Consider the following 65,453-nt stretch of genomic DNA (forward strand, 5'->3'; position numbering starts at 1 on the left):
TATAATTTCCACCTGGAGAAAAACACATGAAACACCCACTGGAAATGATTGCTAAGTGACTGGTTAGAGGATGATGAGGTCCTTCAAAACATTTTTTCCAGCACACCTGCCAGTGATACCAGTGTGGATGACCTTAGCTGTAGCACTGTGAGCAGAACAAACAGGTGTTCAATCATTTCACTTCTCAATTATACATGGCTGACAAATTAAAGAAAAAATGTGTGAATAAATTAGTGGAAGAATATAAGAAATGCAGAATGCTTCTGTAAAGGGCACGAAGCTCACTGAATGTATTGTAATGTAACTGAATTATTTAACTCCCATGCCCTATCTTTACAAAATTAAAACACTTCTTACATAAATGCATCAATACAAATAATATAATAACAAATGTAAAATATATAAAACAATCTAAGAGGGTCTATTCTGCATAGTGAGTACTTTACTTTTGATACTTTAAGTACATTTTGATGCTGATACTTTTGTACTTTTACTCAAGTAAGGTTTTGAATGCAGGACTTTTACTTGTAGTGGAGTTATTTCAGAGTGTGGTATTAGTACTTTTACTTAAGTAAAGGAATACTTCTGAATACTTCTTCCACCACTGCAAATTGTGAAATGTACTTAAAAAAATGTACTTAAAGTATCAAAAGTAAAAGTACTCGTTATCCAACCCATTGTCATGTATACTCTAATATATTATTAGCTAGCTTATTAGCTGATTTTCTTGATAATGATTTTTGGTTATTATTAAGAAAACCATGGAAAATTAAATTAAAGTCCTATTAGTTATTTTTGTTGTTATCATTATATTTGTCCAAACAGATGTACCTTTAGTTGTACCAGGCATTAAAATGAACAAGAAATGAGTGAAAATAAGGGTAGTCTAAAAAAAATCCATGACTGTAGATGGTATTTGAGCATTTTTTAACCAAATACATGTCCAAAGGATTAACGAAGTGTTTACATTCTAAACTTTGTCCCAACTTCTTTAGAGTCAAGATTATGCTTATTAATTAGCTCTTCAATCTTTTGTTAAGCTTGAACACTTTTGCAAATACATGCATATAACACACACACACACACACACACACACACACACCGACTAAGCAGGGAAATGAGTGTCACCGTCTCTATAAATCATTTTGAGTGAGTAACACTGCACCCACACCCACACACACACTACTGTGATTAATCCCAAGACCAGGATCACCCCTTGATGATTAGTGAGGCTCCTCTCTGCATCTCTTGAGAGTTTCTGTCTCCTGTGATCAAAAGTTGATCAATTCCTCTTCTTCAGTGAACGCAGCTCACTTCTGCAAAGTAAGCTGGATGGCTCATTTGGAAAACAAACAAATGACATTAGCTCCTTTGCTCATTTAGATTGTGTCATACTCACTTAGCTCTTTATCAATCACATGGAGACTGAGGTAGAGAAAGGAAGATATATAAAGTCCTTCAGGCATATGATGTGGAGGAGAATCACAACAGTCTTCCTTGAATATCGTAAGCGCAGTGGTGAGTGAGATGTGTGTGATGCTTTCCATGAATTGAAAATAGATACAGTTATATTTTCCACATGTCACCATGCTGCTTTTGGACCTGTAATATGAAACGCAAGAGATGACAAGCTAAACTGTTGACTTTATACAGTGATAAAGTAAAGTGGCAACAAAAAAATACTCCTGCAAGTTAGTGCATGCATACATACACAATCACACATGCAAAACTAAATGAACACACACGCACACACACACACACACAGTGATGCACGTCTGCACATTTATCTTGATTTAGCACCACTGTTCCTGTCCACCCTCGTCAGCAGACAATAAATTATAAACACACATTTCTTAGCGCTCTGTCAACAGGAGAATTTATTACCATCTACGGTGACAGCTTTGATTGGACTTCACAGCTTCACAGATTCCTGGAAAGCCACGTGCTCACGAGCAAAAGCACATACACTGATGTTAAACATATTTAAATAAAAACACCTGCTTTTACACAAAATAGCATGTAGAGCAAACCTAACAAAGACTTAGAGCCACAAAAGGCTCAGCTGCCCACTAACGCAGTAATTTTTTTAATGTGAAAAAATCCCAAAACTTTTTAAAAGCTAATATGTGAATCATGAAACAGCACAAAATATAGCTTCATTGTCTTTTGCTATGTGGGGTTGACAAAGCTCACCATGATTTATGAGGCAGTCAACACACCCACACACAGTAATATCACGATTCTCCCGGCCTCGTTAGTGTTCAGTCAAGTACTATTTTTTTAGCCGTTTTATATGCTTCCTCTCATCTTGTCATCTTTTCAACACTGAGTCATCCATCACACGTATTCTGCCATAATTAATTTCTCCTCAAGTGAAAAGTATTTTAAAAAATTCAAAGTTTCACAGAGCATCACATTTCCCTTTAACTTCTCATCACTTTTTACACTCGGTGGAGAACAACACAAGCATTGCAAGATTAATCTCTTGATATCAGAAGTTTCTTTCACATGTAAAATGCAATAAATGACAAAATATTGTGAATATCAAGGTAAAAAGGTATATTTCTTCCTACGAACATATATTTTTTCTGAACTGTTTGTCACCATCAATCTCTCTATAAATTCCCTTATTGTGAGGGTTGCTCTGCTGACTGTCAACCAAGATGTTTATTTCCACAGTAACTTTCCTGCAGCTCCCTCTGCTGGATCACTCTGGACTCTCTATTTGGTCACCTCACAGTCCTCTCTGCCTTGAACACCAGTGATGTCCTTTTCGACCAAAACAGCCTCAACTTATTTCTATGTAGAGGAGCAGCAGCTCGACTCTGAGGTCCTCTTGTATTATTGACCTACAGATCTTTGAGAATGAACCCTACTGGTTTAAACAAAGCCTCTGAGCCAAATCTGCTAGGCAAATATACAGTACAGTATACTAACAGTACTTTTTTCGTAAAAGATCATGGTTTAGGTTAAAATGAGTGTGTTTGTTACCTAAATGTGTCAACATTGATGTTTAGTTTTACAAATGTAACAGAGGAGAACATTATGTATCCTGTGTGAAAGTCCTGTATTTATTCAACCCATCCATCCACTCCACTCTTGTCCTTGCACTTTGATTTGAAACATTTTTGTGATGTGAAGAACAAACATAATCCGGGATTGAACATATTTCTCTTAACACACAATTGGCTGCAGTGCAGTTCGCTGCATGGGAATGTCATTTTGGGGAGGCTAGGCTGGCTTGTTGTCATACAGTAATCCTGAAACATTTGGGATTACTCTTTCCTCATGGCGTCTGATTATCTCTGAGCTGCATTCTTTTTGCCATTTGGCATCAGCAGAACAAGCTAACAACAGCATTTGACATATTATCACCATATAAAGTTGATGAACATGTAAGTAAATGGTTGCATTGTCGTTTTCTTGGAGTCAAGCTTCTGTCTGCCTGATAAATACAATATTTACTTTATTTTTATCTCTGTTTTGGTCTCCACCAACTCATGAGGGCAATATCTGGTTTATGAGCTGCTCCAGTTGTTGTTGGCCCTCTAGTGGCCAATAAGTGGCATTGCAATGTTCAGTGACACCATTAATCAAGATCGTTCTCTGTTATCCTACTTTCCTGTGAGAAGACAATAATAAAGGTGAAGCGATTCTGTAGAAAGATAGTGGATTGTTTAGTCTTGCTCCCGGAGTCAAATACTGACACTTTGGGTTGGTGTTCTGTTCCTGTAAATGCTAGTTAATGTTAAAACCTTTACTACTAATTATAGTATTTGATGACCTGTAAATGAAACTTTGCATACTGCTTCTTTAATTGTGGAGTTAACAGTTATGCAGTTCAATGCAATTTGTTGTATTTTTACTGGATTCTCACCAGTATTAATAAATAGTACTACATAAAATTAATGTAACAACAAAAACACATATTATAGTGGCTGAAAATAATATTTATTATATTATTAGGAAATGTATTATGCCAAAAGAGTTACATTCATTTGCATGACATCAATAACAGGTTATCACAGTAATCGTAAGTTTACAGCATAAACATTTGAAATGTATATTTTCATCAACATAAGCGAAATGCCTGTATGTTTATAATTTGGCAAATGTGTATTTGCATCTAAAAGTACAGCAGTACGACATCTGAGATAAGAAAGTTAACTTTATTTTAATTCTGCTACCACAACTGAAACAACAGCAGACTTGACAGAGTATGTACCTGTTGAGACATCACAGTAAGGCAAGTTAAGGCAAAATTATATTGCTCTTGAAGAATGTAGTAATGGTTGAGGTAGCGGTGTTCTTTCCTGGTGGGTGTTTGAATTAAAATGAATCCAATCTAACGCACTACACTTGACTTGGGCCTGATGATTGTAAAATATGTGTGAATAATAAGCCTCTAATCAGCTGGACCAGTCGTCCAATGAAGGCTGCCATCTAAATTATTTTACGATTTCTGTTGTATAGTTTAGTTCTTATCACTGCTGCACTAATCATTCATAGAAGTTGATGCAATCGTAGCAGTAACCTCAGTACCAGCTGTAGCGAGTGAGGCCGACGTCCCGGTCGAGGTCCCGTCACGTGGTTTGGCGCGGGGCCTCATCATCTCCTCTACGTTGCGTTCAGGTTTGACCAAAAGAACGTAACACTTGGGCAGGAAGATGCAGGTCAGCAGGCCGAAGCTGGAAGCCAAGATGGCAAATATCTGGACAGCAACCATGAACTTGCCACGCGTGCTGAGGTACGCCGGGACGAAGGAGATCCACACGATGAAGAAGACGAGCATGCCGAAGGTCACACACTTTGCCTCGCTGGAAGACAGAATAAGTGTCAAAAAGAAATTTTTCTTTACACCGAAACTGCTTAATAAGAGAAGGTTGATATCCACAGGAGATTAAGTTCGAAAAATACAGCGAAAGGTAACAGCTTTTGACATTTTAGAAACTCATTTCAACTGTTTTGTGTGTTTGTGCCAGCTGCCTGCTTTTACACAATCCCTGCTGATGTCTGCAGACAGCCAGAAGATGAGAAAATGTAAACAGAATGGAAAATAATCCTTCTAAAAATGTTGCCCGACAACAAGATGTTTTCTGGACAAAAATCGATTTCAGGATCAGTTTTAGAACTGAATTACATAACTATCTATATACAGTATAACTATAATGCATAAATGTTATTGTTCATTGCTACTGTATGCTATGCTCAGTGTTCCTCACTTTATTAACTGTGTAACTTGGTGTGTTTTACTACCTGAAGTGGTCCTCCAGTTTGCGGGCTATAAAAGCAAAGACGAAGGCCAGCAGAGCCAGCAGGATGTCATAGGCGAAGATACAACAGATGAAGACCACAGAGCCTTCATCACACTCGAGAATGATCTTTATATTCTGGGCAGAGGTGTTCTCCACCGGGTGGGGAGGGAGGATGATGAGCCACACTGTGCATGCTATTGCCTGGGCAGAAGAATATAAAAATGTTTGTTTTTTTAGTCAATATTAAATAAACACATGAGGCAAAAAATATAAAGAAATATAAATATATAAATTAGTTCTATAGGGCCCTAAATAAGAAATAAATATGCTTTTATAAAAAGAATATATGTTTTTCAATAATCTGTGAGATAACCACACCCATTCATTTCAATGTAAGAAATAATAAGAAAAAACTAGGAATGTGGCATTATAAAATACAATTCTGCAGAATAGTAGTAATAGTAATACCATAAAAAAGTTGTGCTTTAAAAAATGTAATTTTCAAATGAAAATTATTTATTTATTTATTTATTTATTGAACTATGTTGAGTCATTCATACATTTATGTTTACATTTATTAATATATTTATTGCCTCATTTACTTTTGCTCAGGATTTATTTCACAGGCACATTTATTTATTTAAAGTAATAATAATAATAATGATAATATTTATTTATAGAGCACTATAAAAGACATGTTTATTTATATTGCTTTTAATGGTAATCCATACCTCCCATCTTTTTTTCCAGTTATTTACCTGTATTAACGTTGCCACAGCCGCTATCGCCCTCTGGTGCCCAAAAGTGAGACTGTCAACTTCAGGGTTAGCACAGGCACTGGCCTCATTGTTGTTGATGGTGTTGGTTACAATGACATCAGGGTTGCCGCTGTTGGCTGCTGCTTCAGCTGCAGCCTTTGCAGCCTTGGCAGCTGCCTTGGCTCGGTTTCGGGCCGCCTTCAGAGCCTGAGCTCTCATCATCAACACTGCTGCCTTACCTGAAGTAAACACACATCAGCATGTCACAATGTACAGTCATCGAAAAAATTATGAGACCTTTTTTTTTTTTCTTCAATTCCTTGTTCATTTTTTAATGCCTGGTACAACTAAAGGTAGATTTGTTTGGACAAATATAATCATTACAACAAAAATAGCTCATAAGAGTTTAATTTAAGAGCTGATATCAAGCCATTTTCCATGGTTTTCTTGATAATAACCAAAATCATTATCAAGGAAAACTAGGAAATGTATATATAGGAATAGGAAATGTCTAGATATCAGCTCTTAAATTAAACTCTTATTAGCAATGTATTGTTGTTGTCATTATATGTGTCCAAAGAAATGTACCTTTAGTTGTACCAGGCATTAAAATGAACAAGAAAGCAAGGAGAAAACAAGGATGGTCTAATAATTTTCTTTCATGACCGTATGTTGATGCTGCATAATATTTTTCATGATTTTTATATTGTTTCTCAATTGGGACACTTAAAAAGGTGGAAAAAAACACAGATATAATACAAAAACTCATTTGTACACCACATAGGACCAGCATCATGTATGCAGTGTTAATATACTCCCAAAAAAAAGCCAGGATATTCTTCTTTTTTTTCTAATTTTGACAGTGTACCCACCCATGATAGAGGAGAGGCAGAGAGCAAAGCCCAGGGCCAGGGCTACTTGGCTGGTCATGCAGCTCCAGTGCTGAGGCTCTCCGAGAAAGACGATGGAGCAGAGGAAGGTCACCACCAGCGCGAAGAGCAGCGAGAAACTCAACAGAGCATCGTTGGCTTTCACCAGAGGGGTGCCAATGTTTGCAACAAACACCACCTGGACAAAGATGAACGGTGAAACTCTATAACTCTAACTCTATAACAAGAGATCTGTCAGCATCACTAGTTAGCAGTGGCGGTTCTAGACCAATTTTACTGTGGGGGCCAAGGAGGGGCCAGTGTTTAATCAGAGGGGCACACTAAAAAACGTCAAAAATGATATTTAAGCATTCAAAACCTTTATGTTAGCTAAAAGTCTCATATTTGGAAGATCTACATTGATGAGACTAACCAACATTAACAGTTATTTCTGTATGACAATGACATTTCTGATTTTTGTGCACAATTACTTTTTTTTATTTTGAAAGTGCAGTACAGTGAGAATGATCTTTATATTTAGCTTTTATATTGCACAATTAAACTATTATACAATGTACACATTATGGGTTCCTTCTGTGTACAATGAGATATTGTTTGAACAAAAAATAGGTAAGAATTGTTCCGTCATTCATCGTTATAAATTGATCATTTTATTATTAATTTGACACAGGGGCCACAGCAGGGGCCAAGGGCTTCTTCACAGGGGCAGTGGCCCCTGTAGGCCCCTGTGTAGAACCGCCACTGCTAGTTGGTGTGTTTCCCTGTGTGAGTCTCACCCCGACAGCAATGGTCACCAGAGCCCCGAAGGCTGAGATGACGATGAGAGTGATCCCCAGCGGCTCTCCAAAAGCCAGGAACTCGATGATTTTTGGCACACAGGTGTCATGGGCATCATTGGACCAATCTTCATAACTGCACAGGATACATGCACGAGCATCTGTCAGAGAGAGGGAGGGAGGGCAGCAGGGTCAAGTTTTTGTTATGTTGAGCAGCAACAGCAAAAGGTATATAAAGCATCATTTGTGTGATAAAGTGTGGCTGCTAATGCATGGTGGATGGGCTGTTTGAACTCTGACTCTCCACAGTGTGATAAATGTATTTTTTCGATCATGCATTGCTCCTTCTTCCTATTTTATTATTATTCCAAAAAGGATAATTTTGGCCAGATGCCACTATGCCATAGTTAACTTGATGTAAGACAAGTAAAGGTAGGTTGAGTACTGTCAGACAATTAAGAAATTAAATAAAGTATGTATTGTCTTCTAATGCTTGTGTTGAAAGTCTTCCAGCACTTGATAATGTAAAGATTTCCTGATGTAATAAATAAATAATAGTAGTAATAACAAATGTAATAAAGCTAGAAGATATAGAAAAAATTAGCACTATTGAAAAAAAAATAAACTAAAAAAATGTAATAACTTGACCAATAATATAATTAAATGCACTGACTGAATGATATAATAATAATCCTTTTTACGGACAATGTAATGCTTTATAATATAGGTGGGAATTCATTACATTGTATGTAAAGTATACACATTTTGTGTCCTTTCCAAAAGAAAAAACTTTTTTTAAATTAGTGGGGGAAAAGAATTACATCATTGTTTGGGGGAAAAAAAGCCCCATCTGAAGCTATAACATTATCAGTAAAAATGTTGATACATAACAATGAAAATGAAACCACAATTAACAGAGGATTGTGTCTGAAAACACAATTATTCCAACATCAAGTGCGACTGTGTATTATCAAGTTTCATCACATTTTCAATCAGGTTAAGTGCAAATTTTATACAATTTCCGGAAATTCCTACATGATTGGGTGCTGCATGTCTTCCTATTGTTTTGTTTTTTATTAAATAAAAGGTCACATATGTTTATATTTCAGTAATACCAATAATAAAGTTTGAAAGTTTGACAGTTGTATACTGACTGGTCGAGTTGCTGATCTCTCCATCAGCACACGGGATACAGTCGAAGCAGCAGACTGGCTCTCCCTGCCGGATTCCCTTCCTGGTGCCTGGCTGACAGTTCTCACTGCACACTGACCGAGGAGGCTGAGACAAAACACACACACACACACACACACACACACACACACAAACAAACACACACAAACACACAGATTTATAGAGACGCACACTAATCTAGAAGAAATAATGGCTGTCTCGATCAAAATGCTGCTGACCTCCAACATTTCATTGTTCCACAAAATGGATTCATTCATGATGGTCATCCTGTCCTCTGGGGCTGCCGAGCCATTATAGTGTCCCACAGTGACGTAGGATATCTCGCCGTTACTGCTGACCTGCCAGTTAATGATGTCATAGATGCCTTCTACATCCCCATCATCAAAGTAGATCTCTTCGTCCGTGTGCGGCACGTTAAAGCGCACATTCTTCAGGTAGTACATAAGCTGAGGGAGAGAAAGATGGAGCCACAATACACGCATATAAAAACAGTTGCACTCACACAAACACACAACTTACCTGCCATGGCTCAAAGCTGCTGATGTCAGCACAGCCGATCCCAATAAATGGCCCCTGTCCATCTACACAGTGCTCCAGGTTGTGCAAGGCATGGGCCACAGCGTACACAGCTTTGTACACACTGTAGGGAGACATCATCATCATCATTGTCATCATCAGCAGCAGCAGCAGCAGCAGCAGCAGCAGGAAGTTTATCACTAAAGGGTTAGTTTACCCAAATCATAAAAAGAAAACCATATTTTCATGTCATAGTTCTATTTCCATTGCAGATAGTTTTAATTTTAGGCTTTCTGGTGAATTTTGTTTATGCTGTTTCAAGCTGAAGTCCCTCTCTTACCTCACCCATTTCGATTTCAACACATTTTTTTCTTCAAAATGTTAATCTGTATGAGGGAATGTTAGAACATATTTTGATGAAGCAGAATTACCATCCATACAGAAGACGGGCCGTCAGAGTTGACTACTGCCACACATGAGAATAGATATCCCCTTCAAAAATATACATAAAAGTATGATTTTCTGAATAATAATAATAATCATAATAAAACAATAAAAAAACAAGATTATCTACAGTTTCAATATGTTGTGTCTCGTAAAGTGTGTTAATTTTGTTCATGTTTTGTGTTTAATTTTTTATGTCATGCTTTAGTTTAGCTTCATGTTTCTCCCTTGCTTTGCTCCTCTCGTCTCGTCTAGTCTACTGTCTTTTACTTTGAGAGACTCTCTTTGCACTGCTCTCCAAAACTAAAAATCATGGATTTGATCAATTGGTCTCTCTGCACAATTGACACCATCTTCTCAACGAGAAGCCATGGTTCGGGGGAGCCCACCTGTCCTGCCGGGACGTTCGCCGCTGGCTACACTATGGATGCGTGGGAGAGGTGGCGAGTCATGTGCCTGGCGGCTCTTTCCGTGGAGGACATTGAAGACATCTACCTATTCTGAACCATGATTACAGGTCTTTTGCTGATTGGATTAGGAATTGCCCTGGTTTATCAAGGAATACAGAAAACGGTGACAGCTGTCCAAAGCCCCATAAGGCTGCTCGACTTGATTGAAGCAGTGGGCAGAGCTGTCGGCACTCAGACTGTGGCTACAAACCGCAATATGGATAACACCATGGAGAAGCTGGCGGCTTTGCAAAGGCAAATAGATCGAATCGGAGAGAATAGTCGTGTAAATTGAATTCGGTCATTCGACCTAATCCCAAACAATCCCAATCTCCAAACTGCATAATGAAAAAAACATGCCCTCCTCTTATTAATTTTTTTCTCCTACCTGGTCCTAATCCCCTTCCGTAGGTATCTCAAATTCTTCGACCATAAAACTCAAAATATCTAGATCTATCTCTCTATTTTTTGTCATTTGGGTGAACTGACCCTTCAATGGTGACCGACTGATGCTGTGTTCTTAGTGGAGGATTAGATAGATATTGTAGAGGCATTGGCATTCCAGTAGCATGAAGACATACATAATTGTAGTTGCAGAAGTGTCAGTATTAGAATAATTAGTACTTGTAGTACAAGATCTGAGCAGTGAGAACTGACCTGTAAGTGATCCGTAACTGGGAAACATCAGAGTAGGTGTTTCTGAGTTGTGCCAGAGACTCAGAGCCTGTACACAGCCCATCAGCAACCCCCCTCGCTGACCTGGGCCGTAATGTGCAGTTAAACAACTAGAAGAGAAAAAAATAGGTCACAAACTTCACTTTCTCTACATCTTTTCATTTAGCCACTGAACTTGAATGGCTTCACCAACACACCGTCTCCCAGAATTCCTCAGTGAGTGGGTCATCATAGGGGTCTATATCCAGTAGATGGCGCTGAAGACCTGGGATGTCAGCTCTTTTCACCCCAAAGCCCAGGGTGCCACCTAGCAGTGGGCTCACCTGGGTAAAAACATGCACATACCTCTGAATTATCTGCTTCATTTCTGTTCAGTCAATCAATCAGTGACCTTTCAGCTTTGATATCACAGCACTCACCCCAGGCTGGTTGATGAGAGCAGAGGTGACCCAGGCTTCGCTGGCGATCCAGGTGCGGTTGGTCACATTGTGCTGGAGCAGCTCGAGGATGAGAGGACTGAGGTCCACGTCTGACGAGAAAACCACGATGATCTTGGCCGTGGCCTCAACTACAGTTTGAACAATACGCTGGATGTCCTCAGGGGAATGAACCTGCAGTTTATACACACAAATTTTCATTTTTCCAACAGGAATATTAACAAAGTAACAGGTGGGACAGTGATATATTTAGAGCTTGACCAACACAGGAGTTTAGAAGCAGGACAAAGGATCCACAGATTACTAAATATGGTGGCCATATAGTGGATTTTTGAGCTGGAATGAAAATAACCATCTTCTTTGTGGTGTATGCACCATTTTGCTGCTTTCCTTCTTTCTTTTTTTTAAAAAACCTATTAAATAACATTTAGCATTGTTAATTGTAAATACATTATACACTTTATTACACTATTGCTCATAAAGTTGCTAACATTTTTTTTACCTCTTTCCATGAAATGATTGTGACAATGTAATTTAAGTGTAAATCTTCTCAGAACTGTATTAATCTCCATTGAGATCACTGATGCATTTCAATAGGAATTAACAGATTGTGTCTGAAAACAAAATTATTCCAACTTCATGGGCAACAATGTACATTATCCAACAATTCTAGGAATAAATAGAACAGAAAGAATAGATAAAGAATAAATAAGAAAAAAATAACTGTCTTAAAACAGATAAATAGTCTGGAATGTTTAGTTTAAGTCAATTGCTAACCATTTAAATTCATTAATAAGAATAAACAAATAAAATAAATAGCTAACACCATTTTAAATCACCGCAAACAATTGTTTTCTGCATTATGTAATCCATAAAAAAAAGTTTTCATACCAGCACATTTCGAACAACATATACAGTCATGGAAAAAAATATTAGACCACCCTTTTTCTTCAATTTCTTGTTTATTTTAATACCTGGTACAACTAAAGGTACAATTGTTTGGACAAATATAATGATAACAACAAATATCTCATAAGAGTTTAATTTAAGAGCTGATATCTAGACATTTTTCATGGTTTTCTTAATAATAACCAGAATCATGACAAAGAAAACCATGGAAAATGTCTAGATATCAGCTCTAAAATTAAACTCATATGAGCTATTTTTGTTATAATTGTATTTGTCCAAATAAATGCACCTTTAGTTGTACCAGGCATTAAAATGAACAAGAAATTGAAGAAAACAAGAGTGGTCTAATAATTTTTTCCATGACTGTATAGTGATATGTACATTTTTATTGGCCAATATCGGTGGGCTCTAAAAAATATTGAGCAAAAAACATGTTACCTTGGGCAGCGTCTCAGAGAAGGAGATGCACACACCAGCTTCCTCCACCTGCTCCTTGAAGTCTTTGATGCCATACTTGCCATAATCATCATCAGCAGCTATGGTGCCCACCCAAGTCCAGCCGAAGTGTAGCACCAGTTTGGCAATAGCTGTAGACTGGTGCTTGTCATTGGGGATAGTCCTGAGGAAGGTGGGGAACTGGAACTTACTTTCCAGGGCGGAGCAGGTGGAAAAATAGCTGACCTAAAGTAGACAGGAGAGAAGACACATAATACTCTTGCTGTAATACACTTTCTATATGTTCAGTTCTCTTGTCTCATCTATCTCAGCTCAGGCCTACCTGTGGGAAGTGATACAGTCCAAGTATCCTCGCCGTAGCAATGGACAGGTCGGAGCCCCCAGCACCCACCAGAGCTGCGAGAGGGGCCCCCGTCCCACAGCGGTAGTTGGGTACGGCCTCGTCTTGGCCTGTCAGGTACGTGAGGGTGCCCTCCACGGCTTTGGAGATGGTGAAGCAGGAGTCGTAGATGACGTAGCCCAGGTCGGTGTTGGGCAGCAGGTCGTCTCTCTGGTTGATCTCATTGATGGCAAACAGCATGGTCTGGGTCCAGCGGAAGGTGCGGAAGTTAAACCTAAAGGTAAGGTAAGGTAAGGTAAGGTAAGACAAAAGACATACAGACAAGTACAACATACAGTACAGGCCAAAAGTTTGGACACACCTTCTCATTCAATGTTTTTCCTTTATTTCATGACTATTGACATTGTAAATTCATCAAAACTATTAATGAACACATGTGGAATTATGTACTTAACAAAAAAGTGTGAAATAACTGAAAACATGCCTTATATTCTAGTAAGCAAAGGGTGGCTACTTTGAGGAATCTAAAATACAAGACATGTTTTCAGTTATTTCACACTTTTTTTGTTAAGTACATTATTCCATATGTGTTTATTCATAGTTTCGATGCCTTCAGTGAGAATCTACAATGTAAATAGTCATGAAAATAAAGAAAAACGCATTGAATGAGATGGGTGTGTCCAAACTTTTGGCCTGTACTGTACACACTAGTGCAATAGTACAAACAAGACAGTTGCAAATTGTCGCTCACTGTTGAATCTAGTAGGATTTTGAGAAGCATAATGTCTTGACATCATTGCTTCTTAAGAGTGGCAATAGCAGATGGGACAAAAGAGAACCTGTACCTGTCGGTGCTGCATTTAGGGAAACTAAACCTTCGCTCTGAAGGAAGCAGCTGGAACTCAACATGCAAAAGGTGAAGAGAGTCAGAAAACAATGGTCTGAGCCTTAGAGATGAGCCTTTTTTTCATATAGCTGCTTAAGATTTTTAAGGCAAACACCAGTGAAGTGGTTAACTGGAGAGTTGATGGAGAGTGATGAGACACACCCAGTAAAGTTAAAAAAAAAAAAAAGCTAATCAGATATTGTCTGTGAAAGAAAATTAAAAAATACTTAAAGACTGGAAGATATCACATACTGTTTAAGTTTTTTAATGTAACTCCCTAAATTAGAGGACAGTTTGCAGACTTGCTGATTATCGATGCATGTTACACTGTAAAGGCCTGTCTCCTTAATAATAACAGCTACTGTGGCTAATTGGCCCCAGAGGTGCTGCATGCTCTGTCTTGATTTCTATAGTAAAAATTATGAGGTTAAGAGTTCTCAAAAGTACACAGTGTGGTTGAAACAAACACTCAGGTGAAACTATTTTCTATTTTGAATGGCTTAAATATTTAAACAAGAGTTTATTCAAGATTTGTGTAATGCATTCAAACAATAACTTTGCTAAATTTCAACACAGTGTCGAAAAAAAAGATATATGAGCGGTTCAACTCACCCCTCACACCCCGAGGACACAGGCACCCTCGAAGTGTTGCCATCACTGGAAGCAATACGCTTGTGAACAGGAAACATTCCCCCAATAACCACCTGCTTCTTCTCTACATCCTTATAGCTGTTCAGGTTAAACTTGGCCTTCAGCTTGCAAGTTGACTCTGCTGAAACAGACGTGTAAGAGTAAAAAAGGGCACATAATCCAAGCAAAAAGTGGCCGATTTCCATGCTATGCAGACGCAGAGCTCTCGCTGTGGCAGACAGCAAAGGAAACAGCAAAGTGTGACAGGTGCCTTATCTTTTCTCAAGGGAGATGTGCTGCATGGAGTAACCTGAGAACAAACGTGAAGAGGAGGACACTGGATGAGGGTGTTTTTATCCTTAATGAAAGAAAAACAAGAAGGGCTTTCTTCATTTTAGTTAATTTCAGTAAATAATAAAGCTTGTGGTCTCATTAATAGTGATTAATAGTTTTTTTTCCAAAGGTGTTACATTTGCTTAGTCCTTCTCCAAGAGCACTAGACCACAAAACCTGAAAGAAACAACAACTAATACATCAAATAAACTCAAAGAAAATTTACACTATTTCATTTCTCTTCTTTCTTTTCTCCTGTAAATAAAAATCAGTTTATCAGTGTGCTCAGGGGTCAGCTGCTGAGGATAAACTGCCACAGGCCACAAGTTAATTGGCAGCTGCATGTGGTAACTTGTACAGTCTTCACGCAACTTAACAGCACGGCTACTGTTCTAAAATCATGCCTGGTCCCCTGAGTGTGGCTCTGCGTGTGTGTTGATGGGTGACTGAACTTGTCTGCTCTTGTCTCTCAGTCAGCGGGGAGAAACACACACCTGAACCCCCGGCACACAGAGGGACGCTGCTGGGAAACAAGTGCTGAGAAATGCACACAAATAGGCGACAGTCTAAACTTCTAGTGTGTGTGTGTGTGTGTGCGTGGGTGCATGCAGTGGTCGAAGAAGGATTCAGATCCCTTACTGAAGTAAAAGTACTAATCCCACACTGTGACTCATCAATTAACTCCACTACAAGTAAAAGTCCTGCACTCAAAACTAACTGAAGTAAAAGTCCAAAAGTATCAGCATCAAAAGGTACTTAAAGTATCAAAAGTAAAAGTACTCATTATGCAGAATAGACCCATTTAGATTGTTTTATATATTCTAAATATATTAATATATTATTTGTATTGATGCATTTATGTAAGCAGCATTTCATTTTTTTTGAAGACAGGGCACATTTAATTACTTAATATACTGTTCTAAGATTTAATTAAAAAAAAAAGTCTAATCACTATAAATTGATCATGTTTTTATGTTAAATCTCCATGTGAAAAGTAACTAAAGCTGTCAGCTAAATGTAGTGGAGTAGAAAGTACAACATTTGCCTGAAATGTAGTCAAAATTGTACTGAAGTACAGTACTTAAGTAAATGTACTTAGTTACTTTCCACCAGTGTGTGTGTGTGTGTGTGTGATTGAGGCCTTGTGATGTGTCTCAGGCACATGAGAGACATCTGACTGATACTGATGACTTCTGCAAGAAATCAATTATCTACAGTCATTTAAAAAAAACCCACTAATTTAGTAACACTTGTAAAGAGGAAGATGAATGAATGAAAAAAATGGTCTCTGTCTGTGAATTCTACTTCTTTATTTTTCTTTACTTCTTATGTACGGAAAATAATTTGGGCCAGATAGGAGGAAAAGAAAAATTAGGACTTTTTTTTTTTTTTCATTATTGCAGTTTGAGAAAAAAGTCGAAATGTCGAGAATAAAGTTGAAATATGATATTGAGAAAGAAAAAAAAGTCAAAATGTTGGGAATAAAGTCAACTTTTTATGCTCTGTAAAGTGGGAAAGATGTTCACAGATTGGTTGTTCCCATGTCACTAAGTCATCAGAGGAAGATTGTTTTCTATCCGAACAGTTCGGTAGACTGCAACCTGATTTTCATCAATGTCATAAAATGAATAACCACAATATTTAAAGGTGTAGTAGAACTAAAATCCCCCTACACATGAATTAACTATTCTTTGTAGACGTTATATCTTAGATGTATTGAGGAAAATCATGTTTACTGAACTCAAAAAGTTGATTTTATTCGCGACACTTTTTTCTCAACATTGTATTTCAACTTTTTCTTCTCCACCTTCTATTTCAACTTTATTTCTCGAAGAGCATAATGACTTTTTTTCTCCTACTTGGCCCTAATCCTATTCCATACTTTTAGGGTTTAACAACTTCTAAATTAATAAAGTTCACCAAATTGAAATTACATTAACTTGCTCCCAGTGCTACAGAAAACAGTTATGTATATAATGTTTTATTATAGAAATCTTGTGTTTATTTACAAAAGGTAAAAAATATTCAAGACTGTATTGAAAGCAAGTGAAACAAGCAGTACTGAACAGGCCCTCACAGTACACGCGTGTCGGGGCATGCTGCCGTCGGGGTGTCTGCGTTACAGGGGCCAGTCTATACCACCCCTGTGAATTTCATTGCCTTAACTGTCCTTTTTACTTCTTTACTTTTTTATTTATTATTATTTTATTTTAAAAAAAATGGTATTATTATTTTTTTGCTGCACAATGTGGTTATGGATATGAGCTTTGGCTAAAAATAATGCGCAATACTCTGAATACTTCTTCCACCACTGTCCTTTTTACTTCTTTACTTTTTTATTTTTCTATTTTATTTTATTTTGTTATTGATTTTAATTTTTTTAATTTTTTTTTTAATTTTTAATTTTAATTTTTTTTAATTAATTATTTTTTTTATTATTATTTATTTTTTATTTTTTATTTTTATTTAATATAATTTATTTATTTTTTATTTTTTTTTCTGCGCTACTGCGCATGCGCGGCTTTTCGGCGCTACTGCGCATGTGCGGTCTTTCGGCGCTACTGCGCATGCGCGGCTTTTCGACGCTACTGCGCATGTGCGGTCTTTCGGCGCTACTGCGCATGCGCGGCTTTTCGACGCTACTGCGCATGTGCAGCTTTTCGGCGCTACTGCGCATGCGCGGCTTTTCGACGCTACTGCGCATGTGCAGCTTTTCGGCGCTGCTGCGCATGCGCGGCTTTTCGACGCTACTGCGCATGTGCAGCTTTTCGGCGCTACTGCGCATGCGCGGCTTTTCGACGCTACTGCGCATGTGCAGCTTTTCGGCGCTACTGCGCATGCGCGGCTTTTCGACGCTACTGCGCATGTGCAGCTTTTCGGCGCTACTGCGCATGCGCGGCTTTTCTGGCGCATGCGCAGTAGCGCGATGGGGCCGCACATGCGCAGTAGCGCCGAAAAGCCGCGCATGCGCAGAAGCGAAACGGGAAAAATTTAATTAATTAATTTAAAAAATTAAATTAAAATAAAAAATAAAAAAATAAAAAAATAAAAAAATAAAAAAATAAAAAAATAAAAAAATAAAAAAAATTATAATATCCATAACCACATTGCGCATGCGCATGAAGGGAAAAAAAATAATTCAAAAAGTAAAATTAAATAAAATAAGATCCTTTACTTCAGTAAAAGTACTAATACCACACTGTGAAATGACTCCACTCCGCTTATTTTAACTACCTAATAAACTTTAAGTGGTTTAATTTATAAAAATGGGTAATCATTTTAAATGTATCATGTTTTTCATTTTAAATCTTGACCTGAAAAGTAATTAAAGCTGTCAGCTAAATGTAGAGGAGTAAAAAGTACAATATTTGCCTCAAAATGTAGTGGAGTAGAAATATAAAGTTACATAAAATGTACATAAAAGTACCTCTAAATTGTACTTTAAGTCCAGTACTTGAGTAAATGTACATAGTTACTTTCCACCATTGCTACCTGCCTCTTCTAACTTATACATATCAGTTAAGAGTCCTCCTTCAGACACTGTATGAGGATTAAAGGGATAGTTTGTGCATTATTATACAAAACTTGTTGTTTTGTTGTTATTTAATAACTTGAGTATTCTTTCGGTTATCAAAATTATTTTAATAACTTTTTGTCATGAGGGTCCATAGATGCTGTGTGCAAAGTTTGGTGCAAAACGATGAAATTGCCTCGGAGGAGTTCGAAAAAGTAGGTTTGCGACATTTCGCGAATTTGCGAAAAAAAACCTCTAGGCGAAAATGGCCGTGGCCTATATCACGAGATTCAGCAAAATTCAGTGAACGGGTGGATATAAGATTTTTGAATGTTCGATGAAGTATGTGGGAGTTATTAGCCAAAACGCACTTTCCTTAATTATAGCGCCACTTAGTGGTGAAAATTCAGGATGATAATAGATTATAAAAATTTTCGCCTGGTGTGACTTATATTTAAAGTTTCATGAGTTTTGGGGTATGTTCAGGCAGTGAAAAATGTGATCATTTGGGACAAAGAATAAAAATAAAGAAACATTCAAAATACAATAGGGACCTCGCAGGTCGTTGCCTGCTCGGGCCCTAATAATTTTAAGTCACTGCTTGTTTAATAGGGACAAACATGTTTGTTTTTTTACACACCCTCAGGACAACAGAAAACTTATGAACATCAAGTGGACAGTATAATGTATATCAAATAGCTACATAACAAAAAGGACTAATAAAATTTATGAACCTTAGCAACATCATGCAGAATCTCTGCAACGACGTCTCCTACTTACTATCTCTGCAAATTAGAATGTAAACTCTAGTTCTATAGCTTAAAATAGTTTATTTGAATCAATCACTTGAATAGAGCATGTGATTTGTTGATTTCCTGCTGTATTTATTATTTACCGTTTTGATGAGGTTAATATTTAACCTGTGTGATTATTTCAAGGGGAGACACTACTGCTGAATATGGTAAAATGTTGAATTGATATCACCATGAAACCCTGTCGTTACTTATATTAAGACATTAAATGAGGGTTTATATGATGTGACCTTCTGGTAAATTTACAGTAGGAGAAATCTGTAGATGCAAATAAAGTGTAGTAAAAGCAAAAAAAACAACTTGTGTGTATTTTGGATCTTTTCTTTCCACTTGTCTGAAAGGAGACATGTTATTGAAGTAAAACACACCAACATCTCAAAATGCATAGCAAAAACATACTAAGATTGATACTATCCAACTGTGTAGGGGAAAAACAAAAACAAAAAATACCAAAATAATGAATACAAGTGAAGCGGTCTAAAAATTAAACAGTGATGTGCAAAGCAGATGATAAGTTCATGCTCATTATAGAAGTGAGAAGTTTCAACATGGAGATCTTTATTAAAGCTCAGTTTTCCATTGTACAAATGTCATCATAGTTGAAACTGCATGCAGTGGCTTGGTTTGAGGCACATTACTAAGGAGAATGAGCGTTGTTGAATACAAATTAAAAAACAAAAAACCATCAGACATTAAATTGCATAACTTAATCTCATCGATATTGCAATTAATTCCAACTACAAAAGTATGTGTCCAATATTATCAAGCTGTTGTTTTCTATGGAGACATATGTAACAGAAAATACACGTGTATAAAAGGCCAAACAGAGGGAGAGAAACACTAATAGCAGTTAAGACAAGTTAGGAAAACCATTCATTTTGCATTAGGAGTATTTTGCCACTAAGGGTTAAGGAGATAACAGAGGATGAGAGGCACAAAGACAAATTCTGGAGGCATGAGAATCACTGCGTCCGAGTGAAATGTCTCTATCAGGGTACAATACACTTTTTAAACCTCAGTTAAACCTGAGCACTGTATTCACTGAGCTCTAAATGACGCCACTAGAGAATATGATGTGCTTAATGTGTTGAGAACAGAAAAAGGAAGCAGTTAATGCCTTTTTAAAACACAGTGAATTATGTTAGCGATGGCAACAGACACTACTCTTTACCTGACCTTTGACACAACAGAGCAACACACTTATTAAAGGTGAAGTTCCCACTGGATGTATGCTTCTATTAAACGGATAAAGCACCATGGCTTTATGGGTGAAAAAAAAAAGACTGAAATGTGCAAAAGAATGTGCCCTTGCACAACAAAAGAGCAGCCAAATAATGATGAAATGACAACAGCAATTTACACAATGTGGTTATAAACTCTACTGTACTTATAGTTGTGTTATTAATTAGTCCTCTTGCCATGTTTATTCTTAATAAAAGCATACATATTGCAGCATGAGGAGAAACAGTGTTATATCCTCCTTTCTGGAAACGTCAGACTCCAGTTGGGGTCACGCCAAAGAAATAAACAAAAACAATAGAACAGGCACATACAAAGTTACCCACCACATTGGCCTCCTGCACACCTGCACACTGAGTCATCATACTGAAGCTGACCTTGGCTCGACTGCTGTACCGCCATGTGGCGCAGCAATGAGCCAAGAGCTCTTGTCAACAAATGTAGCCTGGAGAAGATCATCAGGAGCCCACAATGTTAAATATCACCACAGCATATTCTACTTTTGGCAAAACAAAAAGCTTAAAAGTTATTGATTGGTCACATAGGTTGTCCAGTTTTAAAAACAGACAACCTTCCTCATAGCACAGTATACAGGCAGAGAGTGAAAATGAACAAATAGAGAGGATAGTCTTAGGTTGAGAACATTCTGACCTACAACAAAACATCGGACCAAAAAAAAAAAGGCAGAAAACAATTACTGAAATTTTCCTTCTGTTCTTTCTTTTCGTGAAACTTGTTTGTTTTCAGCTCATCCCATAAAGCAACCTGAGGCACAACATCAAAAGTCCACTTTCAGAACTTTCACAGCTTCTGGCCGCTTGCCTTTAAATGGTTGACCTTACGAGAAAAAAAACGAAGCAGCAATTTACCTTTTTCATCATAGAGAGGAAATACACGGATGTACATGGATCAAAAATGACAATATATTATCAATAACCAACATTAATCAATCCCTATCGCAAAAAATATTAAGACCAGGGAGGAGTGGTGGGGAGAGCAGAGTAGTAGCGCCTTTGCATGTGCGCCCGTCACAGTACGGTCTGCCTTCCGTGGGAATGTTGAAGAAAGGGGAGTCGGTACGGGAGGGAGGGAGAGGGAGAGGAAAAGTAGGGAGGGAGGAAGGACAGAAAAGGAGAGGAGTTCACCAGCCCTCTCATATCTGTTGAGTGTGTTTGTGCATTGTGTGTGAATGTGTGTCCTATCGGTATAACGCCTTGTTGTGTTTTACTCCCACTCTGTGGTGCCAGGTGGTTTGGAGGTCAGATCATACATGACTCTGGAGATGCCTGGAATCTTCTTGATCTCATTCACCATCTTCAGCACCACCTTAGAAATCAGAGTTAAAAACTGAATTATTTTCTGTAAGCTAAATGCAAAGGGTTTTTTTTCAGCCTGGTATACAGTCATGGAAAAGTTATTAGACCATTGTTTTCTTCAATTCCTTGTTCATTTTAATGCCTGGTACATTTGTTCGGACGAATATAACGACAACAAAAGTAGCGCATGAGCATTTAATTTAAGAGCTGATATCTAAACATTTTCCATGGTTTTCTTGATAATGATTTTGGTTATTATCAAGAAAACCATGGAAAATGTCTAGATATCAGCTCTCAAATTAAACTCTTACGAGCTATTTTTGTTGTTATAATTATATTCATCCAAACAAATGTACCTTTAGTTGTACCAGGCATTAAAATGAACAAGATAGACTAGAAAAAAAAACCACTAAGAACATGTTGAGAGGCTGAATCGTGCTTTACCTCCTCTGGGATATGGTTACCCGGCATGGCAGGGATGCCTGTCATGAAATCGCTGGTGATGAAGGTGCGGACCACCACAGAGCGCCGGCAGGACGGCTGCTTCTGCAGTGGGTCACGGTCAAAGTGCAGGGGGGTCAGGATGACAGGCATCTGGCTGATCTTACCGGAATAGCCTGAAAAAGAAGCCCAAGTGAGAGAACAGTTAATGCTACTGCTATAACAAAAATAATAAACACAAAGCAGCATTGGTTTGTTAGTATATCTTATTGTGACTTTGTTGAATCTGAACTAACCTATTTAATTCACACAATAACTAATAACTAAAACAAGACCAGCAACTCCAGTGTTCTGCAGGATAAAAAGTTTTTAGTCTGGTGGCTTTAAAGAGAGCACAGATAACAGATTCAGTTATCTGACCACAAGGTAAAGCGGTGATATTCTAAATACAGCGTACACTTAAACTGATATGATTTCTTTCCGTTTAGCTGCTGCCCCCATCCACAACAGTCCACTGCTTTCTGTGTCGGTAATCCTGACTGCATCTCCAAACTGGCGGTGTGCCAACTGTCCATCTACTGTACATAATACACAGACTATGGATAAGTAGGGATTCTGTAATGAAGCATTAAGGCTTACATTATACAATATGGATCATTTATAGGACATCAAATATGGACAAAATGATCTCCAAATCAATCCACCCTGTTCATCAAATGTTAAATTAGAACAATGGAGTGTAACCATAGCCACTCAGGAAAGCACAGACATATGACCAAAGAAAATTATTCTCACTGGATAACAAATATTTGGTTTGCCTCTGGGGAATTTCCCCATGTGGATGTGAGTAAACAGATGAGTACACGACTGTGTGTGGGCATATTAACAACAGGCTTTGTAAAAGGGCTGAATGGCTTTCGAGAAAATATCATTAGACCTATTTTGCATTTAGTCAAGTTGCTCACACTTCCTCTCCAAACATAAATCCTCCCAAATAATATGTAACGCTTCAGTTCCTCAGGGTAAATTAACACACACACTTACCGGACTCTCTTAGGATAGAGTGAGCTACAAAGTCAGCCTGTCTGAGCGTGCTCAGGACGCCTGTGGTCAGGAAGGTTGGGGTAATGTCTGTTGGCGGTTCTTTTACGTGGGACCCAAACACATACACAACTCTGGAAAAAAGGAGACATGCCTGAATGAGTGTGTGTCTGTCTGTGTGTTCTACTGGACAGAACAGTGTGAGTGTGTAATGTGGCGTGCTACTGAGGAGAGACGAAGAGGAAAGCTGTGTGCTTTACCTGTTGATGCTATGGCACATGCGAGGGATGAGTCTGGCCAGGAACATGAGAGATTCCCAGTGTGGAGACTCTTTACTTGTGACACCACACACGTAACTGTAGGACCGGCAATCACCCTGAGACAGACACAAGACTTATTTTTAGGTTGTTTTCTTTTTTACAGTCATTAAAAAATTGGGCTTATTATAAAGCATAAGTAACCAAGAAAATAAAACACAAATCATCAGTAAATGTTAGATTAGCATGTGCACATGTGTTACTTTCCAAACATTTCTTTTTTTTCTGTTAAAGACAGTAAAAAGTTCTATAAATAGAGTCTCTCCGTTTTCTCTTCCAACTAACTCCCCAGGCAACAAACGCTGCCAGTGTTTGTTCACCGTCTCCTGTCTGCCCCACAATTTGAGGTTTCGGGTAAATTTAAAACTCTGGCTTCCAACAGGAAGTAATAGGACACACCCACACACAGACGCACACCCAGTCAGTGGCTGACTGCAGAGTTTGGGTGAGGAAAGTAGTCATGGCCTTCCGTTTCCCTGGGCAACACTTAACGTCAGGATGAACGACTGGAAAGTGATGTTTTTTTGCCACGTTGAACTAAAGAGCAAATCCTTTGTTTTTGTATTTGTCAGACTAACATCAGAGAAGTTGAGGAAGAAACCAAAACGTGCCACAGGAGTTTCAACAGATCCCTCCCATGGCTAGACAGAGAGTCACAAAGTTAGAAATGGAGAGGCTTTGTGTGGGTGGGTGTGTCTTTTGGTAAACCACTAAATTATAGTGAAAACACAGCGAGACAAACAGCAAAAGTGAGACACTGTTTCAAGTTTCTCCCGCCCTCTGACATTCCTCTCAGACTTGTGAAACCTTCTAATACATGCAAGTCAAACAGCTTCTAAACAAACAAATAAGCTATATCTGGATTAACCTACTAAGTGACCTCTTAAAATTTTACTTGGGCCTCTACTTTCAGACACCAATGTGGCAACATTAAAAGTATTTTGAATGTGGATTAATACATCATGTGAGATAGAAGGTGAGAAGTAGACTAAGTGTCAGTAAAGTCCACCTTAGAAGATGTTGCTGGGTAGTTAACAGACAAAACAAAACACAGACACAGATTGTGTTTGATGAGTTGATTGACCAACTGTATTACCTGGACGCCGACAGTTTTGATGGGCAGCAGGAAGGCATTGAGTGAATGAAGGCTGGTGATTTGCATGAGCTTCTCTTCCTCCTCGTCTGATATGCACGACTTGACTCTTTGCAGCAAGGCATGGGGCTGGAGGGGAGAGAAAGTTTTACAGCAGCATGTTAAACTGGAACTGGAAGGACACATGCCTCAGAAATAGCTCCATGTTGTGACTGCTCATTTTAAGTAACAATTCTCATTTACAAGCCTTCAAATGTGTCCGTCTTTGTTCGTAGAGCCACAAAAACCCTCATTCACAATGTCAAATCATGTAGATCAACTCTGAACTTCAATCATTTTTTACAGGAATAACTGTTTTGCATGTCATGGCAGATGAGCCCCTGGTTCTACTGTCAGACAACCAGCAGCAAACAGCTTGTATGTATGTATTGTAACTTCTGTGTATTGGCTCTTTTTCGGGTGAAAAAAAGCCTTTTGCAGCACAGTGAAAAACAAGATACCAACTACAAACTAGCCACAGAACCTTTTTTTAATCATCAGAATTATTTGGCTTTTGGTGCAATGTGGCCAGTCAACCAGCAGAGGCTGCACATTATTAACTCAATAATTAGTCAGGGCAAACTGCTGCAAATAAATATATATGCAGAGCTTCCACTGAACCGTTGCTTGGCTACAAACGGCTGCTGCTCATAACTTTGCATGTTTATTGCTACATTTTGTGACAAATTAATCTACTTGCCAAAGTACTACAGGGAAAATGCTGATGGGTCAATTCACAAGTGATAAATCAGGCAAGACTGCACACTGTTTATGCTCCTACTGCATTTTATTGACCAAATATTTCACCACCAGTTTGTGTGCTGGTACATTCTTTAGGCATCTGAAGGATACAGCAACTCAACATGTCACACACTATTGGTCGGATGTTCATTCACTGAAAGTGGTGGAAGTGCCAATTTCCTCACTCCTCCATCTGTCTCTTGAGTTGTTTGGATCTGTGTGCTACCTCTAATATTTGACAACCGGAAATTCAGAGCAGCTGAAATTGCTAAGAGGGTGTTTTCAGTAATCAGTGATTAAATTAGTATTCAGAAATGCACATGCTTCACAGAAAACATAGACACGCAAAGTGTTGTATCAGTTTGTGGGGTTGTCATCCAAACTTTGCAGAAAAAGAGGCAGTATTTAGTTGTAAATACAATAATTAACATCCAGTTACAGTGATGAGTTCTTTCATAATATTTTCCTAAACACATGATACGACGAATCTGTATTGTTCTGACCTTTTTGACGCTTGCCGAGAAGTCTGTGATGATTTTGAGGATGTTGTTTGTTTCAGCAAAGTCCTTGCAGATGTAGGGCTCCTCTGCACAAATCACTCTGATGGACAAACCAGGACCTGAAAAGGCAAAGTGGAGAGGAGGAGGACAGTTTTGAGCCTGTCTGAATGGATATGTAAATGGGTACACATGAGAAAGAGAGCCAGATCTAGAAAGGAGATAATGGTAAAAGGAAATCTTGACTAACAATTATATAAATTAAATTAATAATCAGTTTTTTCATGCGTTTGTGTACTTGCCAGGGAAAGGGTGTCGGGAGACGATCTCCTCTGGCAGGCCCAGCTCTCTCCCCAGCGCTCTGACCTCATCTTTATGGAAATCTTTCAGTGGTTCGATTACTTTCCCCTGGAGGATCACAAAGGAGTGGAATCAGCATTGCCACAGTGTGGGAGTGAGGGGAATGCTTAGGTGTTGCATAGATGTGCATGTATATAAAATGGCTGAGCAAAACAACAGAAACACCGAATGATACATGAGCAGTAAAGAGCTAATAAGAAGGAAAGCCTCTTCAGGGGAAGCCAGATGATGTAGAAATGCATTTCAATAAAGAGTAAAGGATGTCTAGGTGTTTGCCATCCTCATAGTGTTTAAGAAATACTGCCTGAAAGGGTGAAAACTTCAAATGTTTTTTTCAATGGCTCAGGGTTACAGCATAAAGCTTTTCTTTTGTGACTGTGATCATTAAACTGCAACACAGGCTTATATTTTTAAGCATTGAGCAGACGTTACTTTTATCATGCAGTTCTTCAAAGCATTGTGAAAAACACAATAGCACAGTTTCATTATCTGTCTTTAGCACTGCACTATCAAACTGTTTTTCTGTGCAGTCTGCTCCAAAAAATGTTCCTATCTGAGGCAGCTCATATCTTCTGCTCAAAATTCAGCTTTTATCATTGAATGTACGTCAGTTTTAGTAAAACTAATGTCAAGAGGTCGTGTCTTTTCGGCCACAAGGGTTGTACATTTTTTTTCCCAGAAGTCAATGTGTAGATAGAATCAGAGCCTTGACAATGTCAATGTCAACCGATATCGCAGATATATTGGTGTTTCTGATTGCTTAATGAGCTAAGTTCTGCCATTTTTGTGACCGATGCACTGCGTTACTGATTTGTTATTCAATTATTCCAAACTCTGTCCAAGATTTTATCGAAGCGGCTCAAACCAGATACATTTCTGATGGTGTTTGGAGTGAAAGCATGTATTCTGGAGCGGTCAAATAATAAAAATAATATATTATGACACATTCTGTGATTGTTAGCACAAGATTGAGTTTGTTGTAGTGGAAACAGAAAAACCAACTAGCTCACTTTACTTTCCAGAAGGAGGTGATGAAACACGTTTTATAATAAATTCTATTTTAACTGTGAGGGAAGGTGAATATGTTCTATTTGATGTCAACTATTTCAATATGAAAAACCCACAACTGGTAACCGATAACATGCTTTATATGATGACATCTTTTACATCCTTTTTTGTGTTGTTTGAATTTCTCCCTTGCATTCACAACTCTAAGGACACAGTTGATGTATGCACCCATTTGACTGAATATGATGGCCTCACTGTAAAACAGCAGTATGCATCAGGGGGAACTAATTAAGTGACTATTTGTGTGGGTGTCGGGTGGCTGTGCAGTACCTCATCTCTGAGTTTGCGGATGAGCTCAGTGTCGTTGTGGTGTGTTTTGATGACCTCTGCCTTTCCGCTGGCAAGATGAGAGGCACTCTCAATGAGATCAGGCCGCAAGGTACCCTGGGCTAGGAAAACCTCTTCTGGTTTCAGATTCATCTCACCTATCACTTCATTTGCCACCTGTGAAGAGACACAATTAAAGTCATGAACAACCATGAAAAAAAAAACAATAAAGCAGCCATACTGGTCGATGTGAACCAATGTGTAGTAGTAAAGAATCACTAAAAACATGATAATAACTTTAAAATGTAGCATATATCACAGAATCATTGATTAGAACAGTTCTCACTTTGACAAATGTATCTCCAATGATTTTCCTTTTCTCTTCTGGGTTGGTCGTCATATTCAAGGTCTTGCTGATGCGTTTTCGTGGCGTCCTGTCCTCCTCAGAGATGGGGAGGGTTGTTGTTCCGTTGTAGAAGGTGTGAGCTGCATTTACCACTAGATAGAGCAAGAATTTAGAAGAGAGAAAGAAAGAAGAAGACAAAATTGGGTCATGAGCAACACAAAAATGTGACCATGACCACATCAATAACAAGAATCCTGTAAAGTCCAGAGTTGCAACTGTTATTTTCATTATTCCTGATTAGATGTTTATTAAAAAAAAAAAAAAAAAGACATCTACCCATAACATGGGAATATAAACTGCAATAACAAGTATAAGGGAGTACAATATCCCAGTGACAAAGTTTTACTGCACCTTCTCTACTTCTTTTGTCCCTACCTTTGAGTTTGATGCCGAGCTTGGTGAGGGCCTCCTCCACACTCTGACTTTCTCTCTTCCTCATGAAGCCGTTGTCAATGTGAACTGCTATCACCTGGTCCTGGTTCAGAGCTTTGTTGAGGAGAGCTGTGCATACTGTTGAGTCCACCCCTCCACTCAGCAGCACCTGAATAAATCATTAAAAACTGGCATTAATTGTGCATTTTCCACATAGTTGAGTCATGACATCCAGCCTCTTTAAGGGTTAAATTTGTAGCCCTGTTGGATGAATGAGGAAGGATTAAACCCCACAACAACTTCACCAGTTGTACTCCTACTCTGTCTTGCTCTCTAAATCAACTATATGTCTAATTTCCATTTGTACACTTTACGACATATTATTCATATTGCCTTTGACATGTGTGGCGTTTTGTCTGCTGGCAGGCTATAAAAGATAAGGCATTATGAGCTCAATCTAAAAGGAAGTGATAGCTCCAGCCTTGCCTTTTTTTTAGTTATAATTAGCTGACTCCCAACACTTGGGAACCACATACTCAAAATGCTATATTTGCCAAATGTTACTGCAGGAAGCAGCTACACAGTACGTATAGGAACACTTAGTGAAAGACGTACCCCGCGGACTGTAGTTGAAGAACAAGAAACAGAGGCTGCATGTTTTTCTTTGAATATAAATCCTGTGCTTTAGGCCCATTTCTTACACTCTTTTATCGCCTTCAGACTCCCCTGAGATGTAGCCCAGTTTGAAGCCGCTCTGGGAGTCTTTTCAGATAAAACAGGGTTTAATTTGAGAGTTTAATTGGTTCGACTTTACCTCCCACCACTGCTGCTGCTGTCGCTACTTCCTGAGCGGCTACCGCGCTTCACACTCAGCACCCTTAGCTGGAGACATTTAGTCAAATTATCTCCCATTAGTAGTAGGTTAAAATGTGCCGAGAAAATATTCTTTTCTGCTTTCCGCTGTTCTGCCTTTTTTTGTTAAAGTAATATGTCTGTCCTAAAATAGTTTGGATTACAAAACGCATAACTCCCACGATAATTAAACTTTGTGTAGTAATAACTCACCAGCACTTTAGACTTGTCTACTTTTTCTCTAATTTCGTTGATGCACACTTGTTGGCGGTTCAGTACAGTAAAATTACTCGTGCATCCTGCAATCTCAAACAGGAAGTTACGCAGCATATCCATGCCTCTCTCCGTTAAGTCGACTTCAGGGTGAAACTGTGTCCCATACAGCTTCTTCTGTTCATTAGCAATCCCTGGTGGGGGAAACAGATTTGTTAAAGCGCATTGCCATTTCTTTGAATGCCACTTAAAAATACATACAAGCAACTATTATGGCATAAAACAAATATAGGATTTCATACGTTTTTGGACTCAAAATACAAATTGAACATTCTTCTCAGAGAAAGCCTCAGACTGAAACACATATATACAGTCTAAGGCTTTCCAACACAAACAACGAGTATGACCACAGTCTAATTTTAGATTATGTTAATCAGGGTTACAGTTTTTCTTGCATGCTGCTCACCAGCAATGATGTTCCCTGATTGGGCCACCACTTTAAAGCCATCAGCCACTTTATCCACGCTGTCTCCGTGTGTCAGCAGGACCAGTTCCTCCTTCTGAAGGCCTCTGATAAGACACATACAGACGTCAGAGGAAGAAGTGTGGTGTTCAGTAACGTGTAGAACAGTTACGTGCGTACAGACGCCACCTTTCACTGGGTGCATGTGAATAAAGTGTGAGGGGCAAGCAGTAATAAAAGACTGCAGCCATCTATTTTAGACTCTGCAGTATTTGTGTAACAACCAGAGGGAAATATGTGACTGCTGGAATGCTTCTACAGTTTATCTAGTAAATATGGCACTGGGACAAACCCCCTGAGCAGCAGTTGTGTTTTAAGTAGTGCGCAACATTTTTTCCTCAGCAAGTGTGCTGACTGATTGTATAAATGACGTCTTGACGATGATTACATTGGCTGTATTCAATAGGTTGAATTCATGTTTCAACCAGCATCCTTCTGCAGCTACATTCACTGGCTAAATTTGCATTATCATCCAACAAGAGTTTCTCTGTAGATTGATACCGTCTTCGATCCATGTACTAATTTTCTTACAAAATTGTGAATCGCCTGTATGGTCTGTCGTCATCCACAAACTCAGTATGTTTCTCCACAGTTTGTCATCTTCTCTTATCAAATATATCAGATTACAAAGTTAAAGATGCAAGGATGTGTGAGGAAGTGCAGTTTCAAGAAGCCTATGTGAGCTACTGTTTACATTGAACATATAATAAATTAAAATAAATATATTAAATACAAAAATATGTCACATAAAACATGAATTTTCTTGTGATCTAACTGACCAACCATATTACCTGAAGAGAGAACAAGTGTTGTCCAGCCCAATACTGAACACTCCATCTTCCCTTACACTCTTTTTGTGTACTGTGCCGCCGAAGACTTTATTCATCATCTGTAACACACACAACAGAGTTAACACTTGGACATAAAAAATGACATGTTAGTGTGATTGAAAGATGTTACAACTACCAGCTGTCTAGAGAAATGTGCTAGAGAACTGATGGCTGCTGGTTTTTAATTTCCAGGCTTGCTGGGAAAATTGAGCGAGCAATGCTCTCATCTCCCTCAGCTAGTGTCAAAGTGCCCTTGAAGAAGGTGGTGAAGTCCCAGCTGGCCCAGGAGAGCTGAACAGCAGCCTCGAGTAGAGTGAGTGTAAAGTGTGGCTACTCACTGTGAATGTGAGTAACACAAATGCTTCCTTGAATAAAAGGCCTTGTGGAAGAATGATGATCTAACTAATCACTACAAAAGCCGTCAATCAGATAAGTTTACTGTGTTTATGCATGCATGTGCTTACATACCTGCATCCCATAGCAAATCCCAAGGACAGGCTTCCCTATAGTGAATATGGCAGGGTCGAACCAGGGGGCATCTTCTGCATACACAGAGGCTGGACCTCCTGAAATGATGATTGCTCTAAGAAAAGGGGAATAACAGAAAAAACAATCAAACACTTCTTCTTACTGACAGAATAATGTCATAACAAAGCTATATGGCAAAAGAAACAATTCTCTCTTATGCTCACCTGTAGCCCTGTTCTCTGATAGCAAAGGCCGGAGTCTCCAAAGGGAGGATCTCAGAGCGTACACACATCTCCCGCACCCGTCTGTCAATCACCTTGCCATATTGGGCCCCAGCATCCAGGATCGCCACCGCCCCCTCACATGATCCATTCTGCTCTGCGCTGCTGATCTCCAGCTGTGGACACACACATTAAGATGCATTGTGTTAATTCAACTACTTTTTTGAGCGGGCAATAAAGTATACATCTCTTGTCACTTCTGCACACTAGGGCTGCATGATATGACAATATACATTGTGAAAATTACATCAAGTGTCTATTGTTTATGTTTTTTATTGGGCATCCATCTCAGTGAAACTCAACACAACAAAACTGAAACAGATTATTTATTGAAATACCAGAAAACAACCAGCATTGTGATATGTATTATCTGGGCATATAATGACATATCAGGATAGAAATTTCCCAGCCCAAGAGAGATTTGTTGTAAGGTAACCCGTTGACTTAACTCTGCTCCAGTTATGACCTCTCCGTGGAAAATGTGACTCAATCAGGCCTAACATAATTGTGGACATGTGAGCTTCAATACAGACAGAGACTATTGTGAAACGTGCTGCAACCATTCAGCCCATCAGTAGAATCACATGAAACCCACAAATTAGTCAAAGGGTAATAGTGAGGACTTCTCACAGTTGATCAAACTCTAGCAGCGTAACTATATACAGTTTCTCTCCAGTGTTTTGAGAATACTGGATTTTATCATTATAAATTTATGCACAGGTCAGAGTTTGCAAGGTCCATACACTTTTTCACTGGTCAAATTCAAGCACTTTTCAAGGACTTTCAAGGTCCATTTTCAAGCTTTTCCAGTACCTTACAACGGTTGTAAGTTGCATGTTTTAGATGAGAAAAAGGGGTAATTTCACTCAACCATACCAACACCAATGGTATTACGATTTTAACAACCAAAAGTACAGTTTGCTAATCTCAATATGCAATTCAGTATTTTTTTAATTGAACGTGTGATTATCTATAGTCAGATTGCACGAGAAATACAGTAAGAATTTCAAGCATTTTCAAGCACTTTATCCAAAATCCAAGCACTTTTCAAACCTTGAAAATACAACATTAAAATTTAAGCATTTTCAAGGATTTCAAGCATCCGTATGAACCCCGAGTTAGGGATTCAAACTCCAATAGAAGAACAAGAGAGAAGTTGGATCATTGACAGCTAATTCATTTCCATTAGATAAATAGCACAACTGGATAGATGAAGACAGCAAGAAGAGAAACATGATCCCACGTGGTTTGTTGAAAACACTTCCGCTGTGGATGTTTCTAAAAACAACTTAGGCAATAGACATGCTAACGTTACCCATCACACCAGATTTGTTATCTAAAGTTACAGTTATTTTTAAAAACAAAACGTCGGCAACCACAGCACCTCTGGCCGCTTAACCACGACTGAAATACTCTACAGTTTTACATCAAACTTTACCATATCAGCAGATAACACCGCAGTAGTAGTAAAAGCACCAGTCGGCTCACATTAGCTTCGTGACGACGTTAGCAAACCTGTCAGTTTACGTCCCGTTAGCTTAAAGTGTGTGACAGCGGCCGCATAAAATAAATTAGTTGCCATAAGATCAATGTCACTTCACAAAACGAACGCTATAGCAGTCATAATACAAGACAAGTATCGGTTATCGGTACTGTCGCTACAAATTGTCACTGCCCGGCTAAAGCTAGCTACAAATTGCCTATGTAGCATGCTAGCTTTGGGGCAGTATAAACAGTAGTAATCAGCATTAGCTTGTTAGCAGCTGCTAAGTTAGCGGAGCTATGCTAAAACCCACGCGGTGCTTGTTGGAGGCAAAGGGTCTTGGGAAGGATCCATCACAGGAAGAAGGCAGTCACGTCTAGTGGTAAAATGTGAGAAATATGTATGCTAAACATAACTGAGGCTGAGCAGCTATGATCAACATGTTAATGTAATACTGCAACAGGCACACAACAGCGGACTCAGAGCTCCTCAGCGGAACTGGTGGTAACGTTACATGCTCTCTAACTTTCCCCCCGAGGTGCACACAGGCCGTGATTAACCGGGGTAGGGGGGGGGGACTACACCAGCAACCAGGGTCCTAACATCAAGTCACACGGGCTACACAAGTACCGGAGCCCGGGGACTCCCCGCTCCACTGACCTTGCTGTCTCCGTTGCACAGAGCCATGGAGGACTGCCGTGTTGTGGAATGAGCTCTCCCCTTCGCCTCGGTGTCCCAGGTCTGAGAGAGAGAGAGAGAGAGTGTGTGTGTGAGAGAGAGAGAGAGAGAGAGAGAGAGAGTGAGAGAGAGAGAGAGAGAGAGAGCGCTGCTGGTTAGCTCCTGGCTCAGCACGCCGACTACTGTTTCAAAATCAGATTGGGTTGTCGGGCTGAAGATGGGCTGTCACAGTCTCTCCTCCTCCGGCTGGGAATAACTTTCACAGTGGGGAACAGACTAAATAAATGTGTCTGTGGATCATGGGTGGAGCGCAAAGTTAAATCCACAAACATGAGTGAGTGGCCCCAAGAGGGCCGGGCTTAGACAGTATAGGACAGGGATAGGCAACTTAAATGCTACAGAGGGCCACAATTTTTCATCAACACTACCACAGGGCCACATATAGGACAGTGCACTTCACCAGATATGATGAAACTGCAAGTTTAAATATGTTTACAGTGCAGTACCAGTACAGTATAAGGTTTGATTAATTAATTGCAAGAAGTAATTTTGTGCATTTTTACACTGTGCTTTTAAGATTTCATGCTCAAATGCATGTAGTTGTACTGAGGGCCACTTCAAGTGAGGGTGCGGGCCGTATGTGCCCCCGGGCCTCCAGTTGCCCATCCCTGGCATAGGAGAATCTGACTGATCCTAGTAGAATATAGGTAGTCAAGTTAGTGGGTGCTTAATATTTTATGTGTGTACAAAATATGAGATGGTGTTTATACTTAGGCACGTCAGTGACTGTCCAGAGGGACATCCCAAGATATGTATACTATGTGTATGTATATATATATACATATACAATTTTATATATTTTTCATTTTTTGTCCCATGCAATATCTCTGCAATACTATCAGGAAAACCCCTGTGCAATATTAAAAATAACTTTCAATATAATTTCATGTAAGTAATTTATGTATATCATGTTTATGTATGAATATAATGTCTTTTTTTTTTTTTTTTTTTTTAATATTAGTAACTTCTATATCTTTAGCTGCTGTGATGACTGAATTTCCCTGCTGCAGGATAAATAAAGTCTTATGTTATGTGCCAATCCCTAGGGGTGTCCAAAGCAAAACGAAAATTAGGTACATTTTTATCGATATTTTTTAATAAACATAGGAATTTGTCCTCATCCACCACACAAAACTGACATAGCTCACTTCCTAAAGTCAAAACATTGTTTAAGAACAGACAATAATATGGATAAACATCTTGTATCACATTACGATTAGACATTTTTTTATTGCTGTCTCAATAGTTATTATAATATACATGATTTTCTGTAGATTAAAAAAATGTTTGTGATTATAAAAGATGTTAATGTCTGTTTTGGCTTGTCTATTGTGAATTGAATAACTGATTAATTAAATAGCTACAAATCAGTGCTTAATCCTATATTTCAATAATAATAATAACTTTATTTTTAGAGAGTTTTTTTAAAAAACAAGTTACAAAGTGCTTTACAATATAAGCATAAAACAGCTCACTTCTCATTTATTTGCAAACAATAGCCTAATAAGGGTTGCAGGCTGTAATAAACTGATAGTTCTCTCTTACAGAGTATAAATTTAGTCTCTCTTTGTATGTTGTCATATAACCTAACCTGAGAGACTGCAGTACGTAGAAAAATATTGTGCACAGAGCCTCATACCTCAGGCTCCTGTCAAGAAGAAACAGCAAGTATGTGAGAGGAACCCCTTGTACTTTAACATATCTACTCTACTAGGTATATATGTTCCAGGAATTTTCCTCTTGCCGTGGCTTTTGTGTTTGCCATTGACATATTTTTATTCAATTGGCTAATAATAATGGAGTTGCAGTATCCCTATATTTACATACAAATTATTACATGCTCTCATAAACATTCAACCTGTAATGAAAGAGGAATGTTCATCAAACTATCATCAAAGTCCACATTGGGCTGAGAAAGCTTGTAATTCTTTGTTGTCTTGAAAAAATATCCTGGTATAAAAGATAGATTTTTAAATGTATTTTATTTTTTTTCAAAAGGGGTAACACTCTGGTTTCAACCTGGGGGTGGCAAACATTTAATAGAAAGTATAAAGTAAACAATTAAAAATATCTTCTTTTTTTTAAGCAGGTCTTTGAACTAGTCACACATGTAATTACCTTATTAATTGTGGCATTAAATCTTGATAATTGCTAGAACAGAACCATCATTAATGTGACATGTTCCACCTGTGCATTTGGTGCTGACAAGCCAAAACTGTAGCTGTGAATAAAGATTTTCATTCATTTGGGGACGATAAAGAAACAAGACTGCTCTGATTGAAGATTGCAAGATCATTCAGATTAGTTGTTCATTTGATTAAGAGCTAAAAACAAACTCTTGTTAAGAACACCTGTGATGAGATGTTTAATCACTTTAACCCTTAATAGGGCACTCATTGAAATACTTACAAATTCCAAATTTCAACCCTAGAGAATATTGGAGGATATTACATACTGTCAAAATGTGTAAAAAAAACAAAAAACATACGGACCCGGGGGGAGGGGGATAATATTTTGAGAAAAAAGTTTACGGGATTAAAGTGGCAAATCCCCAAGAAAAAAAATTGCAGATTTATGAGATTTAAAGTGGTGAATCTGCAAGAAAAAAGTTGCTTTTTCCCCCCCACTTTTTTATCGTAAATATGCGACTTTTTTCGCACAGATTTGCCACTTTAAATCTCTTAAATCTGCAATTTTTTTTCTTGGGGATTTTAACACTTTAAATCTCTTAAATATGTGACTTTTTTTCTTGTAGATTTGCCACTTTAATCTAGTAAATTTGCAACTTTTTTCTCGAAATCCATGTGGTTCTACAACCAAACAGAGTGACATGGGGACCCCATTTTGATATCCACTGAAGTTACCAAATATAGATTTTTGCCTGATAAAGGGTTAAGGCACATAGAAGTAAGATAGCTGTGATGATATCAGCGCCATCTAGTGGAACATGTAATGAAAAGCACTTCACAACACAAGACAATTATTACCATGGCTGTGGAAAATTACAAATTCCTGATTGGCTGTTAAGTGTCTGTTAAAACCAGTCAAACTATAACCATTTCTCAGAGAACACCAGCATAACCATAGCAACAGTACTTCCTCTGCAGTTTACTCTCACGGGTGAAACAGAGCATGGCTGGATTAATCCACCAGGGATTACAGACAAACCTACAAACTGATCTGTGAGAAGCTGTTGACCCTTGTTTTGGGTGATTCATAGGAATACCATGTACCATGTTTATGTTGACAGACTGCAGAGCTATGTTTGTGTTTCTTATTGGTGCATATTCACAAACACATTGGAAATAAGAGACATGGTCAATATAAGTAGAAGTTACTGTGCTAAAAAAACACTAAACGTGGATAGTTGATAGAATTATATTAGCATAGCCTCTCCTTTTGTCAGTAACCATGGTTAAAGTGCAATAATAATATGTATCACCCTGATACAGAGTGACGATCGGGACGCCCTCTCACATGGATAAAACTGTAGCCATACACAGTGTTTTTCTGGGATTTTTTGTTTGTAATCATACATTTAAAAGTTAAAAATAGCAAGTATTCTGATGGCAATATAAAATATATTTAAAATCAATTTCACTGCGTTTAGGCCAATAAACAAAAGCTTCACCAGTATTTATTTCAAATAATGTAAGATAAGATTAGATAAGATATGACTTTATTTATCCCACAGTAGGGACATTTAGTTGTCACAGCAGCTCAAGTTACAGACACATAGAAAAAGAACATAAAAAAAATATATAAAAAATAAGACATACATACATTCTATACACATATTATACATATATTTCTGCTATTTGGCATTTATTATTTATTTATGGAGAGCTTCCTAGCATTTAGATCTTTATGTTGACAGTTTTATAAATCAATTTAACTTAAGTAGTAAAAAGTCAAAAAAAATGTTTTTTTTTAATTTTCCAAAAGGGTGCATTGGTGACTTAGACCTTTGTATTTCTAAAACCTTTGCAACAGCCCTGTTTCACAGTGTTCCTGTTATCACATGCTGATCCACCCTAATATGCCTGTGTGTTGTCACATGCCATCTGTGTGGATTAGCAGCTTCACATGCACTCATAGCAACCACAAGGCTGAGCGTGCAGTTCTTCATTACCTCTAAGTCAAATGTTAATGGGTGCATCATGACCATTATCAAAAGATCTTTTGATTGGGGGACTTTTTTTTAGTTTTAGTGCAATCTGTGTGCCAGAACAGTGGCCAAAGAGATTTTAGGAATACTTCATTTTAATTTATTTTGTTTTAGTTTGTATTTTTGTTTTTATACCTTAATTTCTTCCAGTGTTGAAACCTGTAATTTTTGTTTAGGTATAGGAAATCCTCCTTTAAATGGCTTTTGTCATGTCAATCACATTTGACTGCATGGCATCGTTAGCTGGTATTCTCAGACATCATTCTGGGGAAAATGTGACCTCATGAAAATCAGCAAAATTGTGCAGAACTACTCATTATAAGGACACTCATAATCCCTGAGGCAAGATTACAATGATATAGTGTAAATTATAATGAATGAATAAATTAAATAACTATATTTATATAGCACATTCCCTACTTAAATGCTGTGGGCTTCACTTTTTACACAGAATGAATATTAACCAGTCATAATATAAAGTACCTTACACTTGTAGGTACACTTTCCAAATTAAAAGCCTATCAATGCAACACAGTTAATTATAGTAGGCCCTATTACTGCCTGCCTCCGCTATTTTATGATGAGGATAAAACTTGAAAGGTCTCTTGTTCTTGATGTTTTAAATATTTCTAAATTTTAATTATCTGTGAATGTCACATGACACCGACCTATATCAGCACAGCTTGCAGTGTGTATTTAAAGTTTCACGACTCTGTAAATGTATGCTGTAATCATGCTCATTAAAGGCACTAATGCAACTATTGATGTGATTTTTCCAATCTCTGAGGATACAGCCTGTACTGATCATGCCCCAAAGGATAATTACCGGTCAATGTCGTGTGTGTGAGTGTCAAGCGACTATGTGTGTGCACGCTTGTGAACCCAATTTTAGCAATTGTGAGGACAATTGAACTGTGAGGAGCTGTCAAAAGATATTTCAGGCTCAAATTTATTTATGTATTTTAGAGGGGCACTAATAGAGAGGAGTGTTTATTTATGTATATATATTATGTGTATATAAGTCTGTATATTTTAACTATTAGAAATTTGAGGAGCAGTGGGAGTTGTGGATGAAGCTGTCGATCCCCACTGCTTTAAGTCATTTTTTAAAATTATTGTCATTATTATTTGAATTATTGTTTCTGAATTTTAAAGTTTTTGATTTTAAGAATAGAAATTTACTTTTCTTAAAATCAAAAACTTTAAAATTCACTGACCTGGTTCATTTCCAAACAGCACAAGTCATGTACAAAGCAATAAACAATCTACTTCCTGGAAATATTCAAAAATTGTTTTTTTTACAGAGTTGGGGGTTATAATCTGAGGGGTGAGTTCAATTTAAAACATCAGCGGGCACGTACAACATTAAAAAGTTTTTCTCCTTCAGTTTGTGCAGTGAGGCTGTGGAACAGACTGGGTGTGGAGCTCAAGCAATGTTCAAGCATGATCCAGTTTAAAAAGCAGTACAAACACATGGTTTTCACAAGGTACAGGGAGGAAGAAGGGCTTTAACAATCGGGTGTATTGTATTTTTTGTAAATATGTATTATGTAAATATGTATGTTTAGGGGGAAAAAAAGAGAAGGGGTAGGTTTAAACAAGTACATGCTTCATTATACTCCTTTTCGGACATGTTGAGTTCACATTATAGCTTTTGTTTTGACTATTGCTATTTTTGTTTTGATTATTCTCAATGGATTTGTTTGTTTTTCAGTTTACTTTGTTGTTACTCGCACATGTTCAAAATAAAAAAGCTAAACTAAACTGTTTGATTGTGTTTGCTTAGTTTTTTGGTGATTGCGTAGTCATGTGTGTGTATCATCCATTGTCTTTTGGAATAAGTTATTATGTTAAAATGAATAATAATTAAACTGACAAAAAAAGTGTTCTTTCTTGAATTGTATTTCCTCCCCTCACCGTTTACTGAAGCGGAACTCCTCTCAGTTGGGCTTTGACACGTCAGCTGTAGGTGCCGGACGCAGTTAGACGTCGCACACGCCGCACTTCCTGCCACTTCTGTGTTGATGTTCACCGATATAACCATGGATTTAATCTGTTTTAACTGAAACGGTAGTAAATTTTATGTGTTTCTAATCATTCTTCATATGCCACCAATTTGCGATTGAATAAAAAGCGAATAAAATCGACCTCACGTTGATTTGCTCTTTAATTCAGCCGTTTGTGTTCATTTTTTCTGTTTTGGCATGCTGTCATCATCACCAGGTATGCATGAAATCATCTACTGCTTGTGTGATTTCATTTTCTCCCCTCATGCATGTCCTTTGTCCAGGTATGTCTTTATATTTGCCTTAATATATCTACTGGAAATATTGATTTTATAGTTGTGTTCGTTTACCTGTATGCTGTCCGTAACATCTGGTGAAGGTGACAGCCGCTAACAGCTATTAACACAATGACGTTAATTAAATTATCTGCTCCATAATTAGTCTTAATTCCCACCTGTCAGAGACTCATGGTGTCAGCGAGCCAAGCAGTGTGTGGACACATGCATTAGTTTACTCAGTGTCTTTAAAAAAATTATACTAACCCACAAAGTATGAACTACAAATCTGTATCACTTCTGGAACCTCACCGCACAATCCTGGATGTTTTTGTTATCCCCTGAAATTTCACCTTCACCTTTCACGCCAATAATGTCTGATTGCTACAAACTTTAATTTATTTATAATGTAATTACACAGGTGTCTGGCTGCCCTATATGTGCTCTTTTTCCCCCCAGTGGTGTAGCTTTCTACACATTAGCTATAGGGCTGCCACAAACTATTATTTACATGATGGATTATCTAAATTGTTTGTGATTATTATTGTCAACTAATTGATTAGTCAGTTAATTGTTGCAGCTCTAGTATGTATTATCTGATTCTGCTCCTCATTATTCTAGTCAGTCAGAAACTCACTTGGCCAGTTTGCCTGTTGGTTTGCAAATGTTTGAGGAAGTGTGTCAATATTTCACTGCTTGTGGCTCCCTGAATTTTTTTTTTTTTTTTATCATTACATAAACCCCCCTATTCATTATTGTTTTATACTCTGTCCCAATATTTATTATTGCCTTTAACAGTCTTCACTGTATCTTTCTATACTGTTTTCCTTCTGGCTGTGCCTTGCAAAACCAAAATTTTAATCTAAGTGGGATTCAGATGATCATTCATGAGACTTTCAGTCAGCAACCGATCAGTTTTAGCTGCTTCATTAGTTTCCTGTAATTCTTATCTGCAGATTTGCTGAGGGCACAACGGGTTTGATGCCCACTGCTCCAAAATGGAGCACTCAGATTTGATGTCACACAAAAACGGGCGGCAGAGGAAGCTGGCAGGTGCCACCCTCCCACCTGAAAACATGATGGACATGGACAGGGGAGAGACCAGCTCCTCTGAACCAGAGGAAGCAGAGGGTCTGATCAGAGGGTCAGACTCTGAGGACAGGAGGCACAGAGTTCGGCCTGGGATCGGTGGCGAGTTGGGGAACGTGTTGCTTCTTCTGTTTCTATACGTGCTGCAAGGGATTCCTCTGGGACTGGCTGGTAGCATCCCTCTGATCTTACAGAGTAAGAGCGTCAGCTACAAAGACCAAGCCTTCTTCAGCTTTGTCTTCTGGCCATTTAGTCTTAAGCTTCTCTGGGCACCGCTGGTGGACGCGCTCTACTTCAGCAGATTTGGTAGAAGGTAAGGATGCGTGTTTACTGTTTCTGTTATTGTTTTAATCTCTCTGGATTATTTTTAATGTCCCCTTTTTTCCTAAACTGTATCTTTTTCCTGATTCTGCAGAAAGTCATGGCTTGTGCCCACACAGTACCTGCTGGGCCTCTTCATGCTCTACCTGTCCTCGACGGTCAACTCACTATTGCAGAGTGAGGGAGGACCGAAGGTGGTGACACTCACTGCAGTCTTCTTTATGCTTGCCTTCCTGGCAGCCACACAGGTAAGCAATCATAAACACTGTGACACAAACAGATATTCATCGTTTCTCTCCCGCTCTCCAATGGCTGTACCTTCTCTGCCTCTAAGGACATTGCTGTAGATGGCTGGGCCTTGACTATGTTATCCAGAGAGAATGTGGGATATGCTTCTACTTGCAACTCTGTGGGCCAGACAGCTGGATACTTCCTGGGTAATGTGCTCTTTCTGGCTCTGGAGTCTGCAGACTTCTGTAACAAGTACCTCAGAACAGAGCCCAAGGACACAGGCATCGTCACTTTGTCAGGTACTCATTATCCCCGACATGATAGATTTTTTTTTGTGATACTTTACAACAGAGCAGTAATTGGGGTTGAAATGTATTTTCTAATGTTTCCTGTTTCTTTGCTGCAGACTTCTTGTTTTTCTGGGGAGTAGTGTTCCTGGTATCCACAACATTGGTAGCCATCATGAAAAGGGAGAATGGGCACGGTAAAGGGAAGAGGAGAGTCCAAGAGGAGACGCAGGGCGTCATGGAAACCTACAAGCTGCTGATCTCCATCATCAAGATGCCCACAGTCTTCACCTTTTGTTCCCTGCTTCTCACTGCTAAAGTACTTGAAGATTCTATTAAAATTTGGTTCCTCTTTTAACTTTGAAAGTTCTGCATTTGCATGTTTGCTGCTTTGCATTAACATTTGTTGCAAATGAAACATTTCTCATGTGTCCTCTCTTTGTGCTGAAGATGGGCTTCTCCGCGGCAGACGCAGTGACCGGTCTGAAGCTGGTGGAGGCTGGAGTTCCCAAGGAACAGCTGGCATTGCTGGCAGTGCCCATGGTGCCTCTGCAGATCCTACTTCCTGTGGTAATCAGCAAATACACAGCAGGGCCCCGGCCTCTGGATGTCTTCTACAGGGCCTTCCCTTTTAGGTTGTAACATACATACACACTCAGGCTCACAAACCTATACATACACACATTAAATAAACTATGATGTAACACAGTGTTACTGTTTTGTGCTTGCAGGTTGCTCATAGGGCTTGGGTACGCTCTGCTGGTGTGGTGGACCCCCAGTCTGAAACAAGAAGGAGGGTTCCCTGTTTACTACTATGCCATTGTGCTGCTTAGCTACGCATTGCATCAGGTTTGTATTTCAGTTTTTTTGTTTTTTTATAACCTTGTTCTCCTTTTTACTGCCTAGCCCCTAGCATAGTTTCTAAGAGAGGGTCTTTTTAACTGCTTATAGGAAGAGTCATGGAAACTGGCTGAAATTAACAAAAATTACCAAAACTGAGCAGCACAGGCCATTGGCTGCACCTGTCATCTTATTCATGCTAGCAGCATGGATCTGAGGACGGCAGTGATCACCTGTTGGTTGGTCAGTCAGTCATTCAATCCACAATATCTTAATAATTATTTATTGTCCCCAGAAGATGAATCCTACTGACTTTGGTGATCCTCTGACAGTAGTAGTAGATGGTTTGCTGTGATATTTCCAACACATTCAAGCCCCCTTTAAGATAAATTGTGATCACTGTGGTGATCCCTTAACACATTTATCAAGTTCCATCATGAGGTCAAAATTCCAATTTGTCAAAAACATTCCCATCAGCATCTACTTGACTGTGTTTATTAGCGACATATATAATTATCAAATCATAATGCTACAATGGAAACCTACTATCAGCATGTCAGCATGGTTATACTGAGCAATGTTAGCATTTAGCTCATAGCATTGCCTCTTTATAAATGTAGAAATTCAAAGCACATCATGGATGTTTGCTAATTTTTTATAATGTGTACAAGTGCGTTAAGGCCAACAAGTGTTATGATGGTTTTCTCCTACCAACCTTGTTTCATTTCCTGCCTCCAGATGTCACTGTGTAATAGAGGAAAATCTAAAATGTGTATATATATACAGTACAGGCCAAAAGTTTGGATAGTTTTGATGAATCACAATGTCAATAGTCATGAAAATAAAGGAAACACATTGAATGAGAAGGCGTGTCCAAACTTTTGGCCTGTACTGTATATATATATATGTATATATATACATATACGTATATGTATATATATATATATATATATGTATATGTTTTTTGCTATCAGGTCAAAATAATAAAAAATATTAATTTACAAATAAGTGTCATGGTAAGTTAGACAATTGATCAGCTTTAGCGAATGTGTCCCCAGGTGGCGTTGTACAGTATGTATGTGGCCTGTATGGCCTTCCATGCCAAAGTGAGTGACCCCCTCATCGGCGGGACCTACATGACCCTATTGAACACCGTCACTAACCTCGGAGGAAACTGGCCCTCCACTGTGGCTCTGTGGCTGGTGGACCCACTGACCTCTAAGGAGTGTCAGGGGGCTGTGGGGCAGAGCTGCGGCTCTCCAGAGGAGACAGGGGTGAGTACGAAAAAGAGGAGGAGAGGAAGAGTGAGGGAAGATCTGCACATTGTTGTATGTTATCACCTATACTTGATAAACTGATTCCTTTTAGATAGATAGATTACTTTATTCATCCCTGAAGGGAAATTCAGTTGTCACAGCAGTCTGGTATTAAGTACAATAAAATACAATAGAATAAAATACTGAGGTAGAATAAATAAACAAACGATAAACAACGATAGAAAAAACACAGAATAGAACAAGGACACTTAAGAGTGTTAAAAAAGAAGATAAGTTGGTAGGTAAAGTACAGTGGCAAGATGATGGTAATTGTACTGATGATATGATGGTAATAATGTTATTGTGACTAGACAGTATATAATAATAGTACAGTATATATATATATATATATATATATATATATATAGTATGTAATATATAATATAATATGTAATAATAATAATATGATAATATAATATGTAGTAGTAATAATAACATAACAATGTGTCATATATTTAGCCTGTGCAGGGTGTGCATACATACATAACATAAAATATAATATGTAAACATGTATACATATATATATATATATATATACACACACACACACACACACACACACACACAAGATATGATATAATATGATATATTGCATTTTGTCCCTGTTCCCATTTTCAGCTGTGCGTTAAGGAGGGCGGCGTTTGTGTGACCACATTGGACGGCTACTACGTGGAGTCAGTGGTGTGTGTTGTGATTGGCTTAGCCTGGTGGCTTTGGCTAGGGAAGAAGATGAGGCGGCTACAGGAGCAGAGCCCCGCTGCCTGGAGGTGCAGAGCTACTTAGTGATGACGCTATCATCAGTACAACAGACTCTTCGTATACTCTGCTCCAAAAACAGCTGAATGGTGGACATACCATATCACTCCATTGTCATCCGTCTGGTTTAGTGGCTCTGGTCCTGCTCACCTTTCACCTCAACTACATAAATCTGGTTAAAGACATGTTCCTCTGGAGGGAAACATCTGTCTTCTCATTACTTATGCTCAGTGTGACAGTGCCCTGAAGACTGAAACAACCAGTCAGACTAGCTAAGTTTTTTTCTATTTTTTTTGTTGTTTTGAAATCCTTTTCCACTGCTGGGAAACCAAATGAGAGCTGGGTCACAGATCATGTTCAAGTATCTTTCTGGGTTTGTTTCTTCCTGCTCTGATAGCCAGTTTGTTGAGTTTATTATATCTGAAGCACAAAATGTAAGCAAATGATACGTTTTTGAAATTTGAGCCCACGTAAAAATAAATCTTGTTCAGCAGTAAAGCCAGCACTTAAGACCATTTAATCAATATCAAAAGGATACTAAAGGGACAATGCATACAAATGCGCCAAACTGACTGTGTGCGCTGGATACGATTTCCTATCTGAAGTGGTTAATCCAAGTGAATGAAACCCAGTGTGAAGACTGTCTTTCATTTCATTTGACTCAGATCTGAACCAATGGTTGTTAATGATCATAATTATTATTATTTACATTTTATTTTTTCCTCTGGAGTGATTTGTGCCTTGTTTAGTGTTTCAAAGTCTTTCAAAGAATACCTTGTTGAGGTAAATAATCAAGGCAGGGGTTATTACAGACATTTGAAGTTGTTAAATTGATGAACACGCATTGTGTAAAACTGTTACTGTAGTTTGGTAGATTACACAAAACATGACTACTTTCATTACATCAGTTATTTCTCTTTGTTTTTTCCATACTGAAGATATGATGAGGAGAACACATTCCTCTTTTTTTGTTGAAGCAATCTTTTTATTTCTCCCAAACTTTCCTTAAATCTGAACAGATTTTCCCATTATAGGACCAATTCAAACCTTTAATAGCAATATTGGACGCTACTATTATTGAGACACATTGTATGTGAAAGGCCAGTATGCTGTATAGAACTTATTAATGCAACTATGTATTACAGGAATCCCAAACAAGAGATTTTAACATCCATAAAATCCAGTTTACTGTATAGAGATCGCTCTGCAGATCCATCTGAGTGGGACATTAAACACCAGACTGAGATGTATGTCAGGAAATACATGCAGTCAATTTATTGTCCCTTAAAACCATTTAGATAGCTGACCAGCAGCCTTGTGAGAAACTTGATAACAGATGCTCTGTGTATGTTTTGCATATTGTACAAAGAACTGAGTGTTGCAGTATTTTCTGCAAAGCCAGCATTAAAAATAAAACTGCTCTACCAAATGTAAATGTTGGAGTAAACAATCAGGGTTCATGTGAGGAAAAGATAGATTACTTTTATTTTGTGAACTGCACATAAAAGGTTTATTCATTTTTAGATTACTGCCAGTTGTTTTTTTAAATATATATACATGACATGACTACATGACTTTGTTTATTGGGCCTTTCATTTGTGTCTGTACCAGCACATCACTGTAATATGACAACACTGCTTCCTTTGCCTTCAACAGGACACTTCATCTGTTGTGATTTTCTTTGATAAACATATTAGACTGTGTGACTGTTGATTTCAGCAACATTTTTTTTTAAAAAAGTGTTTATATTTTACATCAGGGTTTCTGATCACTTTCTTTAGTAGCTGAAATTACTTTTAGGTGGGGTGAACTGTTATTTCAGCTGCAGAAAAAATTCAGTTTTAATTTCTTACCTATGTTACCTCATCAACCTTTTAAGGGTCTGATGTGTTGAAATTGCAGGTTGCAATCAGCTAAATGCCCTCTCTAGGGCCAATAGATGCCCTTATTTCTACCGACTGGACCTTTTAATTGAAGTTTTTTTTGCTGTCTTTTTAATGAAATTAGATTTTTTTTTAAATTTTGCACACTTTTGTTTACGATGCCAACCCAATCATGTAAAGGAAAAGGTTATCACAGGTTGACTGAATAGTGACACATTTAAATATGCTAGCAGCAGCTCTATAATGTTCTGATAATGAATGTGAGAACCTTCCACATTCACAGGATGCAATGATATTGAGATTTGCAGCAAATCTTGTATGTAAATTAAAAAATTATATGCATACTTGTGAAGTCTCCCTTTTATCCGAAACTTTAAATACAGACGATCATTTATCGGCATACAAAAAGACACAATGCATTCTGCTTTTTTTTTTGCATTTTATTATAATTTTCCTTGCTTTTTCAGGATTTCTAAAATGTCCCTCCTAAACAAGTGAATGCTGATGCAAGAGGCTGTAAATGTTGCCCCAAGTGTTTGAGCATTGAACCCCACAACCGCAGACAGTGTCCAGATCAACTGGTGCCACAGTCTCTAGTCAGAGTTCACTTCAGGGGTCACCAACATCCCATCACGGCTGTGGCCCGCAGTCCCCTGGGTGGCCAGGTGTGGGGTCGTACAAAGCAGCACCGACATCAGTTTGAAGTTTTGGGTGGTCATGGTGATCAAGCTGAATTATGTCTGGTGATGAGTCACTAATCCAGTGATGCCTCCCACAGTGGAGCACGCCTGAAGAGCAGATCATTGAAGTACAGTTCCCACATCAAATAAACCATTCAGTCATCCACAACACCAACGCTGAAAGAATGTAAAAAGTCAACATGGTTTTTCTTGTTTAATTTAGGCTCTCTGATTCATCATTGATGTATAGCACAGTTAATGCATCCATTCTGTAAAACACCGTAAGACATAAAGCTATATTCATCAATACCAGAACCTCTGCTTGTCCGCTGCTCACAATGATCATTTCTTTGATCTTTTTCAATAATAAATCTAATTTATATCATTTCATTCAGAGCCAGGAAGGATTTTTTTTTGTCTAAGAAAAACTCACATCTCCCAATGGAAGCAATTTCCTCACCGGCATTCATTCAAATAGCACAAAGCACTTTGGATGTCATCTTGTACAGCAGACTGACGGCATTTTATCCTAAATCGCTTGCATACTGTGTGACTCGTTTTCGCCCCTTTGATTTTGTGGTTGCTGTGGCTCCTTAAAAAAAGTTTCCAGTCCTACTAGTCCAGTTCAGAAGGGTGAGGGTCAGAAGACGAAGGCCATGAGACCTGAGGTGTCGGAGGAGAAGTGGTGAGGCGGTGATGTCGTCGGTAGCACTTCACTGCAGCACGCTGGAGTCCCAGACCCACGCACCAACTCCAGGTTGTGACAGTATATGAAGTGCGCGGATGTGCAATTTTTGATTTTAATCGTCTCTAGCATCCATATCTTTTTGCTTTGTTTCTTAAAAAATATCAACAAAAAAAGAGTCCAGAAATAAACTCTCCTAAAGAGGCCAGTGGGTCATAGGTTCATACGTAAATGCTCGGGCCGTTTGGCGACGACGGGATAGGCTTGCTGCTTCATCTGACCTAGGTTGGCCCCGGTAGGCTGACGGATGGGAAGAGGGGCCGAGGCTTCGGAGCCCGTTGTGACATCCATCTGCTCCGGGGTGGACAGCTCCATGGCCTGGTCCTGAGGTGACTGGAGGACACTCGGTCCTACGCCGTGAACGAGGGGGCTCCGGGCCCAGCACTCCCCCCCGGAGAACTTGACTGGGCTGAAAGGACAAAAAGAGGAGAGAAAAAATTAAGATTAAGATTCCCTTATTAGTCCCACAATGGGGAAATTCAAACTCTGCATTTAACCCATCCTTTTGACACGCCAGTGAACACACTATGCTTAGGAGCAGTGGGCAGCACATTTCTGCACGCCCGGGGATCAGTGGAGGGGTTAGGCGCCTTGCTCAAGGGCACTTCAGTCCTTGGACGGTAAGTCCTGGGATTCGAACCAGCAACCCTCTGGTTACAAGCCCGATTCCAACTAACAATAACCAACAAGAAATCTTTGTTTTCACGTCTATTTTTGCAATTTTCTTGGTCTCTAAGAAACAATGTCCAGCAGTGATGTGAGATTTTAGAGATTTGAGTCTGACAGATATGGATTTTTGAGACAAATGCCAATACTGGTTTTAGAGGGCAAAATTTATAGATAACCAGTATGGTTACTTTTTTTTATGTGGATTGTGCACTGATTTTTCACCACTCTGTAAATGTACCCAGAGAGCAAGTTTACAAAATATTCAAACATTGAATTACATTGTCAGACAATTCTATAAATAAAGAATAAATAGGAATAAAATAAAAATGTAAATAAACATCATCACTGTTCAATCTATTGCCGACTATTTAAAAAAAAAAAATCATAACGGCACATAACGGACAGCATTTACACCGATACGTCTTTTATAGGTCAATATTGGACGATAATATCTGTCAACTGATATATGTCGGGCTCTAGTCTGCATGACCTGCAAGTATTTCACATCAAAACTACTCATGCCAGAAAAAAAGATGGATTTAACATCATTCTCTATTTTATTGAGTTTCCTTTCAGAGCTAATTTGAGTTTCCTCTAGAAAACAGTTACACAGTGTATATGTCTAGGGCTTTTATTGTGAAAGGTTAGAATAGATAGTGGATCGGGTATGTGTTGCCTTTATTCCACACAATGTAATTGGTTGATGCCTTCATTTACAGTGCAAAATCTCAGCAGAGCTCCTGGCAGTGTTATCTGGAATTAAACCAAGACCCACTGTGGGAATATGGGATTTACCAGTCAAGTACAAGCGCCTGCTGTAGATACACTGACATACCTGAGAGGTGTTCTTGGGCTGCCCATGATCCGTCGAGGTGAGCGGATTTTTGGCTCAAATGAGAACCTTTCTTTGATGTTTTCCAGGACTGAGGGAGCGACATATGTGAAACCCTGCAGAGACAAAACGTAGGTACAGTCAGTGCACGGTCACATCTGAAGGACAGGAGGAAATTATTCATCATTGAGTCAGAAGCAGCAGTGTGAACTGTTGAAGTCCGCATTGCAGTGACTTTAAATCTGATATTTGTTGCTCCACCTGACACATCTGGTTTATTCATGGTGCTCTTTGATGCATTATGAGAATTTGTTTAAAGTCAAAACGAATTGATGTAAAGTTTAAATCGTGTATGCATTAATAAACTACAAGCCAAGGTTATTATAGTTAACGAAAAATAACAGAATAACGAAAACTAGAATTGAAAACACATTTTTGTTAACTGAAATAAAAATAAAAACAAGTTTTTTTTAAAAACAACGAACTGAAACTGCGTTGTTGGGTTACAAAACTAACTACAATTAAAGCTACTTTTTTTTCATACAGGAAGCATTGGTAAATATGTGTATTTAGACTGGGACACACTGGTCTACACGACTATGTGAGTCAATTGCCTGCAAAAAGTTCAGCACTTCACTCAAACCACAATTCAAAACACCCGGAGCTGCAAGAGTAATAACCTTATTGGGGCTGAAATGGATAAGGCAAAATGTACTGAGTTTGAATCTTGTGCCCAACAAATACCCCATTACAAAAAACAACAACACTAAAACTAATAAAAACTAAACTAAAACTAATCATTAAAAAAATAAAAATGAAAACTAGCAAACTCACTCTAAAAACTAATTAAAACCAACTTTATTTGAAAACAAAAATTCACAACGAAATTAAAACTAAAACTAATGAAAAATCCAAAACTATTATAATCTTTCGACAAGCCTGTTAAAATAGTTAATTGCACAAAACCGTGTTGTCTCTTTTAACACTGAGTACCTGAAAAGGGAAGAAACTAAGATAAAGCTTCATTGTTAATGAAAAGCTTTCCTTAACTAATGGCAGAGGGTACTAATGGAAAAATACACCATTTATAAGAAGCTTATTAGTCATTCATCAGTTCTTTGATTTCTCACTTTGTTCCTGAAAACATGAACTTTAAAAATTATCTTTCTCTTGTGATCAAGAGACAACAAAACAAGCAAAAGTTACCAGGAAAGCTTGATTGGCGCTCTCACTGAGGGTTGAGTCATCCGGGCTGTCGACTGGTGTCTGACTGGTGAACTTTGAGTCGAACTGACTCACGTCTTCAGCTGATTGCTGCCAAGACAGAAGACAAACACAGGTGAGGAGGTGCAGCAACATGAGCAGATGTGTCAACTAACAACACGCAGGTCTGAAACTAGAGAAGACCAGGCTGGGTTCAGTTACTGGAACCTGCTCAGTTGGTTTAATCTGGGCAGCAACCCAGAATCAAACTGTATCTCCGTCTCACAGTAAAACTGAAGCTACAAGTGGCCATAGCTGATAATTCACAAAGATCTGATTTCAACATTTAACATTCTCAAATTACCCACCCTCCTCCAATACTCACCAGGAAAGGTTTGAAGGGGGGCTCCACCTTCCGAGCCAGCAGATCCTCCCAGTTGATGTGTCTAAAGAAGGGATGAGCCTGTGGGATATCAAACACACACACACACACAGGGCCATAAAACGGCGTCTAGGTCTGGGAAGTTTTAAAGAAACGGTCATTTAGGCAGCTACAGCATTTTATTATGTTTGAGAGAGGGAGAGTTAGTACCAGTACGCCTAAATCTGCACATGAGGGTCTCTGCGTTGGCAAAGTTGTTCTTCACGAACCAAGCTACACTAAAAATCAATCAAGTCCCTCTGTAATGTTCACCTGTAGTAGTTGTTTGGTTCTTTTTAAACAATCTACAAAAGTAACTTTTTCATTGTTCATCCCTTTAAAAGACTCAATCTTCCACCTCATTATACCATTCAAGAAACCCCCTTATAATAAATAGCATAGATAAATGTGTCAAGCCAAATGCAGATCATTACCATGTTCTATGGGATTGTCCTGATATTTAACATTTTTGGAATGAGATACAGTCATGGAAAAAATGATTAGACCCTTGTTTCCTTCAATTTCTTGTTAATTTTAACGCCTGGCACAACTAAAAGTACATTTGTTTGGACAAATATAATGATAATAACGAAAATATCTCATAAGAGTTTAATTTGAGAGCTGATATCTAGACATTTTCCATGGTTTTCTTGTTGATGATTTTGGTTATTATTTTCTCCATGACTGTACATAATGCCATCCAAAGTATTTTCAAATGTCAACTGCCCATGGAGAGTAAAACTCTTCTTTTCGGACTCATACCTCAAGGATGGACGAAAATAGACAATGACTATTACATATATTGCTTGTAGCGGGGGGAAAAAAAATGACATTAATAGGTAATGGCTATTGCAGTAGAGCCCAACCTTAAATGCACGGATGGACATTACAATGGAAAAAAAGAATAAAATGGAGAAGACACAGCATATGTTAATTATAAATGTGTTTATGCCACGCTGGGGAAGATGGGGTTAACAATGTAACACCCCATAGGCCAGATTTAATTTTTACGTTTTAAACTTTTCACAGTTCCTTTTATGTTTCTGTCATCAATTTTAAAATGTGGCATTTTAGACATACATAAAAGCCTGTCGTGGTATAAAGCTTTTGAAATTAATTTAAGAGATTGTGTCTGATGTTATATGCAAATAAAAGGAGAAAAAAAAGACTCAATCTTCTTCCAGTATGGGACACTTGTATTAGAGGTAATTATCATGTATTTTCCCCATAGGGAAAATTAAATTATTAGTTATTATTATTAATAATTATTCTAAAGCAAGGGCTCTAACTTAAACCCTGATATAATAGAAAGCATGAATTTTATGCTGTAATGGCCATGGGATAAAAAAAAATGATTTTAATGAATTTAAATGGGGACATTATTATTTATAGTAGACTATATCTAAGGGGCCGAGGTTAGACTTAACTCTGAAAAAGTAAATGTCAAATGCATAAACAAAGCCAAGGTTAATGGAAAAAAATAAATTCTACAAATGTCCCTAAGGTTTAAACCATCTGCTGGTGAAAGAAAAAAAACAAGAAAAAAAACAAGCATTTTACTTAGTGACCTGTTGTTCACAATATTAAAATCTTGCCCACACCCCTCGATAATTTCAGCAGCACTGAAAAAAATATCAAGTACCAATATTTATTCTCACCTGCACCTCTGTGGCGTCTCCTGCTCCCGCTCCAAGCCGCGAGGAGGCATTTCTCTTCAGCAGCTGTACAACCAGCAGGCAAAAGAATGTCAAGAGAATATTTGCACAACAAGTCCACACTTATTTTGGATAAACACACACAGTAGAATAAACTTTAAACAGGAGATACCCGTTTCAGGAGATCTCTTGCTTCTTGTGTGAGGTAGGGTGGGAGGCTGAGCTTACACTTCAGGATCTTGTCAATGGTCTTTTTTCGGTTTTCACCAGTGAACGGTGGCTGCAGTGAAGAGAGGAAGGGGTTAGTCAAACATGATCTAATTATAATTAATAACAGTGTAGTTACAAGACTGAATAAAAGCTTTTTTTTAAGTTTAACTGACCGCTCCTGTGAGCATGTCGTACATCAGAGCGCCCAGACTCCACCAGTCCACCGCTCTGTTGTGTCCGCTTCTCATCAAGATCTCTGGAGCCCTGAAACAATTGTGTATCACTGAATGAGGAAGCATATTAATATGCAACTGAAGGAGTGAGGAGGAAAACAAGAGAGCATCACTTACATGTATTCGATGGTACCGCAGAAAGTGTGGGTGACTGTGCCGTCGTGAATCGACTCTTTACACAGCCCAAAATCTGTTAACTTTACATGTCCTGCAGGGAAAACAACACATATTCAAATGTAATTATTTACAATTCTTTGTGTTGGATATACAGGAATGTCTAAATGAATGCATGCAATTGCATCGTGCATATAGATGGTTATGTTAGTTAAATACAAAGAAACTGAAGACAAATTATGCAGTAACTTTGGGTAAATATCCTCCAATGCACACAGTTAAACTAACACACACACCGTGGTTGTTGAGCATGATGTTCTCAGGCTTTAGGTCTCTGTAGATGATGCCCTTCTGGTGCAGGTGGCCCAGAGCCATGGAGATCTCTGCCAGGTAGAAACTAAAGAGGAGAGCAGAGAAAACATTTTACAAAAAAATAAAAATAATCAACATCATGCCAATAAATAGCTCTTATTCTAGTTACTAGGATTGCAAAATTTGGGGTATTTTCAACGTTGGAAACTTTCAATGGGGATTAACAGGAATTTATGGAAATGAACAGGAATAAACTGTGAATTTACAAAATTGAAGGTTGGCCCTTAACAGGGAACTTAAATATAGTTGGGGAAAATAGATTTTAGCATAATATTGACTAAAACAACCAGATTAAATGCAAGTTCACTTGAATACCTCTGCTATCCCTCAATCATATGCACATAGCACACTTCTTACTGCAGGGCTGCTGAGGCCACGCCCCCTTACATGCACTGTGCATTCCTCAATCACATGTTCAATTCAACTTTTAGTCAAGGCAAGGCAAGGCAAGTTTATTTGTATAGCACAATTCAACACAAGGTAATTCAAATGCTTTACATACACATTATAAATAGCAAGACACAATTGAAAACAGGGACACATGTTGAGGGAGGGAAAGGGGCTCTTTTCATTTAACATTTAGAATGGGACTTCTTGGGGACTTTCGGGGGGGGGGGGGGTAATATCGAACTCAACATTTATGTCATGTTTTTTATTGTATTATTTTGCATGAATGTCTGCTTATGATAAAAAAACTAAATGTTTATATTTATGTTTGGGCATGATACGGCTACTTAAAATTACCCCTAATTTACAGTTAATTCCCATGCAAAGTTTACGATTTGAGATACAGTATTTCCAAAATTCGCCAGCTTAGTTTCCCATGGAAAGTTACTGGAAATTTGCTGGAAATTTTCCACCCCTTTGCAACTCTACTTGTGAAAAGCAATAACAGTACAGGAGTATTTGTGAAAAGCAATAACAGTACATAAGTATTTTTCCATGCTGACTCACCAGGCTGTGTCTTCCATGAAGATGCCCTCCCTCTCCAGCTGCATGAAGAGTTCTCCTCCTGCACATGTGGACACATTTTCATGCTGTTAATATGGATGACACACATACAGCACACATGCATCCCAACCACCTCTAATACTACCGACTTCCCTGGACTAGACACGCAGGTAGAAGAGTTTTTAACATGCCTCAATACTCCTCCAGAGTGTGTGTGTTTTCGTGTGAGTGCATTTCTCGTACTGACCGCTCAGGTACTCCAGGATGAGATACAGCTTCCCTCCTGTCTGGAAGGCGTAGATGAGATCCACGATGAAGGGATGCTTCACCTCCTCCAGGATGTTCCTCTCTGCCTTGGTATGGGCCGTGTCCTTGGCGTTGCGTACAATCATAGCCTGGTGACACCACCCCAGAGAAACACACCAACATTAGTCAAGAGGCAGATAGAGTGGCGACACTCTCCGCATATTTTCATCCAAGCAAATGGGAAATGCTACACAGGGCTGCTTGCTTGTTTGTAGAGAGAAAGTGACAGCATTCATACTACAACATCTGAGAGGCAGGGGTTCAGCTGAGCAATTTAGGCAACTATATGACTGAGATACAGGAGTGGCATTCTCAATAATTCATTTAATGAATAAAGAAAGTTTAACAGTGCAGATCATGCTACTTATGTGGTTTTTAGTTCCCTCGCTCAAATGATGACCATCCTTAATTATTACCTTTTAAAGGAAATGCAATACTAAAGCTTTACAATAAAAACATGCTTTTAAGTCCTATAGAGAAGAATGATGTCAATACACTGTGGTTTTAAATGAAGAATGATGTCTATACACTGTGGTTTTAAATGAACAGAGCTGTCTGCTCCTCCTGCTCTTCCTCTCCTCCCTCCTTCTCCTACTTCTGTTGATGTTTGCAAACCACTTCTGTCAGAAAGCTAAAGAGCTGCCTGTCAGCAGCAATGTTGTCTCAGCTTTGAGTGTCAGAAGAACTACGACAACAGATGGAGCTCCAACAGGCAGACTGAGGCCGGGATAAGCCCTTTGATTTTAAGGGTGCAGTACAGGCTTGCTGACTGAGAGGTCTTGAAATTTCTTGACATTTCACTTTTGGCTGTGACTGATTATGAATCATGCATTGTATTATGAATGTTAAGCCCCTTTCCCACATGCAAACTGGGCTTTTCTTAAATTTACCGGCCTTTTAAGAATTAACTGCTCCACTGTGCTGAGGGCTTTTACTGCTGTTGAACATCTGGGCATGTGTTTATCAAGCAGAATCACTGTAGTTCAACTTCAGAGTATGACTGATGTTATTCACGAGGCTTTCTACACACACACAAATACAGAGAGCAGGGAATCAAAGTTCTCCTGCACGAGTAAGTGACATGATTGCTATGTAACACTCATTGATTATCCATTAATTAACAAGAAGAAATAATGTGAGGCAGGAAATTCCCAAATACTTACAGCACACAGCATTATGTCGCTTGTATTGCAAGTTAGTTTTGCTCACAAAAAATTGCAAATATATCTCATCTGAACTAGGACTGACATGTTATACAGTATTGACAAGAGCCATGAAATAAAGTAGTTTTCAAATTTATATCAAGTTAATAATACATTTGTGATAATATTGTGTACATAATCCATTAGGTAAACTGCTGCGGTTACCTCCCTACACTCAAATTTGAAGTCATTTCTTTGCCTTAAATGAAACTAAACACACAATAAATTTAAAGATGAATTTGACTAATGGCTTCTATTTTCTTAAGATTTTCTATAGATATCACTATAATCATGTAGTGAAAATCTGATATCATAAAAGCCCTGATCTGAGCATAAAAATTACACCCAATTTCCAAATAAGTATATAATTACATTTTAAGGAGGAATGATAGCGACCATAGCCGTTACTGTAGGTTGTAAATTATTGTTGTAGTAGTTATGGTTTTTGGTTTTAAGAATCACAAACAAGGAATTTGCTTTGGTTAATTGATGCATTGACAAAAAAAAAAGAAATACAGATTAGAAATTAAAAACTATACTTATATATTTTTTGAATCTTACTTAATTGAGTGTCAATTGCAAATTTAATGTTTTCCTGCAGTAGGACTAGTTTTGGAAAAAAATCTGAATTTTATTCCAATTTGACCTCCTGTTATTCTGAACCACATGTTGTTCACCTTGAATTTACTGTAGTGAATGTTTTCCAGTCACTGTCTGGGAACTCTGAGCAAGTTAGGACAGTTCTGCAGCTTTTCTTAAAACTGGAAAAGTCTGAATTTCCTCAGTAGAGACTGCTGATAAAGAGCCTAAATGCAGGCCTGCAAAGCATGTATGTCACAGAGAATTTTGGGCAAGTCAGGACTGATTTCTTACTCCGAGATGCTTCATATATACGGGCTTGGGCTCTACTCCAAAACTACAGGCCTTTTATCAAAGCTGTGCTGCCTGCCACTTTGAAGCTGAACGATCGAAACGTGTCACTAGGGTCATTTTAGCCAATCAAGCAGAAGCAGTGTGAATATCAAGCGGAATCTAATGGGCTGAGGCTGAGTGTTTTAAGTGCCAAGGCTGCAGCAGCGCAGATGGCATTCTACCAACTAGCAGTGAAATCTTACCCCACCACTGGCTTCAAGGACGGCCAATATTTGCAGACAGACACACCATAATGCTTATTTGTAATAACAAGCATGCAATCACGTTCATATGGATACAACAGAGAGCAGCTGTGCGTTGCTCTAATTTAAGTGATTTAAGCAGAAAAGAAAGTACCTTTTTTAAAACTTTCATGGCAAATATTTTGCCTGCTGCAGCTCCGACAACTTTTCGAACTTGAAACACCTGTCCAAAAGGGGAAATGAAAGACATGCTGAAATTACCACATCCACACCTGAAACAAGTAAGTCAGTTACTAACAATACAGAAGTGTGCATTTGTAAGAGTGTGTGCATGTATTTTGCCGTTTTTCGGGGTACCACAAGTACCTTTCCATAACCACCTTTCCCCAGGACCCGCAGCAGCTCAAAGCACTCCGGTCTGATGTTCTCCGTCCCCTGATTGACGTTGTCCTCCGATATCTCAATCTTCTCACAGTCGTCCATGTTGCTGCAGAGACACATGGAATGCATTGATCTCAATCCACAATAAACATACATGAACACAATTACAGAAGGACTTTTTGAACACTTACAACTCAAATCCACTGCACTGGTCCATGATATCACTGATTTGAACCTGGAAGGAAACATAAAAAAACATGACGTTATTCTGCATTTTTGTTTGAATGAGAAAGTTAAGGGACAAAACATGAGCAGTGCTCTCTTCTGCACATGTAGACAATTTGATTTAGTGAATTTATTTTATTTTTCCATGTTTCATTTTATGCAATAACTAGGAGCCATCAACCTCATAAGGATATGTTAGTGTATTCCATCTGCCTCTGTTTAAACCCCTTGTATGTTTAAATACAATGGTAGTAAAGCATTAATGATACTTATCTTCCTATACAAATGAATAGCTATAACAGCTGCAATTATTTACTCAGGCTGATTATCATTGTAATTTTTGTTTTAGCTCTTCCAGCTTTAAGGCTTTGCTGCTTTCCTCTATTTTGATATCACTATAAATGTAATATTTTGAAATGATTTGGTCAAACAAAATAAGACATTTAAATATATCATCTTTGAAGGGCACTTTTCACTATTTTCTAACATGTTATCGTTCACAATTCATGAAGAAATTAATTAGCGGATTAACAACTTGCATTATATCCTTCAGTACAATAACTTCAGGCAAAAACATCTGCCAGTTTAAACAGGTGTTTGGCTTTAGGAGCTGTGATGTGACACTGACAGACAGGAGCTGCTGTGCAGTAATAGTTGCTCAATCCATGCTACACAGACATCAACATGATGCAAGATATTAATATTATTACTTATACTTTTTAAAGTACGACAGAAAAATATGTTAAATACATAAATACTGTATAAATCCTATCATAGCAGGGGATTAGCTGCAATGAGGTACTAGTTTGACAATGGCTTAAATCAATAGTTAGATGTTATTTAATCATTCTAAGTTAATGTATGTTTAACATGGCTTGTAGCCAGGGCGGTGCTGATCGACATGGAGCCCAAAGTTATCAATCAGAGTGTCAGCAGGGCTGCAAAGTGTGGCAGGTGGAGGTATGGAGACACTTCACACTTCAGCAAGAAGCAGGGCTGTGGGAACAACTGGGCCAATGGGTAAGAACTTCTGAATTTGTGCGACCAAACACAAACCTAGAAATACAGTCATTGAATAAATTATAAGACCACTGCTTTTCTTCAATTTCTTGTTAATTTGAATGCCTGGTACAACAAAAACATTTTAAAGGAGGTGATAGTAGCACAATACTGTAAGTTTAGTTTTTTTTAAAATGCCTTAAAGATAATTCCACTCGCCTTTTACTTCTCCGCCTGAACAGTTTTAAAGTGGAAAATTTACTCTTATTTTTGGCATTTGTTTGGACAAATATAATAATAACAACAAAAATAGATCATAAGAGTTTAATTCAAGAGCTGATATCTAGCCATTTTCCATGGTTTTCTTGATTGATTACAAAATCATTATCAACAAAACATGGAAAATGGCTAGATATCAGCTCTTTAATTAAACTCTTATGAATTGTTTTTGTTGTCATCATTATATTCTTTCCAAACAAATGTACCTTTAGTTGTACCAGGCATGAATCTAATCTAATTTACTGTAATTGTTATTTACAATTAAATACAGTGTAAATCTGCTGGTGCATTTTAGGCTCAGTGTGAACAGAAACACACATCCAGCAGCTTTAAGTCCACACAGTCTCACTCTGTTCCAGTCTTGCCAAAATAAACTGTTGCACACCGAGCCACATTTATCACTGCAGCACCTTTGGCCAAGTAAGGCTCTGTTTGCACAACTCCAACATGACAGCGGTGGTTTTTAAACGGGGCAATAATAACAATGCATACAGCGCATCACTAGCTGTCGCTACTAGAAAATAAAAGCAGAACAAGTGACAGCTCTGTCACGGTCGATGTCAGGCTAGCATTAGCCTCTGCTAGCCCTGCTCGGAGAGGCCTGAGAGCTCCGGCTGCAGGAGCTAGGCCTGCGGTGGCTGGCAGGCTAACAGCTAGCGGCTAGCTGCTGTGCGTGGATAGTTTCTGCTGTGACAACTCTCGCAGTTACGTTCAACACCTTCCGTTAAAGTACCTCCTCAATCTCATCGTCGGAGACATTTTCCTCCGGCTGGTCCAAATCAATGTCAAACACTCCAGCCATGGCAGCGCTTCGCTCGGATCGCTCTGTCACAGACCGCAAGAATAGCAGGCGTCCCCCACCTCATGGACAAACACACACCGCCGCCATAACCGGCTACTACACTGAGCATGCGCACTGCAACATTCAACAAAAGGGGCGGTAACCTGAGCGATTCGCTTTTATTTTGTCATAAATAAAACAACAATAGCACGTTTTTTTTGCCAAATACCACATACACAAATTAAAGTTTTTAAGTAAAATACAAATTTATTTACGTTGAAGTCAGAGTTTGAACAATATTTCTCAACTCTCACCTGTCTACAAAATAAAAAAAGCTGTGAAGACAGCCAACATATGCACTGTGTTTAATGTCTTTAACATGTCATTTTGCGTCTGTTTATTGTATTATTTATTTATTTGTTTTTGTTTCATTCTTTTCCATTTAATTATTCTTCTATTTTATTTACAACATATATTATTTACTTCTATTTTATTTTTTGCATTGTTTATCTTTCTGTAACTCGTTTCTTCTTCTTTGTAACTGTGCATTTTATTGCTGTTTGATATGAAAATAAATAAATAATAAAAAACGTTTAAAAAAATAAATATTAAAGTTAAATATTAAATAAGCCCTATTGACAACATCACGTTTACTACAAGTTAAATATTAAATAAACCCTATTAAGATAATTCCTTTGCCATTCATAGGTACATTTCACACCAACATTACCCATATCACCATGTCACGTCAATGTTTATCTTTGTAAACATCTGATTATATTATATATTTTTCTGTATTTTTAATCATACTAAAAAGCACACTTTCTACTTTTACATATTTTATGTACAGCATAGGTTATATACTTTATATATTATATGTATGTTTTTAATACCCTTTTATACTATAAACTGCAATATATAACTATCTAATATAGTTTAATAGCAGTATATACATTTTTTTTTTTACTTTTATATGTAAATTGTCTGAATTTCTGAAGAAAGTCTTATCCTATCTTATCTTATCTTATCTTATCTTATCTTATCTTATCTTATCTTATCTTATCAACCTTTAGATACTATAGATATGGTATATAATACTAATATAGATCCTCATCAGATCCTGGACCCAATCAAAAGAACCTGGTTTAGATAACTCTTCTGACTGTATTATTATCGTCTCTGATGACACCTGTTAATATTCAGGCGCATTTAAACACTTTTGCACATATCCTACTACTTAATACTGTGATGTATTATGATTATATTATATAGGTTCTGTATTGTACTACTATTGAAAGTTATTAATATTGCACATAGAGTTTTTCTTGAGGGATTATTGCTATTAAATAGATTGTGTATGTCGTGTTGTAATCTTATTCATATACTATATGGTTTTAATATGGACAATACAATATATATACAAAATATATATATGCATATATACACTCTAATAATAATAACTTTTTTCTTTGTGACTCAAGTAAATGTATTTACCAAATCGTCACACTGTTAAAATAATCACCTAAGTCATTTTTTGTCAAAATTGTTTCCTATGGTAAAATCGCCTACATCCTCAGTTGATCAGATCATGTGATTTTACCCCTTTAAGATAATGGCCAATTCAAGTGTGTGACTTAAGCGGATTTATTATGCCTAAGTCAAAATAAAATGTGACTTAGGAAATTTTTTGAACATGCCTTTGTGACTTAAGCAATATATGGTAACACTTTATTTTGAAGGTGTCTACATAAGAGTGACATGAGCGTGTCATAAACATGACATGGGATGTGTCATGAACATTAATGACACTTTGAAGTAACATTAATGCTCATACTTGTCATGTCATGTTTCTGACAGGCTTGCCTAAGTCATTTATTTCTCTTAAGTTACATCATTTACACACAGTGTTATTACTATGCCAAAAGCCATCTTTTGGTACATCCTTTTTGAGTAAAATGATCAATAAATGTCATATGTTGCACTTTTGGTGAAGTTTTTTTGTGTTTCCTTCAAAACTTGAAAAAAGGACATAGGCGATTATTTTATCAGAGTGACGAAATATGAATAGGATTTTTATTTTGAAAAGGCCGGAAATGCGATCCTAACTTGTTGTGGCGGCAGAAACAGTACGGACACCGGGTTTAAACAAGATGTTGACTCCCCTGTAAACTTTCCCTCACAGCATGAATTCACCGGTGGATTTCAGACTCTATGTTCTCATACTCTGATCAGAAAACTATCGATCCTTCTGGAAAGTCTTTACTCTTCACAACGGGATAGAAAATGTCCATAGTAACAGTGCAGCTCGGTCAGTGCGGTAACCAGGTGGGACACGAGCTGTTTGACATCCTCTGCAGCGATGCTCACGAGGGACAGAGGAAAGTGTACAGCACAGCCAGCCGCGAGCGCTTCTTCCACCGGACCGCACACGGAGGTAACACACCTGGGGCCGGATTCACAAAAGTGTTCTTAAGATAAAACGGTAACGCTTTATAATAAGGTCCTTAATAACCATTAATTAACAAGTAATAAGGCATTGTTTTCGCATTAGATCCGGTAGTTGCAAAAAGCATAGTTAACTTATAGTTAACTTATAGATGAGCAATAAAGTATATTTTAATATCAATAAGCAAACAAAATAAGATTAATAAAGGCATGGCAAAGACATAATGGGTGGGTCATGGGTGTTTGTAATGCCATTATTAACACTTATGTAAGCTTATAAACACACAATAATGTTAATAAGCATCTTGTAAGGACTTACAAGGGCCTTATTACTTGTTAATTAATGGTTATTACAAGGACCTTAATATAAAGCGTTACCGATAAAACTTAAGAAAATTCTGAAGAAAATGCTATTCACCTTTTTTTTCTTAAGAATTGTCATGTCTTAGGAACTTCTTAGTTTTCTCACTTGGGAAATTCTTAGATTTTTAACTTAAGATCACTTTCATGGTTTCAGTAACTTGGCCTGTTTAAACAATATGTTCATAGCGATTAATAAAGTAGCCTTAGTATCAAATACAACAACTGCCTCCGTGATTTAGTAAGAGTACATTGTAGTGTGATCTAGGAATAGACCTCCATGTCACACAGACTGAAAGGACATTTCCATTAACTGCCAAAATAAGCTTTATGTGATACATTCACAAAAAAACTACCCTGACCAACTTCAATGAACAAAATTTGTTAACATCTTGTCTAGGGCTAAAATAAATATTAAAGACACCAAATAAATGTCATACACATTTGTTCAGGTAATACAAATCAAGACTTATGTTTTCACTGTAGCGGTTTTCAGACTGGTGTGGGCTTTTCTTAAAGTTGCGAAGAAATATGAGAAGAAATCTAAGAAATTTGTTTTCAAGAATCTCATTTGTTCTCAAGTTCTATCTTAGGAAAAAAATAAAAATAGGAAAGTTAATTAGTTAGTTCTTATCTTTTCTTTTGTTGTTTTCTTAACTTTCTTCTTAAGTTTTTTCCTAAGATAAAACTTGAGAACAAATGAGATTCTTGAAAACAAAGTTCTTAGATTTCTTCTCATATTTCTTCACAACTTTAAGAGAAGCCCTCACTAGTCTGAAAACAGCTACAGTGAAAACGTTAGTCTTGATTTGTATTTACTTTACAAATTTGTATGACATTTATTTGATTTCTTTAATATTTAATTTAGCCCTAAACAATGTGTTAACAAGTTGTGTTCACTGTAGTAAGTCAGAGTAGTGTTTTTGTGAATGTATCGTATAAATATTATTTTGGCAGTTGTTGAAATGTCATTTCAGTCTGTGTGACATGGAGGTCTATTCCTAGATTACACTACAATGTACTCTTAGTAAATCATGGAGGCAGTTGTTGTATTTGATACGACTTAATTTATCATTATGAACATATTAGGCCAAGTTACTGAAACCATGAAAGTGATCTTAAGTTAGAACTTCCTAAGTGAGAAAACTAAGAAGTTCCTAAGACATACGAGAATTCTTAAGAAAAAAATGGTGAATAGCATTTAAGAACATTCTTAGGAACATCTTATTTTTTTCCCCTAAGAATTGTCTTAAGTTGTATCTTAAGAACAATTTTGTGAATCCGACCCCTGTTTACCTGTCCTGTCTTCCAGAGCTTGTAGCCAGGGCGGTGCTGATCGACATGGAGCCCAAAGTTATCAATCAGAGTGTCAGCAGGGCTGCAAAGTGTGGCAGGTGGAGATATGGAGACACTTCACACTTCAGCCAGAAGCAGGGCTGTGGGAACAACTGGGCGAACGGGTAAGAACTTCTGAATTTCCTCTTGGGGTTAAAGTGCAACCAAACACAAACCGAGAAATACAGTCATGGAAAAATGATAAGACCACCCCTGTTCTTCAATTTCTTGTTCATTTGAATGCCTGGTACAACAAAAACATTTTAAAGGAGGTGATAGTAACACAATAATGTAAGTTTAGTAAAAAAAATTTTGCCTTAAAGATCATTCCACTCGTCTTTTACTTCTCCGCCTGAACAGTTTTAAAGTGGAAGATTTACTCTTATTTTTGGCATTTGTTTGGACAAATACAATGACAACAACAAAAAATAGCTCATAAGAGTTTAATTTAAGAGCTGATATCTAGCCATATTCCATGGTTTTCTTGATTGATTACAAAATCATTATCAAGAATGATAATTATCAAGAAACCATGGAAAGTGGCTAGATATCAGCTCTTAAATTAAACTCTTATCAATTATTTTTGTTGTTATCATTATATTTTTGTCCAAACAAATGTACCTTTAGTTGTACCAGGCATTAAAATGAACAATACATTGAAGAAAACAAGGGTTGTCTAATATTTTTTTTCCATGACTGTATGTTTGTAAAGAAAATGGTAGGCCCTGCCATTGTAAACTACAGTGAAAATGTAACCTTTCAACAAGCTTTCTACTAGCTTCAAACAATGTCTTAGTAGAGAATGTTCACTTCTCTGTCAGTGACACAGTGCACCTTCAAACTCACTTCAAAATAAATAAATGAATGCGCCTTAACTGGACTGACTAATTAACATCATGTGCAATACCATTT

The 65,453-nt window shown here is 37.9% G+C and overlaps 5 protein-coding genes across 10 annotated transcripts in view; 2 read left to right on the forward strand and 3 right to left on the reverse strand.

Moving 5' to 3' along the window:
* Positions 1-3,946: 3,946 nt before the first annotated feature.
* On the reverse strand, positions 3,947-14,919 carry LOC131969659 (vomeronasal type-2 receptor 1). Its single transcript, XM_059330777.1, has 14 exons — positions 14,595-14,919; positions 13,079-13,370; positions 12,739-12,981; positions 11,374-11,565; positions 11,152-11,277; positions 10,937-11,064; positions 9,390-9,510; positions 9,089-9,316; positions 8,834-8,957; positions 7,680-7,840; positions 6,886-7,081; positions 6,014-6,252; positions 5,257-5,456; positions 3,947-4,817 (listed from the first exon to the last, which is right to left on the reverse strand). The coding sequence occupies exons 1-14, from the start codon at positions 14,816-14,818 to the stop codon at positions 4,496-4,498; spliced, it is 2,796 nt and encodes a 931-aa protein (XP_059186760.1). The 5' UTR covers positions 14,819-14,919; the 3' UTR covers positions 3,947-4,495.
* A 4,889-nt stretch (positions 14,920-19,808) lies between these two features.
* On the reverse strand, positions 19,809-33,926 carry gmps (guanine monophosphate synthase). 2 transcript variants are annotated; one of them, XM_059330778.1, is made up of 16 exons: positions 33,779-33,926; positions 31,579-31,751; positions 31,355-31,469; positions 30,848-30,945; positions 30,000-30,103; positions 29,534-29,727; positions 28,472-28,637; positions 28,037-28,188; positions 27,694-27,867; positions 26,298-26,403; positions 26,002-26,117; positions 24,722-24,847; positions 23,569-23,684; positions 23,312-23,442; positions 22,271-22,443; positions 19,809-21,836 (listed from the first exon to the last, which is right to left on the reverse strand). In XM_059330778.1, the coding sequence occupies exons 1-16, from the start codon at positions 33,803-33,805 to the stop codon at positions 21,735-21,737; spliced, it is 2,073 nt and encodes a 690-aa protein (XP_059186761.1). In that variant the 5' UTR covers positions 33,806-33,926; the 3' UTR covers positions 19,809-21,734. The 2 variants fall into 2 exon arrangements, with proteins under 2 accessions (XP_059186761.1, XP_059186762.1); XM_059330779.1 differs by lacking the exon at positions 33,779-33,926 and adding an exon at positions 33,432-33,545.
* A 6,053-nt stretch (positions 33,927-39,979) lies between these two features.
* slc33a1 (solute carrier family 33 member 1) lies at positions 39,980-47,374 on the forward strand. Of its 3 annotated transcripts, none has more exons than XM_059330780.1 (9): positions 39,980-40,094; positions 41,262-41,707; positions 41,810-41,963; positions 42,050-42,245; positions 42,353-42,552; positions 42,684-42,868; positions 42,965-43,082; positions 44,132-44,347; positions 45,008-47,374. In XM_059330780.1, the coding sequence occupies exons 2-9, from the start codon at positions 41,304-41,306 to the stop codon at positions 45,170-45,172; spliced, it is 1,638 nt and encodes a 545-aa protein (XP_059186763.1). In that variant the 5' UTR covers positions 39,980-40,094; positions 41,262-41,303; the 3' UTR covers positions 45,173-47,374. The 3 variants fall into 3 exon arrangements, with proteins under 3 accessions (XP_059186763.1, XP_059186764.1, XP_059186766.1); XM_059330781.1 differs by lacking the exon at positions 39,980-40,094 and adding an exon at positions 40,106-40,247; XM_059330783.1 differs by lacking the exon at positions 39,980-40,094 and adding an exon at positions 40,117-40,314.
* Positions 47,375-47,909: 535 nt separating this feature from the next.
* On the reverse strand, positions 47,910-60,548 carry rps6kb1b (ribosomal protein S6 kinase b, polypeptide 1b). The gene is made up of 15 exons (XM_059330785.1): positions 60,354-60,548; positions 58,309-58,352; positions 58,103-58,223; positions 57,891-57,959; positions 55,361-55,508; positions 55,117-55,174; positions 54,087-54,187; positions 53,794-53,884; positions 53,617-53,707; positions 53,406-53,513; positions 53,237-53,299; positions 51,543-51,620; positions 51,161-51,268; positions 49,958-50,070; positions 47,910-48,862 (listed from the first exon to the last, which is right to left on the reverse strand). Exons 1-15 carry the CDS (start codon positions 60,420-60,422, stop codon positions 48,607-48,609), a joined length of 1,518 nt encoding a protein of 505 aa, XP_059186768.1. The 5' UTR covers positions 60,423-60,548; the 3' UTR covers positions 47,910-48,606.
* A 1,974-nt stretch (positions 60,549-62,522) lies between these two features.
* tubd1 (tubulin, delta 1) overlaps positions 62,523-65,453 on the forward strand; it is a 10,320-nt gene continuing 7,389 nt past the window's right edge. For all 3 annotated transcript variants that reach the window (XM_059330791.1, XM_059330793.1, XM_059330792.1), the window contains exons 1-2: positions 62,523-62,835; positions 64,519-64,666. In XM_059330791.1, the coding sequence (XP_059186774.1) occupies positions 62,685-62,835; positions 64,519-64,666 (299 nt within the window). In that variant the 5' untranslated portion in view covers positions 62,523-62,684. The remainder of the gene's footprint in view (positions 62,836-64,518; positions 64,667-65,453) is intronic.

Source organism: Centropristis striata, chromosome 4 (assembly GCF_030273125.1).
Source record: "Centropristis striata isolate RG_2023a ecotype Rhode Island chromosome 4, C.striata_1.0, whole genome shotgun sequence".
In the NCBI taxonomy this organism is placed as follows: Eukaryota; Metazoa; Chordata; class Actinopteri; order Perciformes; family Serranidae; genus Centropristis; species Centropristis striata.

Bases quoted from the DNA above. Each gene is read 5' to 3' on its own strand.
- LOC131969659 (XM_059330777.1), bottom strand. From the start codon at position 14,818: ATGGAAATCGGCCACTTTTTGCTTGGATTATGTGCCCTTTTTTACTCT. The intron at 9,511-10,936 runs GTCAGTTCTCAC...GTCTCCCTACAG, and splicing joins CAGTTACGGATCACTTACAG to TGTGTACAAAGCTGTGTACG. The intron at 6,253-6,885 runs GTGGGTACACTG...TGTTTACTTCAG, and splicing joins CTGCCTCTCCTCTATCATGG to GTAAGGCAGCAGTGTTGATG.
- gmps (XM_059330778.1), bottom strand. From the start codon at position 33,805: ATGGCTCTGTGCAACGGAGACAGCAAG. The intron at 31,470-31,578 runs GTGAGCATAAGA...CCCTTTTCTTAG, and splicing joins ATCAGAGAACAGGGCTACAG to AGCAATCATCATTTCAGGAG. The intron at 26,404-27,693 runs GTACTGCACAGC...GTGATCCTCCAG, and splicing joins TCCGCAAACTCAGAGATGAG to GGGAAAGTAATCGAACCACT.
- slc33a1 (XM_059330780.1), top strand. From the start codon at position 41,304: ATGGAGCACTCAGATTTGATGTCACACAAAAACGGGCGGCAGAGGAAG. The intron at 42,246-42,352 runs GTACTCATTATC...TCTTTGCTGCAG, and splicing joins AGGCATCGTCACTTTGTCAG to ACTTCTTGTTTTTCTGGGGA. The intron at 42,869-42,964 runs GTTGTAACATAC...TTGTGCTTGCAG, and splicing joins TACAGGGCCTTCCCTTTTAG to GTTGCTCATAGGGCTTGGGT.
- rps6kb1b (XM_059330785.1), bottom strand. From the start codon at position 60,422: ATGGCTGGAGTGTTTGACATTGATTTGGACCAGCCGGAGGAAAATGTC. The intron at 58,353-60,353 runs GTACTTTAACGG...GTTTCCTTCCAG, and splicing joins CCGACGATGAGATTGAGGAG to GTTCAAATCAGTGATATCAT. The intron at 50,071-51,160 runs GTAACTTTTGCT...TTGTCTCTGCAG, and splicing joins GCGCCAATCAAGCTTTCCTG to GGTTTCACATATGTCGCTCC.